Source organism: Vombatus ursinus, unplaced genomic scaffold (assembly GCF_900497805.2).
Source record: "Vombatus ursinus unplaced genomic scaffold, bare-nosed wombat genome assembly UNPS02011431.1, whole genome shotgun sequence".
NCBI lineage: Eukaryota > Metazoa > Chordata > Mammalia > Diprotodontia > Vombatidae > Vombatus > Vombatus ursinus.
The window spans coordinates 4,024,678-4,096,766 of NW_020951209.1; the positions used below are offsets into that span (position 1 = coordinate 4,024,678).

Here is a 72,089-nt window from a genome sequence, read left to right on the forward strand (position 1 = left end):
GGTCTACTTTGTATCCTTTTAATCCATTTTGGGGAAACCATAGACAGGCATCAAAAACCCTAAGATTTAAGAGATTTTCCCTAGGGATCCAGAGTGGAGGTTGTAATGTGCTGGGATTGGAGGAGAACTTGTTTCACTTTTATCTTTGGGGCTAGGATCTCTAAGGACTGAACTCTTTGTGAACCCAGATCTTGAGTGAGTCTTTCATGCTTTGTGAAATATTGTTGTTCCATACATGTTAATCTTGTAAGATGTAATGGTCCATTCATTCTATTTTATCCCCAACAACTTATCAAGTGCTTTAATAGATGAAGAGTAGAAATTGAAGGATCTAAATCCAAATTCCAAGGAGTTAGAGCTAGCAAAGAGAATACAGTGGTCTGCAACACAGCAATGGTGTGTGTGTGTTGGGAGGGAGGAAAGCTAGGGTCTGACTGCATCCTGATGGGTCTGAAATGTCTACTTACGTTTATGTTACAGAAGGATAGCAAATACATAGGTGTCCCATTTAGGATCATAGATTTCAGGCTGGAAGGTATCTCAGAGGTCCTCTAGTCCAGCTCCCTCAATTCACAGATGAGTTAAGTGACTTGTCCAAGGCCATGAAGGTAGCAAATGTTAGATGTGGGATCTGAACAGAAAGCCTCTGATTCCAGTTAGCGCTGTTTCCTTAAAAGTCGCTGCCTTCTAAAATCCTAACACTAAGATCTATGACACTGGACCGTTTGAGATCTGTCAGAAAACATCTTAACCGAGGTAGTCTGTGTGTCCAGGACGCTGAGGTCCTGAGTGCGAGGATAACCAGTCCTCTGCCTCCTCACTTCCAGTAATGAAGGAGTGGAGTCAAGAGGACAAGCATTGAGAGTCATGAAGCGACCTTTCTCGCTGTACTTCTATTAAGCACCGGGGGTACATCACTCAGTCTCTCTGGAACTCAGTTTCTTCATCCCAAAATCTTGGGGTTTGGATTAGATTAGCTCTAAGGTCCCCCCTCCAGCTCTAGGGACTTCCTGTCTCCCCCGTCCAGATCTAGGGACTTCGGATTGCACCCCCCCCCCCGCCCCGTCCCCACACATACATTCCAGCGCCGGGGACTTCGGATCCCCCACTTCAGCTCTTCGAACTTCCCCGTCCCCGCGGGGAGCCCACTCTTATAAAGGAGACGTGAAGTCCTCGGGGTTGGGGTCAAGTGGTAGTCTTGACCAAAACTTACAACTCAAGCAGGAGTCCCATCCGGGAGGGAGGTGGTTGTTCCCAAAGGGCCCTCGGCGGCCCCTTTAAATGCTAATGAGGACTCACCCGGGCTGGCAGCAGAGGAGCCCGAGCTCCTAGACTTCCCTCCTCCCACCATTGCCCCCACCCCACCCCGCCCCGCCCGGTCCGGCTCGCCCCGCCTCTTCCCTCCCCCCACCCCCTCCCGGGCACCTAGAAAAACTTGAGCGGGCCATTTTCCGGGCAGTAAGATCGAGTGCGCGCGCCGCCCCGACAGCTCGAGCCGCCGCTGGCAACATCCCCGCGTCCACCCCCGACGCGACACCGGCCCCCTGCCCGAGCCCCGGGCCGCCTCCCCCGGCGTCTCCAGGACCAGCCACGGCCGCGCCGGCCCAGCTGCCACCGCTACCACCAACCGCCGACCAACCACCGCGGGTGGCCGAGGGAAGAGCGACGGACAGCGGCATGAGCGAGGCGGGCGAGACCACCCCCCAGCCCCAGGCCCCGGCGGCGGCCCCAGACCCCGCGCCCAAGAGCCCAGCGACCAGCGGCGCCCCCCCGGCTGCCGGCCCGGCCGCCGCCGTCCAGGGGAGCAACCCCAGCGGCGACGCAGCGGCCGCGCCGGCCCCCGCCCCAGCCGCCGCCTCCGCAACCACGGAAGACCCGGAAAAGAAAGTTCTCGGTGAGAGCCCCTGACCCCGGGCGCGCGGGGCACCGGGGTCGTGGCCGCCCCGGGAGAGCGCGGCTCCACGTGGGGGGTCCGGAGCTGAAAGCACGTGCTGGCTAGCCGGGCTCCGCGCGTGTGAGTGTGCGCACGTGTGAGTGCGAGTGCGACTGTGTGTGTGTGTGTGTGTGTGTGTGTGTGTGTGTGTGTGTGTGTGGTTGACAAGCGTCCGCCCCCGTCACCTTGAGCCAGGCACCCCCCCCTCCTCAGGTGAGTACGCCCCGAACGGTCCACGTGTTTTCTCTATGTGCAATCCCCCTCCCCAAGTTCCAGTTCTTCTGCGCTCCAGTCCCGCCCGCAGCTCCTTCTCTCCCCACCCCCACCCCTAATGAGGGGAGAGAGTGTCAGAGAAAGTCTGATGGAGGAGGTTTTAAGGAAGGTAAAGACAGGGAAGGAAGGGAATTCAGGTTCACCTTCCCGTAGGGAGGACCGAGGGCGTTTGTACCGAAGGAAACAGGAAGATTCTATTAAAGGAGAGGCAGGAAAGGGGGTATCTTTTCCTTGCAAGGTGCATGTGTCCGGTCCTGGATGCCCTTTCCCTCGTGGGATAGACGCCATTTCTTCTCGTCTGAGCCACGCATCTTACCGACAAAGGGGTGTTGCTTTCCTGTCGGAGAATCCTTCCTAACTCGCTGACACAAGCCTTTCCATCATCTGTTCTTACCCCTCCCCCACAGTGAGAATCCCACATTGCTAACCCTGTTGGGTTGGGCTTTCTGCTCCTCTCCAGGCTCTCTGCCCCTCCACTTTGGGACCCGCATATGCTTACAACTGCTGTGACATAAAATCCTGTTAATGTGGATTGTAATCAGCTTTATCCCGGAAGGGTTGGCAGGAAAATGGGTGAAATCTGTCGGTTGGACAGGAATAGAAATCCTTTAAAGTTTTGGCCACATGGTGCTCCTCCCCCCTCCCCTCTTGTTACACCCTGTTGACTGTGTTTAGGGAAGGCAAGAACCAGGCTGTAATCAGGTGTGTATGCTTGCGTGTGGGTGGCGAATAAGATGACTAAAGGGTGTGTATGTGCTGTCATTCACTCTTTTAAACTCAAAAGTTAGTCTGTGGGTGTGAGATGCCTAAGTAGAAAAACATACACCACTCCCCTGATACTTATTTTTCTGACCTGGCTTCTAGGGCCATTAATGGGGGTGGGGTGGAACTGGTCAAAACCTGAGTAAAGAGTGAAGGATTGGTGACGAGACTACCCCTACCGCGAATATTACATTCACAGCATCCAGTGAACATCCATGGGGTGTAATAAAGCTTGATTAAGAAGTTAAGCGAACAGGTTCTTGCTTATGCAAAAAAAGTCTTGAATGTAATTAATATTGATGGTATTTGATGTGCTTAAAATATGCCTCATTGAGAGATGACTGCAAGAAAGTATCCCTGGGCAGTAAGTCCTAGGAATTTGATAAGTATTTTGCTGGTATCCCTGCCTTATCCCCCATAGGTTTTTTGTTTTTGCCTCTTGGCTTCGGTAAACAAAACCTGGGTGGAAAAAAAAATATGAGTGAAATCATCAACATGGAAATCCTACACATACCCACACACCTTTTTGGGGGGGGGGGGGATGTGAAGATGATCTTCCCTGAATGGCATGGGGAAGGTGTGTAACCTAACTGGGTTAGATTCAGGGTGGTTAGGTGTAGTTGAACCTACAATCTTTCAATAAGGACCTTTTTTCCCCCTCTGCATATGTTGGATCTACTCTGCATAACAGTATAGTGTTAGTGATATACTAGATGTAACCTAAGTTTCATGCTGTTATCTTCTTACTTAGTAGAGGGTTAAAATAATCTCATAACCACAATACAAAATATTCTAAGAGAAATGCTTTTAAAAATAAAGTGTTCATAGATTCCTTTGTTTCTATTCTAAACTTTAGTAGTAACCACATTTGCAAAGGAGAAAGTGGTGAATGAGAGGCTAGAGAAAGAATGTTAAACATTGTCATCTTAGTTGTCCTCAGCCTTCACGTTGAAAATCTAAATGTTAAGGTGATTGCTAATTAAATTAAGGACTACTTCCACATATTTGAGGGCATTGGTTTGAAAACAGTTTAGATGGATGGATTCAGACTACAGGCATCTTTCCTTATGTCTTCAAACTCACTCAACTCCTCTTATTAGACAGGAGTTTATGCTTCTTTTCCCCTACTCTGACAGATGAAGGGGTTATTGGCTAAAACCCCACAATTCTAAATCTTTTATTGTAGGCATGGTTAATAGATAGGCTTAATCCAAGCCATTGGATTGGTGTCATTCAGAATAAGCCTCTGATTCAGTGGGATTTCTATACAGTTTATACATTTATGGTCATTATAGAAAGGCAACACAGATCTTTGTCAGTTACATGGTGCACACTAAGACTTGGTGTGGTTTTCTAATTTTGTTACATTCCCATGCTATGAGGCTTGGGACAGACTAAAGTGAGAGCCAAAAAATTTCATTTTGTTAAAACTATGACTTAATAGCATATACAAAATATTCTTTGTTCTGTTTATTTTGACACCTCATTTAAATGAGATTTCCAGACTTCTCAGTTGTTGAAATCACCTAGTACTTGTTTATATTTATATTGAGGACTACAGAATGAATTTGTCACATCTGAATTGGCACCTCTTTTGCCAGCAGAAAAACTGTAAAAATAAAATCCTTTCCTCAGCTACCTTTTAGGTTAGGTCAGAAGTATGGAGATGTCCCAGAGTGGAGGTAAAATTATTTCTTTGGTCTTCACTTAAATCCTCCTTTGTGGGGTAGCTAGGTGGTGCCGTGGATAGAGCACTAGCCCTGAAGTCAGGAGGACCTGAGTTCAAATACAGTCTCAGACCAAACACTTGACACTTACTAGCCGTGTGACCCTGGGCCAGTCACTTAACCCCAGTTGCCTAAAGGAAAAAAAAAATTTTCCTTTATTTTGTTTTAATTGAAACAGGAGGCAAACTTAACATATTTTCACTTAGTATTGTTGCTGATTCTTCCTTAGACAACCAAAAATACAACTGCAAAAGCCCACCAACATGAGTGTAGTATTATCAACCTGGTTGAAGTTCAGAGTAAAATAACAACTTGATGCAAATTTTAAGAAAATTAGTGATTTAGTACTAGAGTCCTGAATTTGCAAACTAATGCTTAGCAACTGTAAACTTTTCAGTGAGAAGTATGTAGATGTATCCACATGTTGACTATAAAGAGTTGCTCTGTTATGATACTTCAATCTTCCTTGTTCATTAAAAAGGATAATTCTCTCTAGGTGATAGTTTCCACCTCTTGTATTGATAACTGCTTAGGTAAACTTGTGTGTATGCTTCTGAAAAATATTTCATTCTGATGCATCCTCTGAATTTTAGTACTGGTTTGTTGAAGTTTTAATTAAAATACAAATTTCCACAAGAGGCAGATTTTTGGTGGCATACAGAGTTGGTTTAAAAATCAGGGCTTGTGCCTAAGAGGAGCAAATAAATCAAAAGGGGAATAAAGTGACTGTTTGGAGGACAGGTTATCTTGTTGTAGTAATGAGCTACCTAAAGCTTGGTAAACAGCCCTGTAACAGGGAGTTGGCGGAAGAGGAGGAGGAGTAGTAGGGGATGGGCAGCAAATTTGAGGGAGTTCAGAGAATAAAATTGGTTTTTACTTCAATTGGTTACAGGAGGGAATATAATCTTGTTGCATTTACAAAAGGCCTGTTACATCATGTATTGTGGTTTGGGTGCCAGGACCACACCAGGGTAGTCTCAGTTCTGTTCTTGGTTCAATGGCTCATGTTTAGTCCCCTATTTGTTTGGTGGTGGTTGTTTTTTTTTTTTGTTTGTTTTTTTGGCTAGGTAATCTTTAAGTGACTGTGATTTGAACTCAGGTCCTCCTGACTCCAGGGCCGGTGCTCTATCCACTGTGCCATCTAATTGCCCCATTTAGTCCTCTATTTGGACAGCCCCCTCTCTATTGCTGTGCCTGGCTTCTGCCATGAAAATGGGGTTGCTGTGAGGCATTAATTATATCTCAAAACGAGAAAAGATAGATCTTGGTAGTTCATCTATCTCTCATGTTATCTGACTCTTGTACTCTTGTACTTTAAAATCTTCAAATACTGAACATAAAGAGCACTTTTCTGTATTCTTTTTCTAGTTACTACAATAATAATCTAGAATATTCTGAATAATCTCGAAATCAAATTTTATACCAAGAACAAGGCCTACCTATTCTCATTCTCTTTGCTCATTTTCTTCTGTCTTTTGTATTTAAACTGGTAGTGTTTCATCCTCTGTGTTTGGTGGGTTTTGAGAAATGCTTAACTTCCATTAATGGGAATCCTTATCTGTTTGTAGGCTATCAACTAACTTAATATCTGCTTAATCTTTAGCCACCAAAGTCCTTGGCACTGTCAAATGGTTCAACGTCAGAAATGGATATGGTTTTATCAATCGGTATGTATTTTAATTTTACAGTGGCTTCTGTGGTGCCACAAGTAGTTTTTATCAGATAATTTTATTTAAGATTTATTAATTAATGACTGTTAAGGTTTTTGAGTGCTATAAAGCTATTGTTTCCTAAAAGAGTGAAGAATAAATTTAATTCTTAAAGTAGTCTCTGCAAGGAAAACTATTTTAAAAGATAAAGTGGGGAGAAATTTTGAGGTGGAAAGAACTGTAGAGGTTACCAAGTTCAATTCCCTCAGTTTATATGTGAGGAAATGGAGGGAGGCCCAGAGAACTTAAATGACTTAATATCATAAAACTTGTAGGGGCAGACTTGAAATTAAAACCCAGGTGGTAGATTCAATATAGTATCTTGCCAAACTAGGTTGTCTTTTGCCCTTGTAGGAATTGGAAGGGGGTTTGGGGCTACTTGGAGTAGCATTGAGCATATAATATTAGTTTTGACGTTTTCCCTGTGGTTTCCCACCCCCCTCCTCACTTGAGGGGGCTGTTTTGAATATCAGTGTAAGGAGAGCCTCGCTCACAGCTGTGCCCTGTCCTTTTGACAGTCTCTCTCTGCCTTTGCTGAGAGAACAAACTGAGGCTCTGGTTACACACCATGTGGGGCAGAAAGGGAAGGCAGAAGAGGTGCTTGTGTGTGTGAAGTGTTTGAAAGTTTGGATCTTGTGCCATAGATTGTGTGATGAAGCAAAAAGAATGTCAGGGTTGACATTTGGGGCAGTCTTTTGGTGTTAATTAGCATGAGGAATATTACGTCTTTTGATTTGCAAGGGTAGGGTGATTCCTAGGGGACTTTGAAAAGATTTTTGTATGTTCTTTTACCTTAGAAAGAGGTGCTAAGTTATTTTCTTAGTTATTCTCTGGGGTAGGATCCTTGTTCTTTATGAAGACAATCTATAAAAAAAAATTTAATCCATACTTAGTACTTTCTTTTTAATTGTGAGATTTTTGTTTTGTTTTCTTTCCTCCCACAGAAATGACACTAAAGAAGATGTGTTTGTACATCAGGTAAGAGGGATGGATGATAGAGCTGTGAATTTCCTAACTCAGAATATTATACAACTTTGCACTTAAATAACACAAGTCTAAGAACTCATTTGTACTCAGCATTATCAGATTTTATTATAAATTATGGAGGAATGGATAAAGTAGATAAATAAATGCCCCTCTTTTGCTTTTTAAAGTGACTTATTTTTATCATCCACGATTCTTATACAGACATACCTTTTGAAGTTTTTGTCCTTGGCATAATAATTTTTTATTTTTTGCCTGTGGTACTTTACTGTTAGTAAACATCCTGCTTCAATTTAACAAACCCTTAATTGCCTTCCCTGTACACACTGGGTACCCTGCTTGGCAATGGGGATATAAAGACAAAAACAGAAACAATCCCTGCCCTGAATGAAGGAGCTTGATAGTTTATGAAAGCACAGGTTTTTAACCTCTGGGACCATGGATGGATTTCAGGGGAATCCATTAACTTAGATGGGTAAAAATTCATCCTTATTTTTACAAATACTGAAATTTAGCATTAGGCTTCACCAGACTGCCAAAGGGGGTCCATGACACTGAAAAGGCTAAGAATGCCTGTGCTAGGTGAACACCTGCACACAAATCGCTGCCATTAAGGAGCTTATAATCTACTGGAAGGAATGTCCCCAGATATGTATAGTATAAGAAGAATTGAGGGAGAATGCAAACGATAGGGGCTCCAGGAATTGAGGGGAGAATTCTTGAATGATTCAGAGAGGCAGAGATGGAGAGTGACTTTTGCAAATGGAGGGAGGAGATGAAGTGTGGGATTTAGGGAATGTCTAGTAGTTTGTTTGTCTAGAACACAGCTTCTAAAGAATTAGTAGCATGAAATAAGGCTGCAAAAGTAGGTGGGAGCCTCCTAAGCCTGAAATGTCAGACTTAGGATTTGTATCTTATCCTGTAAGGCAATGGAGCTAATGAAATCATTAACTCTTCTGCTTCAGAATACTTTCTTCTGCTTCTTAGCCCATTTTTCAAGTGTGAACATGTATTTCCTTATGGCCCTAACCTTGTATTTCCTCCTTAGTCCTTTGCTGAAGGAGCCATTCATTCTCTTAGCCAGTTGGTTGATTTTATCTATAGCTACAAGTGAATATAGTGGGAGACTAAAGCCTCAGTTCATAGTGCATTATTCAGCTTTGTTAAGAAAGCTAAGAGTAGTAGTATGGTATTCTGGTTATGTGATTTGGTTAAGTTGTGACAGGAGCATATCCTGTGGGCTTCGTTTGAAAAATAGTTCTAAATCCTCTGGTGGTTAAGACTAGAGGAGTAGGAATGGGACAAAACATGGACCTCTTTGCTGCAAGTGATGCTTATCAGTACCTCAGTGGGGCATTCAGGGCTTGGCTATATTCAGGACTGCAGAAAGAGGCTCGCCTTTACTTACTAGAAAAGTTGTGTTTTTTAAAAAGTTTTTGTGTGGATTGATGTATGTCTGAAATGACTGTGTACACAAACCTTTTTCTTAAGTCTATGATAATAAGTAGGAAGAGGTTTAGTTGATTGGGACCCTGCTCTGGAATCAGGAGTCAGGACCCTGGGCAAGTTGATTGACCACTCAATATCTGAGGCGATTCTAGCATGTCTGCTTTGGTTGGTAGCCCTACATCAATCAAATCTCAGGTCTGGACAAAAAAATTGGGAAATCGAAATATTGATTCACTCTAGAATCTCTTAGCCCCTTGTCACTATTGAACTGGTTGGTAATCCTCAGTCTTGGTGAGGAGGAACATCTGGTCTACTCTTGGAACCTCCTGCTGCATTTGGGTTGTTTAGCAGAACAGGTACAAAATCCTGTCTGCTTGTGAAAGTTTGTGTTGCATAATGTGAGCTAGGCCTTCACTGGTGCTTGATAATTCAGGGCTGTAACAAGCATGGAGCTAATGAGACACTTGATTGGTTTAGCAAAGATCAGGGGTGTAGAAAAATCACAAAATATATCTACATATGCTGTCTCAAGCATATGCTGCCCCCCTCTCCCCATTTTAAGGAGGGGGGGAGATGATTTTATATTCTTGCTTTAGGCACAGAATTAGCTAGTTGTGGTGTGTGAGGCAATCAGATGCTAGCTTCTTAAACTCCACTGCAAAATTTTCATATAATCCTTTCAGTTTTTTCCTCTTGTCTAGGAAGGGCAATTAATCCCTCTACCTGCCTTAGTAATTTTCCTTCTCCCTTTCCCTTTTGTCTTCAGTTTCTTTTCATTGTCTTCTTCCCTTCTGTTTATGTCACTTTCCCACCCCCCTCTTTTTAAGGTTTACCTCGACTCTGCTACCTCATTCATCTACCATCTCATTTCTTCTCACCCATCATGGCCAAAGCTTGGGTGAGGAAAAAGTAGTGTACACATGATATCCTTCCTCATATCCCTGCAGTCTGGCTCCTTTGAGTATCCTTAACCTCCTTGACCTCTATGTAGCAGTTGTCATTACCTGTTACCTCTTGAATATTTACCTTTTTCTTGGCTTTTGGGATACTATACTTTCCTGGTTGTTCTCTTCCTGTCTCTTTAAAAGCTCATTTTTGTCTGCTTGTCTTTGTTCCATCTCAGTAAGGTGGGTAGTCCTTAAGATTCTATCTTTTTGCTCTCCCTGAGCAATCTTATTTACTCCCATGACTTCACTTCCCAGATCTATATTTATAGCTCTGACCTCTCTCCAGACTTCATAGAATCATAGATCTAAGAGTTGGAAGGGACCTCAGGCCCTCTAGTCTACCCCCTCTTCCATTTTTCAGAGGAGGAAACTGAGAGCCTTCCTTCCATTATCTGTACATTAAACTGACCATAGGACATTGTCGCTGGAATGTCCCACTTTAGGCCGACTGTGTCAAAATAAAGTGGATTTAACTTGTACTCTCAAACCTGCTTTTCGTTTTGATACAACTTTATGTCTGGAGCATGACGTAAGTCTCTCCTGTTGGCAACTTTAGTGGTACCTTGGACTCTACTGTTTCTCTTCCCTCGTTATTCAATCAGTTAATCCAGTATTATGGTCCTGATCTCTCCATTCATCTCTTTTTCCCTCCTGTCAGTTACCATAGTAGAGACTTTCATTGCCCCCTTTCTGTACTATCGTAGTAGCCTTAGACCAGCAGTGATATGAGGGATAGTTTTCTTCAGCACAAACTAAATCATGTCATTGCTATTCAAAACTTTAATAATTTCTTATTGAATAAACAGTAAGTAAAGTTTAGATTCCTTAGGGTGCCATTGTGAGGCCTATTATACCCTGCCTTTACTTTTTAATCTTATCTTCCCTCTGCAGTTGAGCCAAACTGGTTTACTTGCCATTCTCTCTGTATACTTTCCCTTCTTTGTTTCTTTGGTTCTTCCTGTTCCTATGACTGCAGTGCTATCCCTGCCATGCCTTCTGTTTGTTGAAAACCGTTAAAGGCAGCATGGTAAATGGAAAGACTACTCACTGGCTTTGGAGTCAGGGGACCTGGGTTCCTTAGACTATCTGTGTGACCTTGGGGCAAGTCAACCTCACTTCCTTAGAACTGTTTCCTATTTAGAATTAAAATGAAGAGGCTAGCCTGATTGGCCTGTAAGCTGCATTCTATCTCTAGGTCTCTGAACTGACATTTACAGATCACTTGAAAGTGATCAAAACACTTTACATACCTTATTTCATAGGTCTGGCTGTAATGTTTCTTTTTGGAGTTATTTCCATTCTACCTAGAAACCTTTTATTGGATTAATTTAGTATGGCTTCGACCTACCTCCCAAGACCTACATGCTGTAGGAGGTCAGTATTGTAAGTAAATAAAGCACTCTCTGGAATTGTCTGTGTTTCAGTAAGGAATCTGTAAGTTCCCTGTCTAGTGTCCAGTCTTGATTAGCCTATAAAAATGATCTGATTACAATGATTCAAAGTTGTGATTCATCCAGATGTGCTGAGGCCTGCCCAGTTTAACAGGAAAAAGGAACTAGGAGGCAGGGAGGGGTTGTTATTAGAATAGTAGCTGCATATGTATAAGCACACATCCTGTCTTTAATTGCTTTTTCCCCCCTCCCCTTTTGTGGGTGATTTCTCTGCCCTGTTGGCTAACTCTCTCTCTTCTTCTCCCTCCTACTCACAGAGAATAGGGGAGGGTCTGGATTACACATACTTAATCACTTTAAAATAAGATTGGCCTAGTTGTATAGAAACTGGGCCTCTGTTACCATACAAGTTACACGGTAGCTCTTCAAGGGAGAGTTAAGACATTAAATGAAATTATGTTTTCCCTTCGATCTTTTCCCTTAAAGGTGGGAGGATGGGAAGGGAGTGAGAATTTGTACAAAACTAATGTTGAGCTGTTTCGACTTGTGGTTGTATTTTCATTATTCTGATCATTTAAGGGAACATTTAGGAATGGAAAGCTATGTGCTATGGTTAAAGTTAGGAGACAGGAAAATGAGGCTATCAACAAAATATTTAAATTGTGTATCATTTCTGTCTTCTCACTTTTCCCATACAACTTCTAAATGAATCCAAAGAGGTGGTGGGTTTTTCTAGTATTAAAATATTTTCTCAAAGTAACTTTTTAACCCTGTCTGTTTTTTATTCCTCTGATTTACTCTTTGCAACTCATTTTGAGTTGTTAGTTTACTTTGCCTGTCTGATGGTAGATAGGAAGAAACTCCCCATTTGAGATTGCTTTACTTAAAGGGCTAACATGTAAGTAATATGACCTTTCCATGACAATGCATTCTCAGGATCTGCCCCTATGATAGCAGGCGCATGCTTTGGGTCGTCCTGTTGTACCCATGGTAAGCACTAGGAAAGTATTACCTTCCCAAAAACTTATTACTTACATGTTAACCCTTTAAGTAAAGCACTGCCCTTTTATCTTTATTAGTATGTCACCTTAGTTGAGGAATGACAACTTTTTAAATGTCAGTAATTACTGAAAAAAAAAGTACCTTTTCAGAGAACCAGTTTGGGATCATGGGAGCAAAAAAAATGGGGCCAGGTTCTATTGATAAGTTTTCTCTGTTTCTCTCAACAGACGGCTATCAAGAAAAATAATCCACGGAAATATTTGCGTAGTGTGGGTGATGGAGAAATTGTAGAGTTTGATGTGGTTGAAGGAGAGAAGGTAAGAACAAATTTATCATTTGTGTCTTCTGTTAACTCTTGTGATTCCATATAGTCTAATGCAGGTCTTAATATTATTTTCTTGTCCCCTTTGCAATACCTTGTTGGCTAGAGTAGGATGATTTTAATTATCTGATCTTAACTTCAGGATTTGGTTTTAGAGAAATTCTAGGTGGGATAACTGTACTCTTGTGGAATAATCTTCAAAACTAAGATGGTGGGTTAGAATCAGGCATAACAATGGAACCTGGACTGTGCCCTAGGTCTGGCCCAGCCATTTTGTGAAGCAGCACTGGCTATTTTATTCCTTGGCTGATCAGAGGCTTTGGATTAAGTACATTTGAAAGTAAAGCAGAATGTAGAATGTTCATCCACGTTGAACAGGAATCTGCCCCCTTCTAACTTCTATCCTTTGGCCAATAATTGAATAGTCTTCAGACCCCCAGTATCTTTCCCACATGAATATGTAAGTGGGTATGCTTTTAATCCCAAACTAATCTAACTTGAGAGTTGACCTGAAAAAAGAAAGAATGATGCAAAGATGGAATAAAATGTTGTAAGTGATGAATCTACTGTTACCATTCAGGTTTTGATTGTGAAATCAGTTAGATACAAAGCAAACAAGAATCTTAGTAGTAGTGAAGGACTGGCTGAAGATTCTGGAGAATAGCCAGACATCACTTGTTGATTTCTGGAGGGTCTATAGCAGGGCTTCTTAATCTTTTTCAGACTTCTTAGGTAGTTGCTTGAAGCCTACAAAGCCCCCCTCCCAGAACAATGTTTTTACATGCATAAAATACATAGAATTACCTAGGAAATCTGTTTTGTTGAATTACAGTTATCAAAATATTGGGGGAGGGGAAGAATTTTATGAATCCCTGGACTATAAGAAGTCTTTGCATATTACTGAACTGAGTTTTTTCTGCAAGTATGTCCTTTTTGTTGTTGCATTTTTCAGTCTTTTTGATCCATGAGTTAAAGTGACATTTTAAATCTAGTAGTATATTATCACACTTTACGGTATTATCTGGTAGTTTTGCCCATTGATGAATATTTATTTTTTAAAATTGCTTAATTTAAAGCAAAAAAATAAAGGGAATTAAAGGGAAAAAATGCTTTCAAAAACATACTGCAACGGAAACTTATCTAAATGAGGTCTAATATGGGTCTAGAACAAGTTAAGTGATAGTTTTGCTGTATGCTTTGCCTTAGTTGGACCACACCTAGAGTAACTAGGAGAAGAGAAGACTTTGGAGGAAGACATCATAGCTGTTTTCAATTATTTGAAGGATTCTGAGGGGGCAAAACTAGTATCATTGTGAATGGTTGGTGCAGAGAGGCAAATTTAGTCTCTCTGTAGATTGGTCACCAAGCACTTATGAAGCCCATGCATACTAGGCTGGAGATGCTTGTGGGGGGCGGGGGTGAGAGAAGGAGGTCCTCTATCCCCAAGAGTATGCATTCTTTTGGAGAAACAATATGTAAATGTAAAAGTAGATATAAAGTAATTTTATGTGAGAAGCATTAGTTTATTGTTGTTTAGTTTCTTTCAGTCGTGTCCCACTCTTCATGACCCCATTGGGGGTTTTCTTTGCAAAGATATTGGAGCAATGTCCCATTTTTTTCTCCAGTTCATTTTACAGATGAGGAAACTGAGACAAACAGGATAAAGTGACTTGCCCAGGGTCACACAGTTAGTAAGTGTCTGAGGCTTGATTTGAACTCAGAAAGATGAGTCTTCCTGTTTCTACACCCAGTGCTCTATCCACTATGCCACCTAGCTGTCCCACATTAGATTAGATAAAGCTTTTTTTGGGCTTACTGAGGGTCCAGCACTGTGTTAAGTGTTGGAAATCCAAATTACAACACCCTCCCCCCCAAAAAAAACAACAACTGTCCCTGCCCTCAGGAAACTTATATTCTAATTGGGGAAGATAATAGTTAAAAGGAACTTGAAGGGGTGCGGGGCTAGAATGGGGTAGATAGGAATAAGGTAGGAAAAGTTAGAAGATAGTCAGAAACAGAGTCATGTTGCAGGTAAACTTCTTGAATTGGAAAAAGCCTCACGTAGGATGTGGCACCTGAACTGACCTTTGCAGGATGCTAGGGATTTTGAGAGGCAGAGACGAAGGAGAGGATTAATTCTAGGCATGAGGCACACCCTGTGCAAAGAAACAGAAACAAAGGATGAGCTGTCATGTGTGAACAGACAATTTGGCTGTATATTAGTGTATGTGAAGGGAATAATATATGTCTAGTAGCCAGGCTGTGAAAAGAGCAGGACACTTACATGCTTTTAGAATGTCATTCAGTTGTATGGAAGATGTTTGTAGAGAGAAGAGACACCAGTTAGTAGTCTGTTGGTAGTCTAGGTGTTGGGCTTGATGCCCTGAAAGAGAGGTGGTAGCTATGTAGAGAGAGGGGTTGATACAAGAGATATAAAGAAAACTTAGAGCTATCCAGAAGTGGAATGGTTTGCCTTGGAAGGTGAAGGTAGTAGTCTTCTTTTTTCATGAAAGGCCAAAAAGGAAAGATGGGGTATCTAATTGTCAGGAATGTCAGAATAGTAATTTATAGCCTTTTCAAGTAGTGTCAAATTTTGTGGATGCCCTGTTATCATACTATGTACTATAGCTCGATGATGAAATTTCACAATGACAAAGCTGTACTAAATTTAGGAAAAAGAAAAGAAAAGCAATACATTATTCTGTCTGCAGAAAGCATGTTAATTTGAGTCATTTTTTGAGTTCCACTCATTGCATAGGTTGGGAACCACTGTTGGAGGAGTTATTGAATTAGATGACCTGATGTCTATTCTAACTCCTTAACATCTGTTATGTTTGCGTGTCACTTCACAATAAGATTCTGGTTCCATTTGTAATACAGCTGAAGCTCAGAGGTCACCTAACCCAGCCCAGGACAAGAGGGTGAGATGTGAGTCTACGTCTCAACTGACTCCACATCCAGGGTCCGATAGGCACATTCCAGGCTGTAACTGTCCACATGTTTTAAAACTATTGTTAATTCAGTTCATAAGTAGTTAACCCATATTATCCACATATCCATATTAACTTTTTAATGCCATTGTTTCTTCCTCATGCTTTGTTAAAAGTAGAATTTTCTTTTCAGGGGGCAGAAGCAGCCAATGTAACTGGCCCAGATGGAGTTCCTGTGGAAGGTAGCCGCTATGCTGCAGATCGGCGCCGTTACCGACGTGGTTATTATGGTCGGCGTCGTGGGCCTCCTCGTAGTGTGAGTAGTCGCAGAATCTCAAAGCTGGAAGAGATCTGAGGCCAATTCATATCTGAATAAAAATCCCTTCTATAACATACCCAACAAATCATGATCTGGCTGGAGGAAGACCTGGTGATGGTAAATCTACTATCTTGTGAGATGGCATTATCTCTCCCTTAGTGTTTACTTCGGACTGCACATCCTTAGTTCCTTTGACCAGTGCTCATGGAATTAATATCATGCCCTTCATCCTTTTACCTACCATCCTGCTTGCTCTCCTGGATGCACTCCAGTTTATCAATGTCGTTCCTTAAATACGATACCCCAGAATGTAACATAATAATCAGAGGTGGTCTGAACAGGGCAGAGTATAGTGGGACTGTCAGCATTAATTGTCTTATTACAGCCTAAGATTAATTTTTTTGGTTACCATATTATATATTTGATTCATATTGTACCTTCAATTTGCTGAACCTCATTGAAACTACTGAAGTCTTTTTCACGTGAACTTTTGACTAGTCATACCTCCTTCTCAGAGATGATGTTGCACTTATCACTATTACATTTTATTTAGCCTGCTGAGATCTTTTTGGATTCAGTTAGCTTTCTCTCCTAGCTTTGAATCATCTTCAGATTTTATAAACGTACTGTCAGTGTCTTTATCCAAGTCATTGTTAAAGAATGAGATAACATCAAAAAAGATGTGAGATTTGTTTGTAATTACTTGTTATTTGTGAAGCTGTTGTTGGCTTTTCCTTTTCTAACTGTTTTGATGTTTCTAACATCATCCCTTTTAGTAATTAATTCTAGAATTTTGCCAGGGATTGAGGTGAATCTTACTGGACTGTGATTTGCAGATTCCATTTTCTTTTATGTAAATAAAGACAAAGTTTGCTCTTTACAGGTTTTTAAAACATGTATTAATTGATGAGTGTGCTCTGTATCCACATTGATTTCTTTATGTAACCTTTCAATCAAAATTGTTTCTTTTTGTGTCTGCAGGATTTAATTCTTGAGTATTTTTTCCCTTTGGGGCTGGCTTAGGCTATGTAGTGTTAGTGCATGGGATTTCAGTTATCTAGCTTTGTCTGCATGCACAATTTATGATGCATCTTAGAGTGTTCTGCACTTACCTCTCTGCCAATCACTACTGTCAGACCCTAGATCATCTGTAAATATTTAGAATAGGAGAGTATCAGATGACAGTTCACTGTTAAGACTTTACAAGTCCTGGAGTCAGGAGAACCTGAGTTCAAATCTAGCCTTAGCCACTTAGTAGCTGTGTGACCCTGGGCAAGTCACTTAATTTAACCCTGATTGCCCCCCCCCTACAAAAAAAGACTTGTCAAGTAAGCCTTTTATTTTTGTAGAAATCAATTGCTAAATACCGTTATTGATTAACACAGGAGATTTTCTGGCTAATTTGAACTTTCAAATATATAGTGCTACCATTCCACTTGGTGTGTATACCCTGAAGTTAGCATGAGATGAAAAATGTGAATTTTCAACTTGCCCTGCTTTTTATGGTCCAATCTGACCTTAGAACCAATTTTTTTCTTGAAGTTGCACTTTAGTCTTTCTGACTTCTATTAACCTGCATTGTTCAAAGGTGATGTGCTATTGGATATGCCTTGGAGACCCGCTGTAGAAAGAGGACAATTTTGTCTTAACTGATTTTTACCTTATGCAGTTTTTTTTTAAGAACCTAACTCCCACATAAGATAAAACTATTTCAGTATCGGTCTTAAAGGTTATAAAATCAAATGCAGTCTCCAGTGACTTTCTTCATTAAGGTTCTGTTCCTTTGGGTTTTGATTTGACTGGAGCTCTCTTGGAAGACAATGCTCTCTTTTATATTTATCTGAAGGGATGGATCAAAGGTGGCCCAGATCCACAATCATCATCATAATAGTAACTTAACACATCTATTTTCTTTCCCCCTCCCATTTTTGGGTTTCCAAAGTGGTTGACAGATGTTATTTCATTTGATCCTAATAACAGCTGTTATGTTGGTGTTGTTATCCCCATTTCACAGATGAAGGCTGAGGGAAAGGTTAAATGATTTTTCCAGAGTGATGCATCTGGCAAGTGTCTGAAGCAGGATTCAGACTCGGGTATTCCTGATTCCCAAATTCATTGCTGTGTGCAGCATACCACTAAGACACTCACGATCCTAAATACCCCAGGAAGATTAGGTTCTGGTTTGGAGACATCTGCAGAATTGTTTTTATCTCCATAAAGGATCTAGCAAATATCTCAAAGGATTAAGTTATCTGGCAATTATTCCACCAAGAATTATGCTATCATTATTCCAGGGTTCTAGAAGTACCCTGATATAATATCTGCTAATTCTGATAGCTCTATTTCATGACCCTTCACTAACTAATCCCATAGCCTCGTACCTATTCTCCCTTGTATTTTACTGTCTTCCCCCTTCTCTACTCCTTCTATAATCTTGGATTTCTTAGGTGTTTCCTTTATTCTCTCTCTTCCCAATCTACTTTCCCTTAAAAAAAAACTTCACTTAATCCCTTGCCCAGTAAGATGTAGTTTTGGGGTGGGGAGGATGTTAGCTGTAACTTTTGGCTTTTGAATAAGCTATAGCAGAAGTGTCAAACTGGGGCCCCACGAGGCCCTCAAAATGCTCCAGAGTTGCCCCAATAAGATTAAAATGTCATTGGGAAATGTTTAGCAAAATAAAGAAAAATAAGTACTTTACAACATAGATAATGCTAATATTGGTTTTCTAAGTCAGTGTACTTCCTGTGGGGGGATGTTACTGAGCTAGATTATATTGCTTGTGCTATACAACTGGTAAAAATTGCTGGATCTAGTGTGAGATTTATAAACTTCCCAAGATGGAAATTGCTCTTGAGGAAATAAGCCTAATTGTTAAATGTAACAAAAGAATCTTTAAAACATCTTTAAGTTTAATTGTCCTTTGAAAGTTTTAATTGTTTAAGTTATCTCAAGAAAGTTTGCTGAAAAGTAGGAATAAAACTTCTCTATTTCCTCGATCTAGACTAGTGATAACATTCTCTGCTATGGTAGGATTTAAAAAATCCTAGCCCTCTGGTGGCCACATCTTCTCTTTTACGGTTTTGAGCAGGTATAAAATGTAGGTTTAATAGGTCTCTTTTAACATCCTTTAATAGAGGAAGATTCCCTTAGAGCATTTTCATCCTATTTCCTAAAGACTAGGAAGACCAGAGAATAGTTGGGATTCCCTTGGTAGGTACTTGAGTGTTTTGGGTTTTTTTTTTTAACCTTTGGGGATTTTTGACATCTTGGATTGCATATATGGAAATTGCTATTAAACTTCTATGAAAGGTGTGGACTGACTTTAAGTAACTTTTTACTAATAACAGTATCTTTTCCATATGTTGTGGAAATAAATTGTTTTTTGAAGTTTATACTAGTTTACTTATAACATGTTACATGCCTTGTTGTTTTTGTAAAATAAGAATTTGAGATAATATCTTAAAATGTCAATCTGTGATTTTATATATGTGCAGGTCAAATAATTGAGTGCAACTTACAAAAAGCGAATCCATTCAATCTTTAGGTCCCATTTTCAGCAGTTATTTGTCACATTCTATTATAAAGGGATAGGAGTTGGAACAATTTTTATGCCTAAGTTACAATGTAGCTAGACTAAGAATACTTGGGTAAAATGCTTGCATTCTTGTCTGCTAGCTTGGATTGGAATTAAAACTTATTGGGGGTAGTGGTGGTATAGTATTTTAGGTGTTGATGGAACTAATAATTTTGTTTCGCAGAATCAGGAGTTATTGCGATGGTGGATCGGCAAACAATGAACATTTACCTAAATAACCATCAAATCTACCATGAATTGCTTTCATACTACTTTGTATCTACCACCTTACTTGCATAGATTGGATGCAGTACTATGCTTGTCAGCTTGGATGCATAGGGTGATCTCTTCTGGGTAGATGAAACTTCTTTTTCTTGGGACTCATACTCAACAGTATTCCGGTAGTCTTTGCTGCTGCTCTTGCCTAGCTTTCTTCCTTGCTATTCTGATTCTTTGCATTTCTTTGCTTCGCTAGTACCCTGGGGAGGAGGAGGAAGGGAGTGGCAGCAGTGAAGGATTCGATCCCCCTACCGCTGATGGGCAGTTCCCTGGGGCTCGGAGTCAGCTGCGCCGCCCACAGTACCGGCAGCGGCGGTTCCCGCCATACCACGTGGGACAGACCTTTGACCGTCGCTCACGGGTCTTTCCCCATGCCAACAGCATGCAGGTAAAATGGCACCCAAATTCTTATTGCCCTGCGGTTGCTCTTACCCTTCAATCCTTCCTGTTTCACCATCCTTCTCCTACTACTCTCTTCTTCCTCCTCCTCCAGCTGGGTGAGAGCAGAACCTTTTCTATGCCCCTCTTAAAAGCTACAAAGTAGCCCATAGTCCTAGGTACTTCTGCATGGCCATCATAGCTAAGTAGAGCTTTAAAAAAACACAACCATGTGAGTGAGCCACTTTTGGATTTGCTAAGTCTCCTTGGGTAGGGGGAAAAAACTATGGAGTAGGGTTGCAATTTGCAGTCTGCCTCCTACCTATGATTCTCTAAGATCCTTTTAGATTGCACTGAAGCTATTTGGTTTCCCTTCTTTGGCTATATCATCACCATCAGTGGTTACTCTTTCTTAATGCCCATGAAACTTGCATCTTTTTTTCTTTCTTTTTTTCTTTTTCTTTTTTTTTTTTTTTGAGGTGAAGGAAGGAAGAATATAATGGAATGAAGACTTTTGTAGGTCTGCAAAATTTTTTTTTACCTTTTGATGTATTAGGTTTTATTGATCAGATGGAGGAGAAGAGAAAGTACTAGCCCATGGAGGAATTAGCAGAGAGCTTGTGTAGGAGGTAATCCTTGAGGGGAACCTTGTAAGAAGGTAAGGTTTATAAGAGGTGGAGGTAAGGAGGAAATGCATTTCAGACATGGAAAAGCCTATGGAAAGACAGATGGGAAATGCAATATCATGTATAATAAGCCAGCCAATTTGGCTTTAACATAAAGTCTGGGGAAGAGATTAATATGTAATAAATGAAGTTGGAAAGGCAGGATGGAGCCAGAGGGTGAAGGGTTTTAAATACTGCGCAGAAGCTTTTTGAACAGGGAAGCATCAGTTTGGTATTTGTGTGAAGGATGGATTAGAGCAAGGATAGATTAGATCAGTTGGCAGTCTATTAGACTTTTATCGCTCATTCATTTTAGTCGTATCTGACTCTACGTGACCCCATTTGGGGGTTTCTTGACAAAGATACTGGAATGGTTTGCCATTTCCTTCTCCAGCTCATTTTGCAAATGAAAAAACTGAGGCCAACAGGGTTAAGTGACTTGCGCTGGGTCACACAGCTAGTAAGTGTCTGAAGCCAGATTAGAATTCAGGAAGATGAGTCTTCCTGACTCCAGGTTTGGTACACTGTACAACCTCGATGCCCAGGCTATCGGAGTAGTCCAGGCTTAGTTCAGCCCAGTCGTGAACTAGGATGGTGGCCATGTGGGTGGAGATAAGCTGGAGGAAATACACATATGACAACTTGGAAATGAGAAGTTTGGGCATGACTAAAAGGTCATGAACCTGAGTGATGGTGGTACCTTTGAGAAATAAATGAATTAGAAGGGAGGATTTGAATGAAAAGATTATTTCTATATTAGACATGTAGATGTATGTCTATATTAGACATATAGACACGTTCAAAAGGTGGAGATATCTACAAGGGGAAATTATTCTACATCTGAATTTTCCTCAACCGAGAGAAAATAGTCAGTAGGGTGGAAATTATGGGAAGAGGCCACTTCTTCCTAGAATTTTTGATAGAAAAGGAGAGGAAATCTGGGTATAGTTTGTATTCTGCATTTGGGGGAAAGTGCATTTCAGAGGATTCAGAAGAAAAATAAGGGTCCACTGGGATGGAGATGCTCAAGAATGAAATGCTGAAAATATAAAGAGGAACATTTAGAATGCAGAAGAAAAATTAGCCTTGTACAAAGAACCCGCATGGTCAGGGGGCTTTTCAACCAACTCACAAAAGAAATTAATAGAGCATGGAATCAAGGCAAGGGAAAAGAAGAGTCATAAAACAGTGGGAAAAACAGGCCTTGTAACAAGTGTCAGAAGTGATGAAGCTCAAGATGAGCTGAGGCTTTTGAGGGAAGCCAAGGTATGCTTATTTATAAAGCCATATTGGGTGAAAGAGGAGACTCCAAGAAGAGAAGCCCTCTGCTTGGGGTGGGCAGGATATGATGGGTGTGATACCTGAAGAATGAGCTGGTCAATTCTAATTTTTGTTTTCTCTATCAAAGACAAAGATCTTTTGAACTGGAAATGCCAAAACAAAAATGACCAGTCAGGAGACACTCTGCCCAGATAAAGTATATCCCTTGAGTGTTGGCAGATAAGATTGCTGAGCACTGCTGGAGATAATTTGAAAGATATTGAAAATAGGAGAGACACTACAAAATTGAAAGGCAAATGTCCTGATTTTCAAAAAGAGAACAGGGATCTGGAAATGATAGGCCAGTGAGTTTGACTTTGATGCCTGAGAAAATTCTAGATTGTTAAGGAAATGTTTGGTGACATTTAAAAAGGGAAACAGTTACGATAACCAATGGAACCATAATTCCATTGAAAATGGGTTGTCCTAGATTAACCTCAATTTCTTTTTGACAGGATTACTGAAATTGGTAGGTGAGGAGAATGTTATGGTAGGTAATTTTATCTAGATTTTAGGAAAATTTTTGATAAAATATCTCAGAAGCTGGAAAGAAAAATTAGACAATAATACATTATACAAATTCAAAATTTGTTGAATGGTCAGACTTAGTAGTTAATGGTTTAACGTTGATGTGATATGTCTCATGAAGTACTCTGGGAATCTGCCTGGCCCTGTGATGGTTTTTTTTTTTTTTTTTCCAATAACCTGGATAAAGGCGTAGATGTCTGGGTGTGCTTATGACATAAATCTGGAAGGGATGACTATCATGCTGGATGATATTCAAGATCTAAAAAGTTCTTGACGGGCCATTGGGCTATCCTTAATAAATTCAATAGGGAGAAATGTTAACTCTTGTACCTGGGTTGCCTCACAAGTAGAAGATGAGGGGAAGCATGGTTAGATAGCACTTCTGAACAGGATCTGGTTGCTTGGTGGACTGCAAGTTCATTATGATTCAGCAGTGTAATGTGACCGCCAAACACTAATGTAATTTTGAGCTACATTAAGAGGGCCCTATCTTCAAGGAATAAGAACGTGATAGTTCCACTGTCCTCATCAGATTCCATTTGGAGTACTGTCTTCAATTTTGGGGGTCATAGTTTAAAATAGGCTGGAATTTAAAAATAAGCTGGAGGGTCTGCAGAGGAGGAAAACCAGCATAGCAAAGGGCCTTGTGTCTATTATGTAAGGATCAATTGAAGGAAGTGAGAATACTTACCTCGTAGAGGAGGCGACCCAAGGCCATGTTCAAGTATTTGAAGGGCTGTCATTTGGTGAAGGAATTAGATGTGTTCTGTTAAATACCACTGGCAGAACCAAGAGCAGTGGTGGAAGGTGCATAGGGACCAGTTTGGGAAAACTTCCTCATAGATAGAACTTTTTTTTAAAAATTAATTTATTTTGAATTATCATCAGTCACTTCCATACGCTTTTGAATTTTAAATTTTCTCCTCCTACCTCCGCACGATGGCGTGCAATCTAATACAGGCTCTACATATACATTCTGTTAAACATATTTTCACATTAGTCATGTTGTAAAAAAGAATTAGAACCAATAGGAGCAACCAGAAGAAACAAAACAAAACAGAAGAGGAAAAAAAAAGAGCAAATAGTATGCTTCAATCTGCATTCAAACTCCTTAGTTCTTTCTCTGGATGTGGATAGCATTTTCCATCATGAGACTCTTGGAGATGTCTTAGATCCTTGCATTGCTGAGAAGAACTAAGTCTATCAAAGTTAGTCACTGCCCAATGTGGCTGTTACTGTGTATAATGTTCTTCTGGTTCTGTTCACTTCAGTCAGCATCAGTCCATACAAGTCTTTCCAGGTTTTCTGAAGCTGTCCAGCTCACCAATTCTTATAGCACAATAGTATTCCATTACATTCATATGCCACAGTATGTTTAGCCCTTCCTCAATTGATGGGTGTCCCCTCAATTTCCAGTTCTTTGCCGCCACGGAAAGAGCTGCTACAAGTATTTTTGTGCTTGTGGGTCCTTTTCCCATTTTTATGATCTCTTTGGGATACAGACCTAGAAACCCTATTGCTGGGTTAAAGGGTATGCACATTTTTGTAGCCCTTTCGGCATAGTTCCAAATTGTTCTCCAAAACGGTCGAGTTCACAACTTCAACAATGCATTAGTGTTTCAATTTTCCCACATCTCCAACATTTATCATTTTCCCGTTTTGTCATGTTAGTCGATCTAAGTGTGATGTGATACCTCACAGTTGTTTTGATTTGTATCTCTGTAATCAATAGTGATTTAGAACACTTTTTCATAAGACTATAGATAGCTTTAATTTCTTCAACAGATAGAAATTTTAAAGTGGAATGAGATGCCATGATGATCTCCCTTTCTTTTGGAAGTCTTCAAGCAGAACTTAGATGAGAAGCGTTAGTATTCCTCTGCTTGGATAGATCAGTTTGCCTTCTTTTTGTATATGGGTTGGACTGGTTGGCCACTAGTTAGTTTCTTTCAACTCTCAAGTTCTGTGATTCTGGATGAAAGAAAGACAATATCAAATGAAAGTTTTTTTTTTTAATGGTATTTGTGGATATTTGTAGTTAGCAGAAAAAGAGCCAGTAAATGGAGAGAGCAAATTAGAAAGGGATTGGTTGATTGCAGAGGAAAGGATCCTAGCGCACAAGTAGAGAGTTTGGCCTTGGTGGGAAGGATGATGAGAGAAAATCAGAGATGAGAGCAAAACAAAGAGGAAGCTCATTGCAAATAGCTACGAGGGAAGAGGCAGAAAGTGTAGAGAGGTAGGGAATGTAGGAGGTTTGAGGAGAAAGGAAAAGGGTTGTTTATTTAATAAGTATTTATTAAGACAGCCTTTGCCCTCAAGGAGATTACATTCAAATTGAGGAAGACAATACATACAAAGAAAACTGAAAAACAGGAGTAGGATGGAGAAAAGGAGGTATGTATACCTCCTTCAGGTGGAGCTTGATGGTGTCGGGGCATGGTGGCTGCCTCTGGGAGTACGGGACAGCTGGTCTGGGGCCTTCTGCAAGACAGATTCCATGAAGAACTTGAACCAGTGGCAAAAGGGGTTCTCAGAAGCAGAGTCATGAGGCAGTTGAAGTATGGGCTACTTTGAGTCCCTAATGGAGAGTATGATATAAAGTCTGTTAGGAGATTGCCTTGTGACAGTGAGGGCCCATTGAATTAGATAACAGATTTTTGGTGGATCCAGTCAGCTAGCATAGTTAAGTGACTTCAAGTGCTAGTCAGCAACTGCATGTGAATATAAGCAGAGAAAATGGCAAGATGAGGGGATATTCACAATTGGAAGAATGAATAGAATGCAGGGGATTTGGGTCAAGAGAACAACATAGGTCAAAATTGGGAAAGAAGGAAAATTAAACCAGACTTGGGATTATGGTTTAGGGGAATGAGCACCTTTTAGTGAATGAAGGTTACAGGGAGACTGAAGAGTTAAGTTTAGGACGAGTAAGACATAAGGAGAGGGAGTTATGATCAATTATGTCCCATTACATAATTGGATATTGGGATTTTTTTCCAGCGTCTTGGACAACATGTATGTTTGTGCTTTTTATGTCTTCGTTTTCTTCCTCCCTTCCTTTAGCAGCTGCCCCTGACAAGAATGCTAAAAATAACTGGCAGACGACATATATGGGAGGACTTAGAACATGACACAGTTGGTTTCTCTAGGGTGCCACTTTGGGCTTCTAGGAAATGGAGCTGGGAGGAGTCAGTGAGATTTGTCATGGACTTTTATTTTTAGTGAGTTGGTACTGCATGCTTGAAGTCATCTACTTAGTATGTAGCATTTGCATAACACTTGTGTCTGCTCAGAGTATTTTTAGGTATTCCTTGCCAGACCTTTAAGGTGTTAGGTTTTATAGACAGGCACACTTCTGGTACTGAATAGCAATACATCATGCGGGGAAGTTCACTCAACTGCAGAACCTCGGTTTATTTACTGTCTGTAAAATGGGGTTACTAATCCCATGAGTAGCATGTTCCTTACAGAGTTGCTGTGGAGATTCATGGAGCTCATGGAAAGCAGCTTTGTGGATCTTATCTTTATAATTGCCAGGTTTATTCTTATCATTGCTTATGGTCATGCAGGAAATTAGTTGAACCTGTTCTATAATACTTGGTCATGTTCTGAGCTTGTTGTCTTTACCTGCTGCAGTCAGTCTGGCCTTTGTAATGTGTCTGACTAAAAAAACAGATCGCCCCTAGAGTGTTAGAAATTAGAAGTTGTACCTTGCAAGCTGTTTGTAAACTTACTTTGCAGCACCAAGAATTGATAGCTTGCATTTCTCTGCCCTTCTGCTTTCTTGGCACTGACGCCATAGTATCCCTAGTAGCCTTGAGGTATGCTATATGTTTTAGAATTTGATGTTCAGAAAAAACAAGATCGTTTGTTCCCTGTTTAACACTTGTTAGGTGTGGGGTAGCTAGGTGGTGCAGCTGATAGCATGCCAGGCTTAGAGTCAGAAAGACTTATCTTCATGAGTTCAAATCTGGCCTTGTATACTTACTAGCTGGGCAAGCAACTTAACCCTATTTGCTTCAGTTTCCTCATCTGTAAAATGAGCTGGAGAAGGAAATGGCAAACTACTCCAGTACCTTTGCCAAGAAAACCCCAAATAGGGTCACAAAGAGTTGGACATGACTGAAAAATGACTGAACAGCAACAAGTATACGCAAACACCAGAGGGAGGGGGGCATGCAGGAGTTGTGTGCTGTGCCTCAAATCTCAGAGATGGGAAAAGGATGTCAGGGATAACTTAATTAAGCCTGTACCCAAATGTAAAATTATCTTAGCCTCTACAAATAATCATCTGTGATGGAAAATTGACTTGTTCTTCTTCTGGATGTGTTCAAATTCTCTCACATAATTTATGTTATAGAGCTGCCTATACAGAGTATCAGTTGTTAAACCTGGAGTCCAGAGATCGAGTTTGACACTTGAGTGACTTGCTGAGTGTCCCACAACTAGTGCCCTAATTTTCCCCTTCCATAAAATGGGAATAATCCTAAATGACCTACCAGCCTTACCAAGCTATGGTCAGGCAGGCATTTCATAATCCTTTAAGTGTTATATAAATATAAGTTGTTATAGACACATTGGCATAGCACCGAGGAAAGTCCAGCATGGTGTTTTATACATCAGAGTTAAGCATGCTATGTGTCAAGGCACATTTAGGTGCTGACATTAGAATGCTGGCTATGTCATCTTGTGAGTAGGGAAATGTGGGTTAGAAATCTTAAATAATTAGTATTTAAGAGAAGTCTGTGTACTGTGAAATATTTTGTAGAGGGAGAAGAAATCTTTTTCCTTTGGGGTTTCAGGAATGGTTCATGAAAGATATTATCTGAGTCAGACCTTGAGAAGCAAGTAAAGAATGGATAAAAAGAGATGGGTAGGTTAAAGAAAGAACAGTCCATTGCTGAAGATAAGACAGACAGTTGGAGCAAAAGAAAGCAGAGACTAATTGGATGCAGAGAGTATTCCAAAAGTCTTGGTGCTGTTTTAAGCTCAATTTGTGGGACATTCTGTATTACATGAGAAAGGAAGAATTGGACAAGGGCAGAGGGGAAGAGGAGTTCAGTTTTGGACACTTTGCGACACTAATAGGACATCCTATACTGGAAAAAATAGGACTGGAGAAATTCACATTATAATGTGTTTTATCATGATGAACAACAGTCTTGCAAGTTAGGAGCATTTCAGCTCCTACCATCTAAAGTAGTGGACCAAAATAGGAGAAAGGAACATTGGTAGAAGAAGTGGGAGCTTTTTATACCAATGAAATGACCAGGTCTTCCCCACCTTTCCCCACCTCCCAAAATAATTCAGGGTAATTATGAAAATCTAGTGAGTTTCTTAAAACTAAAAGTGCTAAATACATGTCAGCTGTCAGGGGAGAGGTATGGTTTTTTTTTTCCTTTTCTTTCACATTCCTGAATAATTTTAAGTGTTATATACCTATTATGTGCTGGACTGCTAAGTGTGGGATAAAGTCCTCAAGGAGCTTACCATTTTTTATCAAGGGAAACAACATGCACATTTTTTTAACATTTATTTAAAAATTTTGAGTTATAAATTCTGTCTTTGTCTCTAGCCCCTCCCTCAAACCACTAAGAAGGCAAGAAATATGATGCCCATTATACATGTGAAGTCACTCAAAACATTTTTGCATTAGCCATGTTGTTTAAAAAAAAAAAAAAAAAGAAAAGAAAAGAAAAAACCAAACAAAATAAAGAAAGTGAAAGAAATAAGTTTCAATCTGTACTCAGAGATCATTGGTTCTCTCTTTGAGAGGTGGGTAGCATTTTTCATGAGTCCTTTGGAATTATCATGGATCATTCCATTAAAATATTGCTGTTTACTGTGGACCTTGTTCTCTTGGTTCTGCTCACTTCACTCATACTTTTTGTAAAATGCAAAATGAAAATGTGAATACTTCAGAGCACTAATACCTGGGGAGATCACTAAAGTCTTATGTAGAAAGTAATAGTTGAAACTGAGCCTTAATGGATGCTAGTGATTCTGAGAGGCAGAGGTTATGAGTAAGTGTATCCTAAACATGGGGAATAACTTAAGTATACAAAGGCATAGAGATGGTAGATATGAAGAGAGAGAGAGTGTGTGCGTGTGTGTGTGTGTGTGTGTGTGTGTGTACACACACGCATACACATACAAAACCTCTTTTAGTAGAGGAAGGAGACAGGGAGACAGCAAAGAGGCCAAGTTTGGCTAGACCATAGAGAATGTGTGAAAGAGAGTAGTGTTTAATAAGGCTGGAAGAAAGCAGGTTGAAGGCAGTTTATGAAAGTTCTAAATGCCAAATGGAGGAGTTAGCATTTGACCCGGGAGTTAATTGGAAACCCACAAGAATTTTACCAAGAATCTGAAGAGATGAGGGGGTGGGGTAATCTATCTTCTTTAGGAAGAAATAGCTTACTTAAACCAGCAATATTTGTTTGGGATCAAGGAATAAGAGAGATGCATCATACAAGGCAGGGAAGCCAATTTAATTACTGGTTTAGTCTTGAATGAGTGTCACATTTTCCCCAAATCTGACTAATGTAAAACTTTTTACCCTTCCGAGGAAATCTTAGCATGGTATAGCGGAAAATGCATTGACTCTGAGGTTGGAGGACCTAGATTTAAATTCTGCATCTGCCGTTTGATTTTGGTGAAGTCATTCCATCATCTTGGATTTCTCTTTACTCATTCATATGTAAAATGAGGGATGGACCAGGTGGTCTTTGAGGCTCCTTCCTGCTCTAGCGCTATGAGCCTGTTTTCTCAATACAACAAATGATTGTAGGATCGTATTGATAGGAGCTGAGAAGAATGAAATAACACTCGTATTTGAAACTTGTCTAGTTGAGCCATCTTCATCCTGTAGGGAAGTCTCAACTTCAGTGTGTACCTCCATCCTTTTCTCTTGAGTACCAGGTCATATTTTATAAGGTTGAGGATACAGTCTTGAAATGAGTTATTTTATAAGTACAATGCTGTACAAATCTTGTTTGACACTTTGGGATAAAGCAAGAGATACTTCTAGTGTAATTAGATAGTTGGGCAATATTTTTTTCTTGGCATGTAACTTTAGAATGTTTTCCCTCTTTTTTCCTCTGCCTGTCCAGTAGTTTTACTATTTTATTGCTAACAGTAATAGCTTTACAAGTTGGTCATTGACCTTAAGATAGTTTGCGTTCTTTTATATTGTAACTATAACTTTGAATCCTGCAGTCTAGGGAAGGCACTGCCAGTCTCTGCTAGTCTTGATGTTTATCTTGACTTTCCTATTTGTGTCCCTTTAGGGTGGTGAGATGGGGGAGATGAAGGATGGACTCTCAGAAGGAACACAACTTCAGTCATCTTCAGCACATCGGAATCCCAATTATCGTCCACGATATCGAAGGTAACGATGATCATCCATCTGGTCTTAGAATGGAGGGGCAAGAGAGAATTGTGGGATTGTTTTGTGTGACTTAATTACATTAGAGGGCAAATATTGCTCCATCTTTCCAAATGAAAATTAAGGGTATGTATAAGTACCTCGGGCTCCTGATGTCTCATTTTATCTTTCTTTGTGATGTACAGTTGTGTACTGTAGGAACGCAGATGGTGCCAGAGTACCTGGGTTGCTGAGTTTTGGAGGATCTTGTCCTTGTAACATGGGAGAAAAATAGTATATCACTCTACCATTTCCAAAGTAATTAAAAAAAAAAAGATTACATTGGGAGATTGATTAGCCACATTTCAGGTTTTCTCCACAGGTAATGATTAAAACCCATGTATACCTGCATACATTTCGTTGCTGTCATCTTTGGCTCTTTATGGAGGATCTCCTCTATTGTACTGAAGGCCTACTCTGGAAATGTTTGTGTTTGGATGTCAGTGAAGAAGGGGGATTGTCCTGCTGTCTGAGCAGTCTTTTCTAGGCCCTCATATCCTGGATGATATGTAGTAATTGTGGTGCTTGATATTTCCCCAGCACTTTCGTATTTGCATGTTTTCATGGTTTAAGCCCATGATTTCATTTGTGCCTCACAACAGTCAGGTTGAAGTGAGGCACTAATAGATCCTATTATTACTTCTATTTTATAAACAAGAAAACTTGGGCTTAGAGAGGTCAAATCCAGGTCTCTCTGACCTCAAGTCCAGCACTTGTTAATGATACCAGGCTGCCTACCAAGTCATTGCTTCTAATGTAGTCTGCAAACACGTATTGTATTAGATTTCCTTTTTATTGATAGCTTTTGGTTTTCCTGTCACCTGTGTTTCCCCCTGTATTTCCCTCCCCTCTCCCAAATCCTTATAACAAGTAACTTAAGAAACAAGAGGAAGAAGAGAAAGTATTTATTTTTTCTTTTTGGTCACCTGCAATTTTGGCTCCTCTGAGATCACAGTGTTTCATCATTAGCATCATGGAAAGAATATTGGTATTGAAAAAATGAGCCTTATTGTCAAGATTATGCCATGAAGTTGGATGGGCAGCCTGTTGAGTTAGTATAACTTATATTTGGAGATTTCAGTCTACTTTGCATACACTGCCTAATTCTGCAAAGGGGTGGGAGTAGAGGTGGAGGCCCAGTTCCCACAGACTTCTGTAACCTAATTATACAGCTGTCCAAGGTAGAACTGTGAGTGGCTAATGCTGGTCATTTGAGTGTCTCAGTCAAGTCACAACTGTCCCAGCAAGTTTAAAAAAAAAACAAAAACAAAAAAACCAGAACAACTTTCCCATATTTTAAACTTTTCTTTCAATTGCTGCCGTTTTTTTTTTTTAACGTTCAGATTTTTAACCCCCCCCCATTCTGTAACCCCATTGCCCTTATTTTTCTTTATAATCATAATGCAATCCTTTGCAGGGGCCCTTCTCGGCCACGCCCTGTCCCAGCTATTGGAGAGGCAGAAGACAAGGAAAACCAGCATGGGGCCAACGGCCCACAACAGCCGTCAGCTCGTCGTGGTTACCGGCGCCCGTATAACTATCGTCGCCGACCTCGTCCTCCAAATGCTTCTTCACAAGATGGCAAAGAGGTAATGCAGGCTTTGGAGAAGTAAGAAAGATGGTTTTTAGTTCAGTTAGGCCTGGACACTGGAGATGCAAACGTCTGGTTTTAAGTCTGTGATACAGTGGGGGGAAAAAGCAGTCTTTTTAATTAGAATCCTGCCTCTGTTGCTTACTGCCAACAAATAAATTGTCTAACCTTGGGCAAATCATTCTGACCTGGGCCTCAGTTTCTTTTGTAAACTGAGCCAGTTGGATACTCCTGGAAGAGACCAGAAGTGTCTTTCACCTCTTACCTTTCAAGTAACTACCCTGTGCAGAGACTCCTTTACATATTCAAATGACAGATTAGATTGTGATCTGTTCTGAAGATGTAAACTTGTTAAATGGGAAGCTTAAAGGAATTTGAAGAAGATGTCAAGTGTATCTAAACACAAACCCCATAGAAGCTTTTCCTGCTGAAGAGCAGTTGCAATGTTGGTGTCACAGGGACAGAAAGACTGTGCTTTTAAATTCAATTGAAATGTGTTCCCTCTGCAATGAAGATTAGAAAGGGGCTATTATGTTCTTCATTCTCATTTGAACCTTACAACGTCCTTTGAAATTCATGACTTCTAGTACCTTGCCACGTGGTAATTAATAAATTCAATAGGATCAAAAGATGGAAAGGAACATTAGAGATTATGTAGTCCACCACCACCTTCCCTTTAAAAAAAATGGATATCTTGCTTTTTTTTTTTTTTAAATCCTCACAGCTTCTAAAGAGCTAAAAATAAGCATCACACAAAGGTAGTGGAAAGTTAAATGGGTAGGATGGGATATTAGCAGCCTTTAGCATATAACCAACTAGGAACTCTTAGGAACAGAAATAAAGGATGTGGTGAGTGAGGAATGAGAGGCAGACGGCTAGAGCTCTCTACTGATGTGCTTAAGATGTCAGAAAAAAGGGAAGAAAATCTTTGGCACATTGGGTGGAGTCTCTATGGCTCAGGAAAGGCAGGCATGGATGGGAAGCAGTCTGTATCATAAGAACTCCTGAGTCAATGAGATTCCAGATCTATCTTATTATTTGAGTGATAGTCAAAAGAAAGCTTGGGAATTTGGATATGTGGATTTTCATTTGAACTTTCTCATAATTTGCCCAAATTTGCTGGGCCCCTCAGAAACTGGCCAGTAAGACAGAGTGTCACAGGAAATAATAGTTAGCATTTTATATAATGCTTTAAAGGTTGAGAAACACTGTATATGTGTGAACTCTTTGTATCCTCCCAGCAGCCTTGTGAGGTGAGTGCTCTTAGCTTCATTTTACAGATGAGAGAGCTTAAGTGACTTGCTAGGGGTCACACAAGCTAGTAAGTATCCGAGGCAGGATTTCAACTTGGGTTTTCTGATTTCAAAAGCTTAACAGTCTAATTTTGTCTTTTTCTCCCTCTTTATTTTCCATTCTTATAAGAGATGACTGTATTGATATGATTTAACCATTTCAGCAGTATTTTCCCTCATTGATCGTTGGAAAAGGATCTCACAATTTAACATACCAGCAAACCGGTTTTTTGATGGTCCAGAACTCTTTCACACACACACAAAACCTCTTAATCTATAAAAGAATGACTAGGCTTATCTTTTACAACTGGAGTTGTAACTAGGAATTTTTGTACCCTAAACGATACTGGGGTCAAACATAAGAAAGGCAACCACATTTGGGGTGGAGGAACCATCCTGAAGAAAGGGTCTGGAGACAGACCCAGATACTGCTGATCAGGAGGTAGCCCCAATATCACTCCTAAGCAAATTATGCCCAAGCTACAAAGCTTCCTATTTAAGTTCTTGATAACTAGGTGTTGAGGTCAGTTCATGCTTGGCATCCAAGAAGTCTTAACTATTTGGGAGGGTGCCCTGTCCTAGTATGCCATATATTAACTCTTATACCGAACAGATTTTTTTGGGGGGCTGGGGGTGGGCAGGGGAAACAGGTGGCTGAAAGAAGTTTTTTGAAGCAAACACCGCCAAAAAAATCAATAATATCATGTAAGGTGTTGTCTGGTCCAACAAAGGGTGCTGAAATTGGATTAAGAGGGCCTGAGTTTTAATTTTGTCTCTCACTACCCTGGTGACTGCCGACCCATCTAGTGGCCTTGCTGAGGACTGCCCTTCCCCCTCCCCTCTTTTTTTCTTTGGAGAAATAAATTTTCCACTGTGGAGCAAATTTTTTAGCCTGTGGGTAATTGCTAAAGGCTGATATTGTCCTTTGTGTTTGACAGATCTATTTAGATAGAATACATTTGCTTTTCAGATATCTGTCTCACTTTTTAAAAAGCATTTCCTTTGTTAAGGCAACAAATCTGACCTGATATCCCCATCTTTTCTCCCAAGGTGGCTGAAGCACCAACTGAAAACCCTGCTCCAACCACTCAGCAGACCAGTGCTGAGTGAGGTCTGGCTCTCTATAGGCACCTTTACCATTACAGGTAAAAAATAAAACCAGGAAATGCCCTGTTCTGGTTTCCTCTGACTGTTCTCAAGTGTGTAATCCTTCTCTTACAAATTGAATCTAGTTGGAGTTCTAGCCTGAACTCTTGGTTTTGGGATAGTACAGATGTTAATGAGGGGAGAATATTTAACTGTTTGAATTTCTTAGTGCTAGTTAAGGGGGAATTACAAAAATAATGTTATGACTGTTGCTGTAAGCTGAATTTGCCCATTTTCAGAATACCATTTATGACAGCCAATGTTCTTTACTCTTCTGACCCCTAGTGGCCAATTATATAGTTAACCTAATCCTTAAGTAGAAGGAAGAGGAAATCTTATAATTTTTTTTAAGTACTCCCCAATGCAGGCAGTCAGCTAGCATTTTTAAAGTAGCTTTTCTGTACCCAGCCCTGCAGAACAGTGGTGTAACTTTGGCCAGTTTGGACACAGCCTGCCGTTTGCCTTAAGCTGCGCAGAAGGCTTCTTTTGTAGGTGATAAAATTGCCCTTTTTGGGTGAGGAGGCAGAAGGACAACTCATTTGTTTATTGTGTTTCTGGCTCTACCATAGCTTTCACCATAAAATGGGGAACTATAGTGAAACTCAAGTCACTGGATTTTTTTTGCCTTTTAAATTCATAATAAAATTGTTTTGAATGTGATATATTATGCTTTGAATTATACCATAGACTTTTCCCCTTATGTTTTCAAAGTTGCATTATAAATTGGTTTTCTTACTAGCTGAAAATTTGTTAGAGGAACTTTTCCAACTCTGGGTAGTAAACAATTTCTTCATTGACTCTTAGAAGAAAGCCATTTCCAAGGGAGATGGCTACTGATCTTTGTAAATACACTTTGAGCAGCAGCTTTTTTTTTTTTTTTCCTTTTTGGTGAGGTGATCAGGGTTAAGTGACTTGCTCAGGGTCATGCAGCTAGTAAGTCCATCACCTAGCTGCCTCCCCCCCTTTTTAAAGTAGGAATAGTTTTTAAGAATGGTTTTTTTAAAAGTAGGAATAGATTTCAAATAGATTTAAGTAGGAATAGTTTAAATAGCTTTTTATGCTTCAAATGATGTATGCATTTTTATATTTTCAGAGTACTTGACTCTTGTACTTTTGAGTTCAGCTATTTGAACTTTGACTCTGTTTACTTTACAGGTGTACTAAAACAACAGCAAAAAAAAAAAATGAAACTTTAAACACTTTACCAACACCAAAGAAACATTCAAGCAATAAAATGGAAGACTAAACTAACCAGGATTTTTGAGATCAAAACTTTTTTATTCTTAAATTAAAAACATGAAAAAAACAAAACAAAACACATCCTTACCAGCAAGCTGAGATCCCAGGAACGTCTGCACAAAAGATAATAGAAAGAAAAGGGACAACCTCCTCAATTTCAGCAGCAACTGTGATTTTTTCTGGCTTTACCATTTTGCTATTATGAATTGAAAGAAAAAATTTTGGCACCAACTCTAAAGGGAAGGATCCCAACCAAAGAAATTATAGTTAATGCTTTGTTTTTATTTTTATTTTTATGCTGGTGCTAAACCTTTACAGGTGTGGTTTAATTTTTTTCTTTTGCCAATCCTGTATTCTCAGGATGTGGGGAGGAGAAATTTCCTGCTTTATATTATATGACAACTATTGGAAAATGTGCAGCATGAGTGACCTTACTCAGAAATAAAATTTCACTCTCTGAGGGAAAAAGAAATCTAGCTTCGGTGTAGTTCTTTTGTGTTGGATCTCTGTTCTGTTCCTGAATTCTGTATACTTTTGAGGTGCAACACCATACCTGTGTTACTCATATGGGATATAGGCAAATAAAGAGAAACTAGTGAGGTGCCTTTGGAAAATATTGAGGGAGCAGTGTCATTCAATCTCCATTTAACCAGCTTGGAATCCTACTTTGATCGTGATCTGTGAATCTTGGTTGATGAATCCTAAATCAGTGAGATGAGATGAGTAATTCTAGTCTTCAGAGAATGTCAGACCATCCAAGATTCATTAATCCAGAAGAAAGATTCTCATAAAGAGCTGGCTTCTCTGTGGTATGTGTCTAGTTCAGGATTTTAAGCCAGAGATTAAGAGGAATGAATAGCTGTACTAAACTTCAAGATTTTGGGGAAATATAAGGCATTTTATGAATCTTCAAATAGGAACTACCCTGGTAATCTTGGGTAAGTCACAAATTCCTTGGCTTGATTTGTGTTTGGAATTTGTCAAGCTTTTTGGTGATAACCCAGTCATAATGAACTCATAGTTAATTACACCCTAGGGTTGAGAAATTGAAGGAGACAAGGAAAAATTTCATAAATCAAAGAAAAGTAGTTTGAAGGAAAATAAGGTAGCTATCTAGTCCAATCCCTTCGTTTTATAGATAAGACCTAGAGATTTTAAGTGACATGGACAATGTGACAGTGAGAAACAGGCAAAGTTTTAACCCAAATTCACTGATTCCAAATCCAGAGTGCTTCCCATACTGCTTCTGTGTGGGTGAAATGTTCCTTGGCCTTTTCAGTCTTTTACAGTATTTAAAAATGTGATGCCTTGGGTGGCCCTAAGTTAAAGACCCTGAAGAAAGGCAGTGATGTGGATTTATCTTCATTTTTTTCTTTTTAAATACTTCACTCTTGTCTTAGATTTTCCTGATACTATAAGTCTTTTTTTAATACTATTTTATTTTTCCCAATTACATATAAAAACAATTTAACATTCATTTTAAAAAATTGAGTTCCCAATTATCTCCTTTCCTCATGTATGTCTTCCCCTCCCTGAAATGGTAAGCAATTTTATATGTTATACATGTGTAATCATGCAAAACATTTCCATATTAGTGATGTTGTGAGAGAAGACAGACAAAAAAACCCACACACAAAAAAGTGAAAAATAGTCTGCTTCTATCTGAATTCAGACTCCATCAGTTCTTTTCTCTGGAGGTGGATAGCACTTCTCATCATGAGACCTTTGAGATTGTCTTGGATCATTGTATTGCTTGAGAATAACTAACTCATCCTCAGATGATCATCACATAGTATTGCTGTTACTGTACAATGTGTAGATCTCCTGGTGCTGTTCACTGAATTTTGCATGAGTTCCTGTAAGTCTCTCTAGGCAAGTGCATGTATCTGGGTGAAAGTATTATTCTTTGATAGCTCTGTGGCATGTTTCATGTGAACCTGATATTCCAAAAAGCAAAAATGTTGCAATTGTTACTAGCAAACCAACAATAACACTGCAAAAGTTGGAGTGGACTGAGTTCATACTCAGCAAGGATCAAACAACTCATTTGCTTAGTGTCAGGTGGAAAACAAGTTTATTAAAATAGGCTATAGATATTAAACCAACTGTTGTCGGCTCCTGAGGATGTTGCTGGGGCTACCAAGTGACAAAATCAGATGAGTTAGGAGGGACCTTACAGAACATCTAATTCAAATTCCATTTTACAAATGGGGAAACCTAAGAATTGGAAATTTAATTTTTGTTGTTCACTTGTTTTAGTCATGCCTGACTCTTCATGACCCCATTTGTGGTTTTCTTGGCAGAGACATTGGAGTAGTTTGCTATGTCTTTCTCCAGCTCATTTTGTAGATGAGGAACTGAGACAAATAAGGTTAAGTGATTTGCCCAGGGCCACCCAGCTAGTGTCTGAGGCCAGATGCATTGTGTTCGCTGAGCTACCTAGCTGCCTCTACATGATATACTCATTATACAGAGGCAGTTGTGGCTCAGTGGATAGAATTACATAGAATTACAAATTACATAGGGTGGTGATTAGTGGTAGAAATAACACTTGAACCCAGGTCTTTTGACATAAGCTGAACCATTTCCTCATAGCAATCTAGTTTTATTAAAACTTTTTACTTCATAGTTCTCTTCTTTCAAGGGGAAATTATGGTTGGTTTCATGGATGGATATGTATTGTTTTACTTAATCATCCCTAGAAAGCAGGTTGTTAAAGCAATTGAGATAGGGCCAGTCCCCACCATTCTTGCGTAAGAATGTTGGCTGGAAGCACTAACTGGCCATCGGGGGGAGCCACTGTATTGTAGTACATCCACTTTCCCTCCACACCTTGTGCCTATGAAACCGTCAAGTTAGCACCTGGGTGGTGTTGTTTGCCTCTCCTAGCCCATGGGAGGTTAATAAAGTCAATGATACTGCATTACTAGAGAATTTGGGAAAATTTAGAGATTCTAAGATGGAATTGAGTGTATATGGTTCTTTTAATCCTGTGTTGACCAGAGGGAGACTAATTGCATATACTCTATCAAATTGATCATCTCAGATATCTCTTTCTACTACTGCTGCCATCATCCTACTTCAGGTCCACGGTGATGCTTTAAGGATTTTCCAGTACCCCCCCCCTTTTTTTGTGAGGCCATCGGGGTTAAGTGACTTGCCCAAGGTCACACGTTTCAAGTGTTTGGTCTGATGCCAGATTTGAACTCTGGTCTTCCTAACTTCAGCGCTGGTGCTCTATCCACTGTGCCACCTAGCTGCCCCCCCCCTTTTTTTACACACCACAGCCTCTTGCCAATGTGCTTCCTCTCACCTGATCCATGGAACCTTTCCTTGGAATAACAAAAATTAGTTTAGCAAAATCAACAGAGAGATCTTGTCCCACAGTCAATGCAACATTTTTCACCCATGATCCTCCATTTCTCTACTTGGAGGAGGCAACTATGTTTCATCATCTAACCTCTGGAACCATGATTGGTCATTGCATTTAATGTGAGTTTTTTAGTATTGTTTTCCTTTATATTATGTTACAATTTGTTCAACTATTCCCCAATTAATGGAAGCTTACTTTGTTTCAGTTCTTTTCTGCTACAAGAAGTTATTGCTACGAATATTTTTGTATATATGGGACCTTCCAGGCTTTGATCTCCTTGGGAGATACTGTATGTATAGCCATACAATCACTGAGTGAAAGGGTATGAGTATTTTGTGGGTTTTTTTTTTTTAGGTATAGTTCCAGATTGCTTTCCAGAATGGTTACATAACAGTATGTTAGTGTACTTGTTATCTTTTATCATGTTTAATAACTGAATGGGTATAAGGTGAAACCTAAACATCATTTAAATTTTTCTTATTAGTAATTTGGAATTTTTTGGTATGGCCGTTCATATTTCTTCTTGTGAAAATTTTATTCATATCCTTTGACTAGTGGGGAAAAAAACAGTTTTATATATTTGTGTCAATTCCATATATATTATGTATAAATGCCTTTTATCAGAGATCTTTGAGGCAAAAACTTCCCCTATTTAACAACTTGTTTTTATATTAGCTGAATTGATTTTATTTGTACAGAAACTTAAATATTTTATATAGCAAATTGTTCATTTTAGCTTTTGTGATATTCTCTATTTTGTAAGCGTTCTCCCCCACCTGTAGTTGCAAAAGCAACTTCCTTATGCTCTCCTCTAGGCCTAGGAATGGTATTACTGGTGTCAAAAAGTATGCACAGTGTATGTATGCAATCTTTTCAAATAGTTCCAAATTTCTTTCCAAAATAGACCAATTATAGCTTTACCAATAGAGCATTGGTGTGCCTGTTTACCCATAGTCCTTTCAACAATTAACCACTTTTTTTCATCATCTGTGCTAATCTGATTCATGTTTGATCCTAGAGGTAATAGGAAGCCAGTAGAATTCACTGAATAGGGGAGTAAAAAGTTCAGACTTACACTATAAGAAAATCATTTTGGTGGTTGTGTAGCAGATATTTTGGAGTGATTCTTCCTTGGTGGAGAGAGGGGAGAAATGGGAAATTTTTCTCTGAATATTACATTTTTAATAGTTTCAGCTGGATATCAATAGTTCGTATTTATTCTTTGGAAAACTGTCATTTTATTATGTTTCTATTGGAGAATGATGTGGTCTCATATGTTAATTTATATATTATATATTTTATAATACAATTTATATCAAATATATTATAATTTATGTTTATATATTATTATATTATATATTTGGACCAATTACTTATAGATTTTGAATGATTCAACTGACATTTTGCTGCTTCATAGTTCTCTTCATCTATTGTGTTGTAATCAACCTTTTTATACTTTGTTCACTTTCCATTATTTCACACACATTTCTCTACTCCCTTTTTACTTCTTTTGTCTTTTCTGGAGCTATATTCCATTTATGAGTAGCATCCTCCAAGGCTGCTTCTACTGATATTCTCAGCTACTAGTGCCTTTCCTTCCTACTCCCATTATCTTGGATCTATTTTGTATATACCTAAAGATGTATATGTTGTCTCTCCTCATTAGATTATAAGTTTATCCAGGATAGGAACTTTTTCACTTTTGCCTTTGAATCTCCTAGCACACAGCAAAGCATGTCAGGTGCTTAATAAACACTTGTTCATTGATAGAGAAATAGATTCCACCAGGTCTCAGTGATACCAATGAGATCAAATTTGCCTTCATGTTTTAGAATTTGTGGTTTACCTTTCTTATCATCCATACTCTGTGTATTTGTGTACATACAACTGAGGCTATGAAATTTCTTGAAAATTTTTAACCTGTAAGTTTCTGGTTGTTTCCCCTGCTATGCTTTCTACAATGAAGCTATTCTCTTTTCTGACTAGCTTGGTAGGTGTACATAGGCTTCTTTCTCCCTTCTTCTCATTTTAAGGTCCTTTTGAAGTATATTTGTAAGACTTAAGAGGGTAGCCAGGTAGTACAGTGGATAGAGTCCTGGGCCTGGAGTCAGGAAAACTAATCTGCCTGAGTCCAAATCTGGCCTCAGATACTTACTGTGTGGCTCTGGGGAAGTCACTTAACCTTGTTTGCCTCAATTCCTCGTGTGTAAAATGAGCTGGAGAAGGAAATGGCAAAGCACTCCAATGTCTTTGCCAAGAAAATCCCAAATGGATATACAAAGAGTCAGATATGACTGAAACTACTGATCATCAATAACAAAGGTCTCCTTGAATTTTAAACCAATGTTTCATCTGGTAATCCTAGATATATGCCTCAGGAGCACAGCAGATCTCCAAACCTTTTTTTTTAAACCAAATCTGTGATTTTATTGGTGTGTCTTCTCTCATGAGGGAGTCTACCAATGCATATTGACACCTTATCTGTTGATAGATTTCTGAGAGTCCTTGAACTTGGATGGGAGAAATAGTTGCTTCTTTATTTTCACTAACCTCTATCTGAAATTTAGTATCTTCTTCAACTACTTAAACATTATCCAAAGAAGGGGTTCATCTGTAGGCTTCACCAGACTCCTAAAGGCATCCATGAGACCAAAAAAGTTAAGAACCCAATGTTAGAGAATTGCCCTGGGGGTATTTACAGGTTAAGTGACTTACCCAGGGTCACATAACCACTATATATGAAAGGTAGGACTTGAACTGGGGCCTTCCTAATTCAAAGTTAGCTTTCTGTCCCCTACAACATGCTGTCTCTGTACTCATTTATTCTACTTCTGACCCTTATCTCTTACTTGTTTGCAGTTGAGATTCATACATCATTTGTTGAGACACAAACAATCGCTTCCTCCTTAGAATTCAATCCCTCTTCTTTGAGAAAAGCCCTGTATGTGTTACTTGGCTCCAAGTATTCAGTGGTCCTTTCTCCCTTTCTCCTTTTTATTACCCTCAAACCTCATGACACAGAGCAGAATTACCCTCTGCCTCTACAGACCCTTTTTTGTTTGTTTTTATATTGAAACTTTAATTCCAAGAATCTTAAAGAATAATACTTTTAGAAATAAATTTAAAGAAAGAACAGAGTAATAAGAAAAATAATTAAGGAATTTTAAAAAACTTTATTTTCCCTTAAAACTTGGGAAAACAGAAGTTTTCCTCAAGAACTTTCACTCTCTCTTTTAGGATAGAGATGAGCTTGAACTTCAAATATTAATAACACTCACTTGACCTCAGCAGAAATACAAGTCATTTCACCCTCCATTTAGTTCATTGCAAAATTCCTGCTTCCTTCCATATATAGCATCTTTCCTGGGAAATGGCTGTGGAAAACTTTTAGAGGCACCAGCTTTATTAGTGCCCCTACAGTCATAACCAACTTCCTGTCCCTTTCTTAATAACCTTGTATGTCTCTTACCATCTTCTTTTTCTTTCTTGAGTCCTCTTTCTTGAATTTTTCTTCCTCAAGTTTTTCTTTTTAAAGTTGTGAACTGATCCAGCCATTTTGGAGAGCAATTTGAATCTGTGGCTAAAGGCCTAGCAAACTGTACGTATCCTTTAATCAAGCTATTGCTGCTAAATCTGTATCCTAAAGAGACTAAAAAAAAAAGGTAGGGGGGGAAGAACCTATTTGCACAAAAAATATTTTTAGCAGCTCTTTTTGTGGTAGCTAAATTGGAAATTGAAGGGATGCCCATCAATTGGAGAATGGCTGATCTAGTTGTGGTGTATGATTGTAATGGAATATTATTGTGCTATAAGAAATGATGAGCAGAATGATATCAGAAAAATCTGGAAAGACTTACATGAACTGATAAAGAGTGAGTGAGCAGAACCAGAAGAACTTTGTACACAGTAACAGCAATATTTCATTTGAGTTTTCTTGCACAAAATGACTAATGTGGAAATGTTTTACATGATTGCACATGTATAACTTATATCAGATTGCTTACCATCTCAGGGAGCAGGGAGGGGAGGGAAGGAGGAATAGAATTTGAAACTCAAAACTTAAAAAAAGCCAATGAATATTAAAATTTGTTTTTACATGTAATTAGGGAAAAATAAATTATTATTTTGAAAAGAAAAGTTTTTCTCCTTGAGTCTTCTTCCTCTTCCTTCTTTAGCTCATATGTTTCTCCCCCTTCAATTTAGTACTTTTCTTTCAGACTGAGGCCTTTCCTCTTCCTTGTCCTGCCTCTTCTCATTCCATGTCTAATCAGTCGCCAATTTTTACTGATTCTGCCTTCACAGCATCTCTTTCATTTGTCATTTTCTCTTCACTCACAAGGGCCCTACAATATGTGCCCAAATTAAGTCTCTTATCATTCTGACCAAGACTAGTATAATAGCCTTCCAGGTGGTCTCTATGTACTAATTTCTTTTCTCTATATGTACTTTTTTCCTTGGTTTACCTCATCCATGCTCATGAGTTTACATAATCATTTCTATGCAGATGTCTCTCATATCTAAATTCCAGCCTCCCACCTAGGCAGCAAAGTGGTGTAGTGGATGGAATTCTGAGCTTGGAGTCAAGAAGAACTGAATTCAAATCCAACTTCAGACACTTGGTAGCTGTATGATACTGGGCAAGTCACTTAACCTGTCTACCTCAGTTTTCTGAACTGTAAAATTGAAGAGATGGTAACACTACCTCCTAGGGTTCTTGTGAAGATGAAATGAGATAATTTTAAAGTGCTTAGCATAGTGCCTGGCAACTAGTAGACTCTTAAATAATGCCTTTTTTTGCTTCCTTCTTTCCTCCCTCCCTTCCTTTTCTCCTTTCCTTCATCTCTCTTCTGAATTCCAGTCCTTTGTCACTAACTGCTGGCTAAACATTGCCAATGGATGTATCATTAGTATCAATCTCAGAATATCCAAAACTGTATTTGTTATTTCCCCCATAAACCTGCTCTTTTGCCAGATTCTCTTTCTGTGGATTCATCATCTTTCTGGCTACCCAGGTCTATAACTATAGAGTTATTCTCCACTTCCCTCTCCCTCACCCTGGTCTTGTACTCATCCTATTCTCTCTACTCACACAGCCTTTATTCTAGTTCAGACCTTTGTTACCTCTCACCTAGCTATTGAAATAGTCTCCTAATTGGTATCCAGAAGGAATAAAATATTATCTGGCACTTCTATAAGGCCTTATGGTTTGTAAAGTGTTTATTTAAATTATATGCTTTGATTCTCATACCCCTTCAATGTGCTGCCCTGTGAGGAAAGTAAGCTTGGAGAGGTTAAGTAATTTATTCATGATCATACAACTAGTAACTGTCAGAGCAGGATTTGAACCCAGATCTGATTCCTGACTCCAGCACCCTTTCAACTACATCATACTGAAGACTATTAAAACAATTAGATCTCTGGAGAAACTAAAACAACTATTGTTGTTGAGTCATTTTCAGATATGTCTGACTCTTTGTGACCCCCATTTGGAGTTTTCTTAACAAAGATATTGGAGTGGTTTGCTGTTTCCTTCTCCTGTTCATTTTATAGATAAGGAAACTAAGGCAAAGAGGGTTAAGTGACTTGCCCAGGGTCACACAGCTAGTAAGTGTCTGAGGCCAGATTTGAACCCAGGAAGATGGGTCTTTTTGACTCCAGGCCTTGTGCTCTATCCGCTGTGCCATGCAGCTGAGTGTAGGAGCTCCTCAGTTTCTCAATTGCAAAGAAGGTTCTTAGAGTTGTTCTACTGAGTATGTAGGTGGGACAGTAGATAGAGGGCTGAACCTGGAGTCAGGAAGACTCATATTCCTGAGTTAAAATCTGGGCTCAAACACTTACTAGCTGTGTGACCCTGGGCAAATCACTTAACCCTGATTGCCTCAACCACTCCCCGCCCCCCCAAAAAAAAGAAAGAAAGAAAGAAAAAAAAACCCAAATGGGGTCATGAAGAATCGGACATGATGGAAATGACTGAACAACAAGAATTCAGGACAATATCAGCATTTAAGGATGGAATTGGGATCCCTTTAGAAACAAAACAAAACAAATATGAAAATCAGTAGTTCAGAATAGATAGTGGAAGTTCAGAATAATGTGGGGGGGGGCATTTGGTTCCCCTCTCCTTCATTTAGTTGATGTAATCCCACTTCATAAAGGGGTAACTGTGTTTATACATCTTTATGCTTTGTTAACATAAGTATACGTCCAAGTTATTGAACTCTGTTACCTACTACTTTATTTCTGTGATTTAAGTCCTGGACTTTCAAACCCCCAACTCTCTTCCACTCTTCCCCCAATTAAACATTTTCTCTTCCCACAAGAAGGACACCCTAGTAGGGGGATCTCAGATTGAGAAGTGCCAGGGAAGTGGTGCTGCATGGCAGAACAGATGAGTAGAGAACTCTGAAGAGAGCCATGGGACCTGGGAAAGCTGTGGGGACTGCTCCCAGGAAGGATGGAAGTATGTTTCTGAGAATGGTGTAGCAGGGCAAAATCCCACTTGTTCTGTTCTAGTAATGGCTTTATTTAGAAAGTCCTACAGAATCAACGTCAACAAAAAAACTTCATGAAGATATTCAATAACTTCAGCAAAGTAATTGGACACAAAATAAATGCACAAAATACCACCAGTTTTTGTGTATATTGCTAAAAATAGAACCCAAACAAACCATGAAGAAAGAATAGAAAGAGAATTCCATTTAAGATAACAAAATTCATTAAATATCTGAGAGTTAACCTGCCTTGAAATGTACACAGGACTTGTATTAATGTTTTTACAAAAATAGTTTAAACAGAAATAAAGGAAGGTCTTGATAATTTAAGATTCAATATTTGTTGGCTGAGCCATGCTAATAGGTTTAAAATGATGCTGCTAGCCAATTTAGAGTGACACTAAGCAGATTATCAAGGAGATACATTTTAGATATAGGCAAAATAATAAAATTCATATTGGGACAAGACCTTGCCATAAGTTTATCTTTTTTATGCAACTTCATCTATTTTTCAGGAGATATTAGATGGGAGAGGAATGTTAGTGAGTTCTTTTGAGTCTTCTGCATGCTTGCCTAGCTATTTTCTTTTTAAAAATAAATTTTATTTATATCTTTGTTTTCATATGATCTTCATTTCCCAGTATCTTCCTCCCTTTCTCCTACTCAATAAGCTGTCCTTTACAGAGAAGAATATTTTTAAAATGGGAGGGGAAACAAATCAACAAAACTAACCAGCACATTAATCAATTTGAACGGTATGTGTAGTGTTCCGTATACATTACTTCCCACCTCCTCCATAAACCTGTACAAAGGAGGAATGAAGTTCATTTTCCTATCTCTTCTTTGGGGTTAACATTTGGTGATTGTAATTGCAATGTTTTTCTTTTGAGGCAATTGGGGTTAAGTGACTTGCCTAGGGTCACACAGCTAGTAAATGTCTGAGGGTGGATTTGAACTCAGATCCTCCTGACTCCAGGGCCAGTGCTCTATCCACTGTGCTACCTAGCTACCCTGCAATGTTTTTCTTTATGCTTTTTTTTATTGTTTCCATTTCCATTGTCATTGGATATATTGTTTTCCTATGTTTGCTTACTTTAATTTGTATCAGTTCACATAAATCTATCTTTTCATGCTTCTGAGTATTCAGTCAGTCAGTCAACAAGTATTTATTAAGTACTTAAAATGTGCCAAGGTACGTGTTAGAGATATAGAAAAAGGCAAAGTCCTGAAGGAACTCACATTCTAATGAGGAGACAAAACAGGCAAACAACTATGTATGTATAAGAGATATACAGTATAAATGGGAAGTAATCTCTTTTTTTTTTTTTTTTGGAAGTAATCTTAGAGACAAGATATTGGCAGTGGAGGAAGGGGAAGGTGAAGAGGCCCAAGAAAGGCCTCTTGAAGAAGGTAAGATTTGAAAAGAGGCCAAGTAAGCCAGGAGGTAGAGGTTAGGAGCAATAACATTCCAGGCATGGAAGATAGGTAGTGAAAAGCACCTTGAATAGGGATGGAGTATCATGTTCAAGGAATGACATGTGTACCAGTGGAGCTGGGTGGCAGAGTACATGGAGGGGAGTAGAGTATAAGAAGACAATTTGTTTCGCATTCCCCAATCTATGGAGCTTCATCCTTGTTTCCAGTTTTCTTGCTACTACAAAAAGTACCACTATAAATATTTTGGTAAATGTGGGACCTTCCTTTTTATCTTTCTTTGATCTCTTTGAGGTGTATGTCTAGTGGTAAGAACTCGGTGTCAAAGGACATTTTGTCACTTAAAAAAGAAACAAAGTTCCAAATCTCTTTCCTGAAAGGTTAGACCATTCAAATCACAGTTCCACCAGCAATGCATTAGTATACCTACCTTTCCACAACTCCTTCAACACTGATTATTTCTATTTTTTTTTATCTTGGCCAATTCATTGCAGAGGCACCTAGGTGGCACAATGGATAAATAGCTGAGCCTGGAGTCAGGAAAACTTGAGTTCCAATCCAACCTCAGATACTTAATATCTGTGTGACCTTGGCAAATCATTTAACCTCTCTTTGCCTCAGTTTCCTCAACTATAAAATAGAGGTAATATCAGCACCTACCTTGCAATGTTGTTATGAGGATGTAATGAGATAATATATTTAAAGTGCTTAGCACAGTGTCTGATACATAGTAGGTGCTATATAGGTGCCTATTCCCATGACTTTATAAGTGTGCTATTAGACCTCAAAGTTGATTTGATTTTCATTTTTCTTATTACTAATGTTTTAGAGTATATACTTTCCCTTTTTATAGTCCCAGACTCACAAAGTTTCAGAGTTGAAAGTGGCATCTAGTCCATTCCTGTACCTGAACAAGAATCACTATTATCACATTTTTGACATTGAGTTTGTATCAGCCAGTTCAACCAGTTCAGAATCTGCATAATTGTTTAACCAACTAAGCCACATCTTTCCTTATTTTCCTTAAGAATAGCAGGATAGACTTTGTCAAATGTTTTGTTAAAATCCAGGTAAACTCTGTAGAACATTTCCCTGATCTATTAGTTTAGCAACTCTGTCAAAAAGGAAATGGTTAGTCTGGCAGGACCTGTTCTTGAAGCCATTGATTCCTTTTCTAGTGTTTGCTAACCATATCATCAATAATATATGGTAACGTTTTGTCAGGAATCAAAGTCAAGTTTATAGACATATTACTTGCAGATTTCATTCTCCCTTTTATGTACATTGGGAAAGTACTTGTCCTTCTCCTATTCTTTGGTACTTCTCCCATTCTCCAGGATCATTCAAAGATTACTAACAGTGGTTCAGCAACACAGTAATTACATCCTTTCAGTATGTGAAAAGATAGTAACTAGAATTCCTCAGGCTAAGTAACTAGGCTAAGTAACTAGAATTCATCAAAGGGCAACCAGATGCTCTATTTCCTTACTCGTTTGGGCCATCACCTTCCTATTAACCATAATTGTTCTATTCTTTCCAGTCCAAAGAATATTTTCCTTGGCAGAGAGAGTAGAAGCAAAATAACAATTGAAGGGAAGGTTCCCTCCCTCCATGATCAATTATTCTTGTACCATCCACATGAATCAATGGCCATATCCCCTCTTTGATTCTCCAGTTTTGCCAGTTTATGTGTGTTTTAATATTTTATGTTGTCTCTAGCTTTCTTTATAAAGTTCATCTCATACTGAGCTTTGGCACTCAGTATGGATGCTTAGGGTCACAGAATCATAAATTTAGACATGAACAGGACCTTAGCAGTTGTTGAGTCTAATCCTCTCATTTTTCTTTCTTTTTTTTTTTTCAAGGCAATTGGGGTTAAGTGACTTGCCCAGGGTCACACAGCTAGTAAGTGTCAAGTGCTTGGTCTGAGGCCGGATTTGAACTCAGGTCCTCCTGACTTCAGGGGCTGGTGCTGTATCCACTGTGCCACCTAGCTGCCCCTAAGCCTCTCATTTTAAAGGCAAATGAACATTCCTAGAGAGGACTTGACCAACGTCACACAGCTAGTATAGGACCATGCTATATTTCCATTCCTGTACATCTTTTAAAAATTAATTTGGTTGATGAATTTTGTTCATTTAATTTGGCCGTGAATCAGCATCAGTCTCTTTAGAAATATCTCCTTTCCCTCCTATCAAAATTGTTTCTTTCTGGATCCTCAAGATTTCATTCATAGAAATTTCTTATCCCTCCTAATTACTATCCTTGTAAAATTTTAGTCCATGGAATCCTATATATCATTCTTCTTAATCTTTTGAAATCTGCTTTCCCAAAGTCTAGTGTGCCTGTCAGATTACTCTCTGTTTTCCTTTTCTTCTCTCTCATGAATTATAAAATGGAGTGATCACATCTCACTACTCCTCACCAAGGTTCCCACTATTTCCACTCCAATAACAAGTTCTTGCTTGCTGGTGAGTCAGACCCAAAATACTGATACCCCTGTTCTTTCCTCCAGCTTTTGAAGGTTGAAATTATTATTATTTTTTGGGGGGGCAATTGGGGTTAAGTGATTTGCCCAGGGTCACACAGCTAGTAAGTGTCAAGTGTTTGGTGTGAGGTTGGATTTGAGCTCAGGTCCTCCTGACTTCAGGGCCAGTGCTCTATCCACTGTGCCACCTAGCTGCCCCGGTTGAAATTATTATTAAGGCAAGTTTAGTTATTAGACACTCAGCTTTTGATAGAGAGAGTTCTAGCAGCTGGCTAGATAATTAAAGTCCTCTATCACTCCTATATTGTGGTTCCATGCCAATCTCACAATCTGTTTCCTAAATACATTATCTATTTCTTCTTTTTTTGTCTAGGTCATCTGCAATATATGTCAGTGACAATGCTTCTGTTGGTCTTCACCCAAATGCTCTCTATCATGTACAATGCTACTCTCTTACCCCTCCACCAAATTACCATTTTGCCTGTCCTGGTTCTTTTCAATTAGATATACCCTTCTAGTGCCACATTCCAATCATGAAACTCTTCCCTTCAAATCTTTGTGATATCTGTAAGGTCAAATTTACCTCCATGTCCTCTAAGCCTGCTCATCTAATTCAGTCCCCTTTCTTTACAGAAAAAGAAACTGAGGCCTTGGGAGGTTAAATGACATGCCAAAGAATTAGAATTTGAACCTATGTCCTCTAGCTCCAAATTTATACACATTCCATTATTCCATGCTGCTTTTCTTTTAAGTCTACCAGGCATTTTATGTTTCTACTAAATCTTTTAAATTTCTGTAGCTAACACGTAATAATGGCAAAAGAGATCTGGAACTTTTAAAGAAAGGAAAGAGAACAGAGTCTTCAGACCATATGCTGGTGAGCTTTACTTCAAAACTTGGGGAAATTCTAGAACAAAATTTTAAGGAGATGGTTAATGAACATCTAGAAAAGTAAATAGGTTTCACTAAGAATTAGCATGGCTTCATCAAGAACAAGTAGTTTCCTTATCAGGAACTGGTCTAACACGTTTATGTTGACCTGTTTGGAGAGTTGTAGAGGAAGATTATCTGTAATTCTTCCTGCTACACTGCTGTCTTGACTCTACCTACCTTTTTTTTTTTAATAGTATTTTATTTTTTCCAGTTACATGTAAAGATGATTTTTAACATTGGTTTTTTAAAACAATTTGAGTTCCAAATTTTCTCCCTTCCTAAAACAGTAAGAAATTTGATATAGATTATATATGTGCAACCATGTAAAACATTTCCATATTAGTCATGTTGTGAAAGAAGAAACAGACCAAAAGGAAAAAAATGAAAAAAAAAAGTAAAAATAGCATGCTTTGATCTGCATTCAGACTCTATCAGTTCTTTCTCTGGATAGCATTTTACACTGAATCTTTGGAATTGTGTTGGATCATTGTGTTACTGAGAAGAATTAAGTTATTCACAGTTGATCATAGTGCAATGTTGCTGTTATTGTGTACAACGTTCTCCTGGTTCTGCTTACTTCACTTTGCATCATCTCATGTAAGTCTTTCCAGGTTTTTCTGAAATCTGCCTACTCATCATTTCTTATAACACCATAGTATTCCATTACATACATATACCACAACTTGTTCAGACATTCCCCAATTGACAGATATCCCCTCAATTTTCAATTCTTTGCTACCACAAAAAGAGCTACTATAACTACCTCGACAGAGCATTGATAACCTTAGAGAGACCAGTTTTGTTATATAGGTAGGGTCAGAGCTAGATTTCGAGGGGGCTGAGAAGTGAATAGGAGATCACAAAAGGAGGACATAAATAAGTGTGGATAACTTCCCCCCCCCCCCATTTTTTGAGGAATTTAGCTGGGTTTGAATCTCAGCTGTTACTATGGTGGGATCATGGGCAAGCCATTTCACTTGTCTTGGCCTCAGTTTTCCCATTTGTAAAATGAGAGATTTGGGATCCACAAACACAACATGCACAATATATCCATAATCCACAATATTCAAGGTCTCTTCAATTTCCAAAATTTATGGACTAGATGATCTCTAAGGTGCTTTCCAATTCTAAATTCTATTATTTTCATTGAGCTCTCATGGCCTTAGCATGGATTTGATCTTTCCTTTAGACACTTTAGCCTTCACCATCTCTGGGTGATTGTTCCATTTGCTTTTTTCTCTTTGTTAGCACTCCAGCCCATATATCCAGTCATATTTTCTATTTGGGAGGGAAAGCAATGGAAGTTATTTTTTTCCAGTAAGATTTCTCCCGTATATTGTTGTTGTTTGGCTGTTACAGTTGTGCCTGACTCTTCATAACCTCATTTGGGATTTTCTTGGCAAAGATGATGGAGTGGTTTGCCATTTCCTTCTCCAGCTCATTTTACAGATGAAGAAACTGAGGCAAACAGGGTTAAGTGACAGTTACTAAGTGTCTGAGTTCAGTTTTAAACTCAGAAAGATGAGTCTTCTTGACTTTAGGCCTGGTACTCTATCCCCTGCAGGGTCATCTTACTGCAACATTTTGGGCAGCTATTGTTTTAATTGGTTATTCAGAGATAGCAAGGCCAGAAGAGTGAAGTTCCATATTATCCAATTCCTGAAAAGATGATAAAGAAAGCATACCATGTTACAAAATCTAATTTAAAAGAAGTTTTGGAGGAAACAATAGCTGGAAATACTTTTAAAAGGTCCTAGATTCTCCTATCTACTTTCCTCTTGACCTTTCTTCCTTTCTTGCTTATATTTCAGTTTCCCTGGTGTTAGAACAGGTAAAAATAGTAGCTCCCTGTCCTGAAAGAATTGAAGGATTTAATATTTATTAGAAAGACCTTTGTTATCCTTGAGTTAGAGGGGGACTAAGTGAAGACCAAGATCAGGGTGCTGAAGTACCCCTTATTCTCTTGGAGGCATTAAGATGCTGACAATTTATGTGGCATGGTAAAAATGAATGGGAAGGGCACAGAGGAGGGAGGTAAGAACTGAGGAGACCCCAAAAGAAAGAATGGAGGGACCAGCAGGACACTGCGTAGAAAACAAGAAAGGTTATGTTATGAGGGGAAGAAAAAGCAGAGACTATAGGGTGCACTTCTGTGTATCTTAATATTCTGAGATCACCATATGAGTTCTTGGGAGCCAAGAAATACAAGGCATTCTCAAAAAATGCAAATTAGCTTCCATTAATTTAGCCTAGAGTTGAGGTATCTTTGGTGAGGTACGACAACCACCCTGGACACACACTCTCATTGGCAGACATTTCACCATGCAAGGAGCAGATATTACTTTGTTGTTGTGTTCACTGAGTCTCACCCAGTTTCACTCTTTTTGGAGGGGTGGTTTCTGTTGAAGGCCCCAGGGCAAGGGGGTGCTGTTCATGTTTCCTTCTGTCCCAGCATCAGGTTTTTGCCGACTCAATCGTTGTTTAAGCTCATTAGCAATTGTACCTCTCATCTTTGTCACCTCCTACTGTTCTTCTGACACCCAAAGAGTTGAATTGACTATTTGGGGAATGTAAGCCAATACTTGAGCTGCTATTTACATGCATTTTCCTTATTAATCATTAAGTTTCAAAGTACATAATTGATTACAGAATCTCAGAGTTAAAAGAAGCCATCTAATCTAACATGTGCTTGTATAAGAATTCCCAACAAATGGCCATCTAGCATTTTCTTGAAGAATTCTAATGAGAAATTTTGGAAGCTTATTGTTAGGTAGTTTTTTCTTTATATAGCTATTAAACAGAGGCAGCTACATGGTAGAATAGATAGAGCATTGAGCCTGGAGTCAGGAAGATTTGGGTTCAAATTCAGTCTCAAGTATTTAATAGCTGTGTGATTCTGGATAAATCATTTAAACTCTGTCTCAGTTTCCTCAATGATAAAATGTGGATAGAAGACTGAACCTGCAGTTGGGAAGACCTGAGCTCAAATTCAATTTTTTTTTGCAGGCAAGTGGGGTTAAGTAACTTGCCCAAGGTCACACAGCTAGTAGGTGTCAAGTGTTTGGTTTGAGGCCGGATTTGAACTCAGGTCCTCTTGACTTCAGGGCCGGTGCTCTATGTGCCACCTAGCTGCCCTATTTCCTTTCTTCTTAAATCTTCCTCTTTACAACTTTCATGCTTTGTTCTTAATTCTGGAGCCAAAGCAGTTTCTACTGGAAATTTCCTTCAATTGAATGTTCAGCCATTCCTGATTATTTTTGGCTGTAATCATTTAACCAGTTCCAATCCACCTAATTTTATTGTCCCTATTTCTCCAACTTTTCACAAACAAAGCTGAAATCCAAGTGCCCCATGTCTCTGTCATTCCCCTAGTTCTACTGGACTAGAAAACCTGTCCAGAAAAAAACAAAGACATAAGGTTAACCTGGCATGATCTGTTCTTGATGGAGTTAGACTTTTAGTGATTACTGTTTCCCCTTATAGAAGGGGTCACAAACCTTTTGTGTAATAATGCAGTTTAGAAATTTATTAGAAATAGGTCAGACTCATTGGCTTGTGGTTTTTAGACTAGATGCTTTTAAAAAAAATTGGGACAATATTTGTCATTTTCCTGTCCTGTCTCACCTGCTTGGTGATAGTGGCTTAGCAACCCCAGCTGTCATTTCTTAAATTTATTTTACTGATTTCATTAAATATTTCCCAATTACACATGAAAGTTTAAAAATCAGTTACCAATGGTTGATTCATTTTATTGTTTTTTTTTAAATAAAACCAGCTCCTAGTTTTATTTATTAGTTCAATGGTTTTTTTTAAAACTTCAATTTATTAATCACTCTGTTGATTTTCAGGATTTCCATTTCAGTGTTTAATTAAGGATTAACATTTTTTTCTAGTTTTTTTTTTTAGTTACATGCCAAATTCAGTTATCTACTATTCCTCTCTTTTATTGATGTGCATATTTAGGCTACAAATTCTTCCCTAAATACTGCTTTGGCTGCATCCCACAAATTTTGATTTGTTGTCTCATTATTGTCAATCTCTTTAATGAAATTATTGATTGTTCCTATCATTTGTTCTTTGACATACTTGTTGTTTAGAATTCTATTATTTAGTTTCCAACTACTTTTTAATCTATGCTTCCATAGCCCTTTATTGAATATAATTTTTATTGCATTATGGTCTGGAAAGGATGCATTTAATATTTCTGCTTTTTTGCATTTGGTTGTAAGGCTTTTATACCCTAATACATGGTCAATTTTTGTGAAGGTACAGCTGAGAAAAAGATACACTCCTTTATATTTCCATTCAATTTTCTCCAGAGGCCTATCATATCTAACTTTTCTAAAATTATTTTCATTTCCTTAACTTCTTTTTTGTTTAATTTTATTTTTAATCTATGGAATAAAACAAGAATCTCCACAACATAGCATAACAAAAAAACTAATTGAACATGAAACTGCAAATCTATTGTGTACAATTTGCTATTCCTTTTAAATATATGAAAACCTTGTCATGTAAATTTTTTTTTGTTCCCTTTTTCCCTCCCCCCACCCCAATGGCTGCCATTGGACATGAATATATATGTGTATATAATATATGTAAAATCATATATAGTAATATATGTAAAAATCATTCTATACATAGTTCTATTTATCAGTTCTTTCTCTAGATACATTTATTTTATGGTTAGATTGATCTGGCTCTGAATGGGGAAAGTTGATGTCCCCCACTAGTATAGTTTTACTATCTATTTTCTCCTATAATTCATTTAACTTTTCATATTTTGTATGCTATACCATTTGGTGCATATATGTTTAGTATTGATATTACTTCATTATTGGTGGTGAGCTGTCATTTCTTTTAGAACTCTGGTCCTGATGACTCGATACCTTCACAGTATCAATTTCTTGTTAATCGTTTTCTTTCTATTTCTCATAGTCTAAAGTCCTTGGCATAGAAGCCAGAAGTCAGATAAGGGTTAAATAATTCTACTTCCTCTGTCTTCCATTTTAATTTCCCCACTCACCCTGAGCAATAGTTCTATCTCTTCTTTGATCTTCCTCTTTCCCCCCATTCGTAGTAGGCAAAAATGCCCCCCCCTTTTTTTCAGCATTACCAGCCTCAGCTTCCTCTGCCTCAAATTTTAAGATGGAGTGGGCACTCCCTAATCCTATGCCATGTTCCTGTTATTTGCACTTCAGCAATCATTCTTTGTGGTTGATTATCATGTCCACAATATATGTTCCTCTTGTTGGTTCCTTCATCTATTAAAGTATGAAATTATCTTTAAGACAAGCCAAGAATTATGGGCCAGTATGCTTTTGACAGAGAGCTCTGATATGTGTCCAGATAACTGAAGTTCTCCATGATTACTTTATCATGGTTCCAAGCCAGGCTTATGATCTGTTTCTGAAAGTCCTCTTTCTATCTAGGTATCTGTACGAGATTTGAGTTTTTCCCTGTTTTGATCTTCACTGCTTTTAAAACAGTGGTGTCAAACTTAGAAATGAGGTCCCTTATCTATACAGAGGGATCCCTGCAGGTTCCATCTTGATTTAGTTTTAAAATGTAATGTTTTCTATATTTTATTGTATTTTTTATTTCTCTTGTTAAATATTTCCCAATAACATTTTCATCTGGTTCATGGCTATTTCTCCCAATTCCACTATTAGGTTAAGCTAGATTTTTTTTTTTTTTTTTTGCTTTTTGGTGAGGCAATTGGGGTTAAGTGACTTGCTCAAGCTAGATCTTTTTCTAAGTCAAGGAAACTGTCTCTAAGACTTAATTGGGCTAGGACTTAAGACACATCAACAGTCTTCCTGGTTACTGAAGCGCATAAAAGGTATGTAAAATTGGGGCCCTTCAGAGTTGGTAGATATCCCAAAGCCTTGAGAGTCACCATACCCTACCAATGATATTCATTTTAGAATGGAGATGGGAGGTGGTCTGTTTACCTGACCTAAAAGTGATATCCTTGTTGTATGCTATGGCTGAGCAAACCTCTTTTAAACTATCAAGTGGCCATTTCAATCCAATATCAGAACTAAGCTACTGGGGTGGGGGGAGCGAGTGGGAGGAGCACGCCTAAGTCAGGTCAAGGCTATGACAACTAGAATAGTTAGCAGCTAGCACAAAATAGTATTATAATGCCATTGGCTCAAATTGTGGTTGAATGTGCTGTGTAACCTTGGGTGAGTCATTTCACTTCTGTCTGCCTTCGCTTCCTCATCTGTAAAATGGGGATAATAAAATAACATCTACCTCCCAGAGTTGTTGTGAAGTTCAAATGTGATAACAATTGTAAAGAGCTTAGCACAGAGCCTGGCATTTAGTAAGTGCTATATAAATGTTAGCTATTATTATTTATTATAATTATTATTATATTGAGAACCAACAGGTCTCCATCAGGAGTTGTTAGTCCAGGACTATGGGTGGGAAGTACATCTTCAACCCATAGTTTTCACTGGAAAATGTGCTGCATTTTACTGAGATCAGAACTAAAAGGCAGGAGGTTGAGAGCAGAAGGGAGGATGCAACTTAGGAACCAGCTATAAGAACATCCTGGGTTTATCCTATTACTGCCATCCAGAGTATGGTTTCATCCACAGAAAGAGCAAAGGGGGGATTTCACCACTAACTGGGAAGGTGGAAAAAGAATTTTAAACAGCAACCTGACGATTCACTAAAATAAAAACCTCTGAAAGTATGGGCCAGTGGAACCAATGTTCCACTGTTTGTTCCACAAACTCTCTTTGTGATAGATTTCTATTGACTTGGGCAGCTCTCAGAAGATTTCCTTTTCCAGAGCCAGTTAAATCAGGTAGAGACTTCAGATGGAGACCTCCTGTAATCTCTGTGTAGATGACTAAGATGGGAAATTATGAATTCCAGGCCCCCAAAAGTTGAATTTAGGTTGTAGCTGGTTTTCTATTAGGGCTGTGCAAGGGGTATGTGTGTGTGATATTCCTAAAGGAAATGGATTTAATCAAATGTGTTTGTGTGCTACTGATTTCCCAAATGGCTTGCCATGCCTTTGAAAGGGACAATTACATATTGCCTTCCAGGCAAATTCCTACCCAAATGATATCAGGCTTTCGCTATGGGTCTTCCCTGCTGCCAATCTTACAGAAGCAAACAGTTGATCTGATTAAATTTCAGCAGGAGACCCAGACAGTGGTGGCCAGGACAAATATTACTGTTAGCATGAATAGGCAGAGTCAGGAGGAGGCAGGGAGCTCATACCTAGGGTGAGTGGTGTAACCTTATTGACCTCACCAATGCTTTCTTTTCTATTCCTGTGTTTGAGCCTAGTCAGAAAAAGTTGGCTCTCACCCAGAAGGAAATCCATTATATCTTTATTATCCTTCCCTAGGGCTATTTGAACTGATATGTTCTGCTGGGCAGAGAACTGAATGAAACTTCTTTTCCCAAGGCCATAGATGTATACCACTATGCTGACAACATAATGTCAACCAAACAAGACAAGGCCAAAAGTGACTGAGACCCTAGATTGAATGGAAGCCAATGTGAGGGATAGTGGTGGGAAATCAAACCTCCAAAATTCTAGGGTTAAGCCCATTCAGTCAAGTTTTCGGCAATACAGTGGTCAGAAAAAATCCAGATAATTTTAGACATACTCCACAATAAATCAGTTCCCCACAATTTAAAAAAAAATCCCAAAGGCTATGGAACTCTTTGGTTTTGGAGTACAAGTGTTCCTCAACTGGGTATCTGATGACCCCCATTTACTGAATCAACTAAAAGTCTATCTCTTTCAAGTGGGGCCAAGACAAGCTAAGTGGATTGGATCTCCAACAGTCCCTATCTTTGGGCTTAATGAGAATTTTACTTTTTGAAGTCTCTGTCCATAGAGATCAAGTTGAGTAGAGTCTTTGGTAGATACCTAAGAGTGGCCAGACCAAACAACCAGCAGGTTTCTAGAGCTGTAAGATCCCCAAAGTGTTAATTTGTTATATTGTTTTAAAAAGCAGTTGCTTAGTTGTTCCTGGGCCCCAGTTGCTATTGAAAAGATGACACACGGATATACAATCACCCTTTGTCCATATCTAGTATGAGTTAGGTGATGCAAGATGGCCTCTCTAAAAAGATGGGCAAGGCACAGGAAACTTCTATCATCAAATGGCAATGTACCATTCAAAATCATAATGACCTGGATCCCTCAGGTTTTTGTACCCTTCACTATAATGATGCAACTCTGGTAGCAATTGATGCCTCTATTAGCCCAATGGATCCTACGAAACAGTCTTGTTCCTAAGGAACACTGTTTTGTCTGGTTTACCAGTGATTCCACCACCTATAAGTGAGATATATGCAACTGGCCCTCAGCAACCATTAATAAATAGTAAAAGAGGGGAATGGAAGTCCTGGCAACTCTTTGCATTGAACTGTACTGTGGGCCTCATGGTTGGCATGCAAAGGATGGTTCATCTATATTGATTCCTTGGCAGTGGCCACGGGTCTGGCCAAGTGGTCTGGGACCTTGAGGGAAGAGAACTGGGCAATCAAAGATTTTCCTTTTGGTGTCCAAACCAAAGGAAGAATTTTGTAGATGCCTCCCACCTTACACAGTTTTTGTTGGGATATGTCAGTACCCATGAGAAGTATCATATCTCCTCTACTAAACTAAACAATCAGGTTGAAGCTGTTATAAGCATAGCAGAGACTGGGTAGTTGATCCATTGCCAATCTGGACATGGGACCTATGAAAACATGTTGTAATGGGCTCCAGACAAAGATAGCTAGCTACTCCTGTCCAAGTGGGCTTTTTATGTCATTTGCTGTGCCCTTGACCCACATTACCCTCAATCTCTCCACAACCAGAAAATTGGTCTTCTTATTTCAGCTCAGGGAAAGAGTTTTGACCCTGCTAATCAACATCTTCATTATCATGCCCCTAGTTACCAGGTTTGGGTGTTCCACTTTCCATAAGCCATATCCATGACAAACCAATACCACTTAAGGGAGGGTGAGGGATATCTGCTCCAGCAGTTGCCCAGATCCAGCCTCCAAGAATCCTATCATCATAATAATGAGCAAAGGGATGGCCTGGCTAAAGAAGTGGCAGTGGGAGATATGGCTTCCATTCCTGGCTCCACCTTTGACTTGCTGGGTGCTCTGAGACAAGTCACATTGTCTAGATAGCCTCAGCATCCATGTAAGAAAAATGGCAGTGATGATAAATGATGGGTAAACATTGATTTTTCATACCAGACCTGAGATCTCCTTGCTGTAAGGAACTCCCATTGAGGAAGTTCTTTCTACCAATGCAGTAGCATCTCTATTGTAGCATTGTAGCATAACATTGTCTATGACACTAAGAAAGAGGTTAAGTGACTTTCTCAAGGTCATACTCGAATTAATTCCAAGGCCAGCTCTTTATCTGCTGAACAATACTGTCTTTCTAGGGAGACAAATAGCCATAGAGTAGTTTGAGCTAGTTTTGCAAGCCCAAAGTTTTTGGAAGATACTATGACTTTTGTTGAGTGTATCATCTCCAGGATCAAAAATAAAATCCTTTGAATATTTGGCTTACAAAGTTCTTTACAACCTAGACCCCTCCTACTTTTCCAATTTTATACTTCACTCCCTGCCTGTGTACTCTATAATCCAGTGACCTCCTTATTATTCTTTTTTTAAATTAATTTTTTTATTATTAGTTTTCAACATTCACTTCCACAAAATTTTGAGTTCCAAATTTTCTCCCCATCTCGTTCCTCCCCCCACCCCAAGACGGCAAGCATTCTGAGTACCCCTTCTCCTAATCTGCCCTTGCTTCTATCTCTCCCCCACTTCTCTTATCCCCTTCCCCTTCAATTTTCCTGTAAGGCAGGATAGATTTCTATACCCCATTTCCTGTATATCTTATTTCCCAGTTGCATGTGAAAATTTTTTTTAACATTTGTTTTTAAAATTTTGGGTTCTAAATTTTTTCCCTTTCCTCCCTCCCCACCCACTCTCATTGAGAAGGCAAGCAACTCGATACAGGTTATACATGTGTAGTCATGCAAAACACTTCCATAGAAGTCATGTTGTGAAAAACTAAATATATTTCCCTTTATCCTATCCTGCCCCCCATTTATTCTATTCTCTCTTTTGACCCCATCCCTCCTCAGAAAGGTTTACTTCTGATTACCCCCTACCCCGATCTGTCCTCTCCTCTATCAACCCCCTGCTCTCTTGTCCCCTTCCCCCCCCATTTTCCTATAGGGTAAGATAGATTTCCGTACCCAATTGAGTGTGTATGTTATTCCCTCCTTAAGCCAAATCCTATGAAAATAAAATTCACTCATTCCCTCTTACCTTCCCCCATTTCCCCTCCACTGTAAAAGGTTTTTCTTGTCTGTTTCACATGAGATAACTTGCCCCAATCTACCTCTCCCTTTCTCATTCTCCCAGTATAATCCTCTCTCACCCCTTAATTTTATTCTCCAGATATCACCCCTTCATCTTCAACTCACCCTGTGCCCTCTATCTATCTATATACATGCATATAATTTTTTCCCTCCAACTACCCTAATACTGACAAAGGTCTCATGAGTTACAAATATCATCTTTCCATGCAGGAATGTAAACAGTTCAACCTTAATGAGTCTCTTATGATTTCTCTTTCCCATTTACCTCTTTATGTTTCACTTGAGTCTTGTGTTTGAAAGTCAAATTTTCTATTCAGTTCTGGTCTTCTCATCAAGAATGCTTGAAAGTCCCCTATTTCACTGAATGATCATTTTTTCCCCTGAAGGATTACACTCAGTTTTGCTGAATAGGTGATTCTTGGTTGTAATCCTATCTCCTTTGCTCTCCAGAATATTATATTCCATGCCCTGTGGTCACTTAATGTAGAAGCTGCTAAATCTTGTGTTATCCTGATTGTGTTTCCACAATACTTGAATTGTTTCTTTCTGGCTGCTTGTAATATTTTCTCCTTGACCTGGGAACTCTGGAATTTGGCTACAATATTTGGGGATCTCTTTCAGGAGGTGACTGGTGGATTCTTTCCATTTCTATTTTGCCCTCTGGTTCTAAAATATCAGGGCAATTTTCCTTGCTAATTTTTTGAAAGATGATGTCTACTCTCTTTTTTTGATCATGGCTTTCAGATAGTCCAATAATTTTTACATTATCTCTCCCAGATCTATTTTCTAGGTCAGTTGTTTTTCCAATGAGATATTTCACATTGTTTTCTATTTTTTCATTCTTTTGGATTTGTTTTACAGTGTTCTGATTTCTCATAAAGTCACTAGCTTCCAATTGCTCCATTCTAATTTTTAAGGAAGTATTTTCTTCAGTAAACTTTTGGACTTCCTTTTCCATTTGGCCAATTTTGCTTTTTAAGGCATTCTTTTCCACATTGACTTTTTGGACCTCTTTTGTTATTTGGGTTAGGCTGTTTTCTAAGGTGTTATTTTCTTCAGTATTTTTTTTGGGTCTCCTTTAGTTGACTTGTTTTTCATGATTTTCTTGCATCACTCTCAGTTTTTCCTTTACTTTTCTTACTTGCTTCTCAAAGTTCTTTTTGAGCTCTTCCATGGCCTGGGACCAATTCATATTTTTCTTGGAGGCTTTGGATGTAAGAGCTTTGACTTTGTTGTCTTCTTCTGGTTGTATGTTTTAAAGTAAGATTCTATGGTCTGACTCTTTTTGTGTTGTTTGCTCATGATCTCAGCCAATTACTTGAGCTATAAACTCTTTGTTAAGGTAGGGGTCTGCTTTCAGTGTGGAGAACGTACTGTCCCAAGCTTCAGGGTTTTGTGCAGCTGTTTTCAGAGATACTTCTAGAGACCTGTAAATTTTCAGTTCTTCTAAGGTGCTATGGTCAAGGGTGAGGTGTTTACTCCTTTCCTGGCCTGTACTTTGGTCTATGAGCAAAGAGAGCAAGCACTCTTTTCTGTCTTGGAACTGTGAGGAGGATTTCCTCTCCACTGCCACTACAAGCTCCACCACAACAGTGCTCCTTCTCACACCAGGACCTGTGACCCAGATCCAAGTGCTGGGAAAGCAAGAGAATCCTGCACCAGCAGGATTCTCTCTGCAATCCCCATCTGATCAACCACTCAATTCTCCCTCAGTGTGTGGGTTAGAAGCTCCAGAAGCAGCCGCCACCTCAGGGCCACACTTGGGGACTGGGGCTGGGACCACACTTCTCTCTCACCACAGATACGGACTTTTCCTACTGACCTTCTAAGTTGTCTTTGGTGTTCATGGGTTGAGAAATCTAGAAACTGCCACAGCTGCCTGCAATTCAGTCACCTGAGGCCTGTTCCAGGTTCCCACACTGAACTGCATTCCTCTCCTAGCCTGGCATGATATACCTTTCTGACCAACCATCCAGGTTGTCTTGGGCTGGAAATTTGTTTCACTCTGTCTTTTTGTGGGTTCTGCTGCCTTAGAATTTGTTTAGAGCCATTTTTTACAGGTATTTGGAGGGGTTTGGGGGAGAGCTCAAGCAAGTCATTGCTTTTACTCCACCATCTTTGCTCTGCCCCCCACCCCCCTTATTGTTCTTCAAACAAGGAACTCTGTCTTTCACATACTGGACATTTTCACTGGCTATTTCCCATTCCTAGAATACTCTCCCTTTTCCCCTCCACCTCCTGAGTTCCCTGACTTTCTTCAAATCCTGGCTAAATCCTATCTTCTATTAGTATTTTTTGATTCTCCTTAACATTAGTGCCTTCTCTTTTTTGATTATCTTCAATTTATCCAGTATTTACTGGATGCTTACACATGGCTATTTCCATGTTGTCTCTTCCATTAGAATGTGAATTCCTGGAGAGTAGGTATTGTCTTTTGCTTTTCTTTGTATCCCCAGTCCTTAGTACAGTTCCTGGCACATAATGGGTGTATTGACTGACTAATGGAAAGTTAAACATAGTTTACCAGGTATTGCATTTTTCATCATACAGTTCTCTTCCTATTTTCACTCCTCTTAGATTAAAATTAGTATGTATTCCCCAAGCTAACGTGGAATAAAAAGTGACAGCAGTTGGGAGGTTATGGAACCTTGGCCTAGAAAGGTAGTATAGATAATCTTCAGGCAGATTAGGTAATCAAAAGTTGATGGGCAATTAAAGGAAGTTGATGCAAGGCTGTGGCATTGGTGATAGGCTGTGACTGTATACAAAGATAGTGCATTAGATAAGCCTCTGTGAAAATTTAATGATAGCTAATGTGGTGAGTAATAAAGATGGCCCAGATAGAAAAGGACTGAGTGACAATCTGGCTGTGGACACTAACATGAGGAGGGCCCTGAATTTGGGAATTGAACTCGGTGGTTTTTCCCTTCATCCTCTGACCAGCAAGTGGATCAATTAACAAACAAGTATGGTATTGATAATTGATTTTGATTATATGATATTGATAATTGATAAACAAGTATGGTACATGTACATGGCTCCCAAACAGTGGCCCCAGTGATAGATCAGGGGAAACTTGGGAAGTTTATATGTTTGAGGGGACTAAGAATAGGGTTCTTTGGTCAGTTTGACTAATTATACCATTCTATGGCCAGTACAACAGCTTAGATCACAGAAAAGGTGGGAAGAGAGTAGATGGAAAGTATGGGCAGGGGTCTAATTACCTCAGCAAAACAATGTGACATTTGGTAGTAGGAAAATATACTTACTTTGTATGCTGCTCCAAAATGAAGGACTAGTAACGACCTGATACTCTTAGAAATTTCGCCCAGAGCCTTGGCATCGTGGGAATATATTTAGCCTCGATTTGTAAGGAATATTTGACCCTCTTTAGGACACTTTCCCAGAGAAGGACAGAGTATTATGTGTTTTCAGTACCCAGAGCTCCCAACTGTCTATTTCTGAGCTTTCCTTTATGATGTGACCATTCGCTCCTCTTCTTGCCCCGTCCACTCCATCCCTAATATTTAATCCCCTACTTGAGGTTGAAGATTTTGTAAAATAAAACAAAACAAAAAATACTTTCAATTAAGCAATAAAAGGCTTACAATACAAGTTTGACCATTTTAGAAAAACCTTCTAATATATTTCGCTAATGATTGCAGCAGCCCTCCTTCCTGTAAGGATTTCAGCAGTGCTTGATATTCTCAGAGTTTTTAGAGATTCTAGCAGGCTATTCTTCAAAGAAACCTACTAGAGTTATTCAGCACTGCTCCCATGGATGCATGACAAATGAAGTAAAGAAAATGAACTAATGAGAAGAGGTGAGCTGGAACCCAGGACTCTGTTAACTTCTTTTATGTCTTTGTAAGCCTTATTGTGTCTTCACAGGGTTAGGAATAACTGACTTGGGAGAGCAGAAAAGATCTTATTCACAAGGGAAAACTTTAAATTTCTCTGTTAGTTCATTCCTAAAGACACAACCAGTATCTGTTTTTGTTTCCCCCAGGGGATAACATGGATAGGGTGGGAGGATTATCAGCAGTAGCACCAACAAACATTTGCTGAAATCCTACTGTGTGCAAGAGACTAGGTACTAGTGGGAGAGAAATCAGTGTCAGGAGAGGCTGTTCTGAGAATGAATGTTTTTATGTCTGTGAACTTTAGGATCAGAGCAGGGTGGAGTCCAAGGTATATTGTGAAACCTTGCTTTATAAGGCTGGACTCTGATCCCTAGAAATGAGGAAGAAAAGGGAGAGACCAAGAAGGAGAGGGAGGAAAGAAGTTTTCATTTTCCTTGATCTATTGGAAGCCCCTTTCCACGCTCTCCTCTTGTGCCTTGCTGGTCCACATAGTCTAGAGGTACAGAAGCGGCAATCACAGTTGTAATTTTAGGCGAGGTTTCTTGCTCATTATTAAAACACAAGCAAATTAGCTACATAATCATCTTGTGCTTCAGATTCTTGACTCTGGAGTATGCACTGGGGCCTGAGAGATGTTTAGCATTTGGGAGGAGACAGTTTCCCAGAAATGAGTGACCTCACCTTAACTAAGACTTTTCTGTGCCAGGGGAAGAACTTTCTAATTTTAGAGTGGGTCTGAACATTTCCTTAATGTCATCATACCTTCCTAAGGTAGCCCTGTGCACAACTTCATTAGAAGAAGAAGGAAAACATTGACAGTGACCCTGTTCTACCACACTAGTGGCTACGGAGGGAGTACAGACTACTGTCATCCATACTCAACTTCAGACACCTCTATTTCAGGGTTCTTTCTGACTTTTCTAAGTGTTTCTGTGTCTCCTTTGTTAAATTCCTCACCTCCTTCTGACTCTTTAATTGAACTTTCCCTCCCACAATGAGGGGGAGCCCATTGCCTAGAGAAGCAGTTCATTTTACTTTTAGTTATAAACTCTTTCCTGACAATAAACCTACATTTTTCTCTTTATACTTTATACCAATTGTTCTTAGTACTGCCCTCTGAAGCCAAAACAGAACAAATGTAATCTCTCCTTCACATGGCAGCCCTTCAAATACTTGAAAGCCATCATGTCCCCACTGAGTCTTCTGCTTTTCAAGCTAAATATCACCAGTTCCTCCAACTGGTCCTCTGATGGTATGGACTTAAGAAATTTCACCATTCTGGTTGCCTTCCTCTGAACATTCTCTGACACAGCAATATCCTTCAAAGCACCCCAAACTGATACTCTGGATGTGGGTTTGAGTAGAGCAGAGTGTACACAACAGAATTATTACCAATTTATTTCTGAAAGTTTTGTCTTTCTTAATGAAATCCAGCATTTCATTGACTTTTTTTTGGCTGCTACACCACACAATTAGCTACAACTGGAAGTCCATTAAAACCCCCACGTCACTTTTCCAGACAATCTGCTATCTAACCGTAACTTCCCTATCTTTTACTTATGAAGATGAATTTTTGGAACCCAAGTGTAAGACTGTAACATTTATCTCAATGAAATTTTATCTTATTAGATTCAGCCCAATTATCTAGGCTGAAAAGATTTTTCACTTTGGATTCTGGCTGTAATCCAGGTTTTTGTCATCTATGAATTTGACAGGCATACCTGTCTTTTTCCCAGTCACTGATATGTTAAGATAGCACAGGGCTAAGTACAGATCCGTGAAGTACACCAGTAGAGAGTGTTCCTTCTAAGATGAGATGAAATTATTAAGGATTATCTGTAATTCAGCTGTTTGATCAGTTTAAAATCCATTTAACTGCTCTACCATCTAGAATTCAGCTCTCAATATTTTCTGCAAGAATGCTATGCATTATCAAATACTTTGCTAAAATCTAGGTAAAGAACACAGCATTTACCTGCTCTTAGTAACTCTGACAAAAAAAAAGCAAATAACGTTAGTCTCATCTGACCTATTTTTGCTGAAGCCATGTTAACTTATGATGGTCTCTATTTCTGTTTATGGATGTTCACTAACTATCCTAATAATATGGAGCAAAGCTCGCATTAGAGCATTTCCCCATGGAGATAGCAATGCACACTTTTACTCTGTGGGGAAAGACCAACCAGAATCCTCTCCTCATGCTTTAAAAAGAGACCAGATCATATATGTCCCTCCCATCGAGTCAAAGTATGCATATCCAGCTTCATGGGAAGTGTTCCCATCCAACTTCCCCTCTTCTCCACCATACTTATGTTCCAGATCTTTGCCAAAGAATTGTCTGCATGCTAGAGGCATGCAGACAAAGCAATCTTTTTATACTTCCCTGATTAACTCATTATTCAACTCAACATAGAAGTTCTTCCAAACCTTTTCATCTACTACTTGCTCAGCTGAGAACCTTGCCTCATATTCTATTGGAAAAATTGAGGCCTTTTACTGAGACCTCCCTATTCTTCCCTCCTCATCTCACATCACCCAGATGCCTTCTGTCCTATATCCTCTACATTTATTTCCCATGAAAAAGTGACCATTTTCCACACCAAGGAAAACCTCTCTACATGCACAAATGATTAATTTCATCCCACCTTTTCCAGATGAGTGCCCATTTCCTCATTTCTCCCTCTCACTTATCTTCAGTTTCTCCTTAATGTCAAGATATTAGGAGATACTCTGTTTTTTCAGAGCTAAGGCCCAGCAAGCAGGCTATTGCTTGAGCTTGGTATAACAATAATCCTTTATGATCACCCCCTGGATGATCTCACTCTCTGGCAGAATGTATTGCTTTAATCAGCACCAGGTGTTCTCCCTATTTCCCAGGGATTTGAGAGCCAGAAGCAGCTAACACACTGAAGCACAAAGTGATCAATCACACCTCCTGACACCTGTGCTTATGCTAAATGAACCAAACCAGAGGCTGCACTCCTGTTTCTGCCACACTAACTCTGGTTCTGTACCCTGCTGAACAATCACAATGCTCAATGACCTTTATGCAATGATTGAGGACTGTTCCCACAGGACTCAAGAATACATGTATTGTCCCCATAATGCCTGCATGCATGGGCCTACTGTGGAAACTGTTTACTCAAGCCTTAACGATGACTGTGTTGGGTCCCACTTTTTTATGGTTTTCAGGTTATAAGCCCTACCCCTGCCCCAACATGTTACATCCTCCTACTTAGGGGGGTCTTTGGTTTGCAAACCTGTTTTCCTCACTTTGAAATCAATTAAACTGCTATTTGATCCCTGACTCTCCTACCTCTAGCCTGCTTTCTTTTGCTCTGGCCACCTACAGGTTGGAGACCACTCCAGTCCAGACTACATTTAAAATTCTTTTGTCATTGTCTACTAGCTGCTTCCCTACTGTCTTCCCACATGCCCATGTCTTCCCCATCCTCAGAAACCCATTTGATCCATTAATTTCCAATAACTGTCTTCCTGCATCTCTTCTCCCTTTTGTGAATAAACTCCTTGAAAAGGTTGTCTACAATAGATTAATAGCTAACATTTATATACAGTAGTATTTACTATGTGCCAGACATTGTGCTAACTGCTTTACAATTATTATCTCATTTGATCTTCACAACAACACTGTGAGGTAGGTACTACTATTACATGCATTTTATGGATGAGGAAACTGAGGCAAACAGAGATTAAATGACTTGCCCAGTGTCACACAGTTAGTAAATGTCTGAGGCCAAATTTGGATTCAGGTCTACCTGCTGCACCACCTAGGTGTCTCTATTTCCTTTTCTCTTTTTAACTCTCAATAGTCTGCCTTTCAACTTTATCATTCAACTGAAACTTTTCTGTAAAATTACCAATGATGTCTTTCCTTCTGTGTATTTAAAAAAAAAAAGATGATACTCAAATGACCCTCTTTTCTTTTATGTCCTCTTCTTCCTGCTACAATATCCCTATCACCCCTTCCTTTCTTCCACAGTCATTAAGAAAAAAAGAAAACCAAAGACCTTGTAACAAAAATGCATAGTCAAGCATAAACAAATCCTGAAAATGTGTCTTATTCTGCTTCTAGAACTTATAATCTCTCTGTTAAGAGGTTAATAGCATGCTTCATCACCAGCCCTCTGGAATCATGATTGGTTATTACATTGATCAAAGTTCTCAAGTCTCTCAAAGTTATTTTTCTTTATAACTTTTTTTTTGTATAAATTTCAGGATAAATTGTCCTCCTGGTTCTATTCACCTAACCATTGCATCAGTTCATACAAATCTTCATCTCCAGTTTCTTCTTTATCTTTTTCTTCCCTTGATTTCTCTTTCTTGTCTTATTGTTATAAGTAACAATTAAGTAACATTAAGCACTATGGTTAAAAGCAGTGGTGATAATGGGCATGCTCGCTTTACTCCTGATTTTATTGGAAAGGCCTCTAATATTTCTCCATTACATACAATATTTGCCCTTAGTTTTAGATAGATACTACTTAAAGAAAAGTCTATTTATTAATTATTTTCTAGTGCATTTAAAAGGTTCAGGTTGGATTTTGTCAAAAAGTCTTTTCAACATCCATTGATATAATCATATTGGTTTTATTATTTAGTCTGTCAAAATAGTTTATTATTTTTATAGTCTTCCTTATATTAATTCAACTCCATATTACTGTTATAAATCCAAACTTTTCATAGTGTTAAATCTTTTTATCATGTTGTTGTAAGCTGTCAATATTTTATAGGACAATTTTGAATTTAATAGGGATATTGGTCTATAGCTTTCTTTTTCTTCCTGGTTTCCAGTGTCAGTACCAATACAATATTTGTATCAAGGAGAGGAAAAGAGTCTCTTTTTATTCTATTTTTGCTAACATTTCATGTAATATTAAAATTATTATTCTTTGAATCTTTGAGAAAATTCATTTGTAAATTCATCTTATCCTGTTTTTTTTTCTTTATGACTTCCTCAACCTATTTTTCTAATACTGGATTATTTACTTTATCTGTGTTTTTTTTTTTTTTTTTTTTGCTAATCTGTGTAGTTTAAAAATTTTTTTTAGGTATTCATCCATTGCTCCAAGTTATCAATTTTGTTGACATAGAATTTGTAAAATGTTTTTTTAAAAACATATTGATTAATTAATTAATTTTTTGCAACATTCATTTCCATAAGATTTTGAGTTCCAAATTTTCTCCACCTTCATCCCCCCCACAAGATGGAATGCCATCAGATATAGACTCTATATATACATTCATATTAAACAAAATAAAATAGTTTTTGATCAACATATTTTCTCTTCATTTATTGTGAATTCTCCTTTTTAATTTTTTGGTACAAAAATTCAGTTTTCTTCATCTCAAAATCAGATTAGTTTATTGCTTATATTTCATAAAATTTAAAAAAAAGTTCCAGTCTTATTTATCAGTTCAGTAGTGTTTTTGCTTTCAATTTTGTTAAATCACTTTTTTGATTTTCAGAATCTCTAATTTTTTGTTTAGTTAGGGGTTTTTGATTTGTTGTTTTCATTTTTTGTTTCATTCTCAATTCATTGATTTGTTCTTTTTGATGAAAACATTTACAGGTATAAATTTTCCCTTGTTGTTGTTCAGTCATGTCTGTCTCTTCATGACCCAATGGACAATATTACACTAATACTGTCAATGGGGTTTTCTTGGCAAGATACTGGAATGGTTTGCTATTTTCTTCTCCAGTGTATTAAGGCAAACAGAAGTTAAGTGACTTACCCAAGATAACACAACTAATAAATGTCTGAGGAGAGATTTCAACTCAGGTCTTCTTGACTTTAGGCCAGCACTCTATCCACTGAGCTTAGCTGCCTCCAAATTTTCCCTAAAATCAGTTTTACCTGCATCACATAAGTTTTGCTACATTGTTTCATTTTTACCATTTTCTTTGATGGGTTTTACTATTCTTTTTTATAATTTATTATTTGACACACTGGCTCTTTAGAATTAAATTTCTTAGACCAGTTTGTTTTTAATTATTTCCTCTATGGCCCTTTAGGAAATATAATTTTTTATTGCAATGTGATTAATAAATGATGTGTTTGATATTTCTGCTTTTCTGCATTTTTTGGGTGAGGTTTTCATTCCTAAACATGTGGTCAGTTTATGTAATGGTGCCATGGACAGCTGAGAGTATTTAAACTCCTTTCTGCTCCTTTTTGGTAGTCTTCAGACAACCATCATATGTAATGTTCCTAAAGTTATATTCAGGTCCTTAATTTCTTTTGGTTAGACTTGTCTAGGTTTCAAATGGGTGCACTGCAGTTTTACTGTTTATTTCTCCTCGACATTCTATTAACTTTCCCTTTAAGTATCAAATGCCATGCTATTTATTTAATATATATTAAGTATTAATACTGAATCTTTATCTATGGTGCCTTTAAGTATAATGTAGTTTCCCTGCATATTTCTTTTTGTTGTGTCTATTTTTAATCTTGGCCTAGTCCAAAAATATAATTACTATCCCTGCCTTTTTGAAGCATAATAGATTCTGCTCCACTATTTCATTTTAATTCATTGTGAATGTTTATGTTTTGAGCATGTTTCTTATAAACAACATATTATTGGATTCTGCTTTCTACTTTATTCTGTTATACCATTTTATTTTGTGGCTGAGTTCATCCTATTCACTTTCACCATGATGATTGTTTGTTATGTATTTCCATCTTCTGGTCTTGTACATTTTCATCTCTTTGTCCCCACGTCCCCTCCATATAAATAAAACTAAGGTGGTAATAGAGATAGAGTTTGCTTAATGCTTGTGGTCTATAAATGAAGTCATCTTTCTTCTTTTTCTTACTTAATACTTAATAGTATTTTATTTTTTCCAATTACACATATAGTATTCAACATTCATTTTCATAAGATTTTAAGTTCCAAATTTTTTTCTTTCCCCCCCCCCCCCCCCCCCCCCCCGCAAAGAGTAAGCAATCTGATATAGGCTATACGTATACAATCATATTAAACATATTTCCACATTAGTCATGTGAAAGAATCAGAACAAAAGGGAAAAACCATGAGAACGAAAAAAAAAAGACAGAATATAGTATGCTTCAATCTGCATTCAGGCTCCATAGTTCTTTTTCTGAATGTGGATAGCATTTTCCATCATGAGTTGTTTGGAATTGTCTTATATCATGCTATAAGCAGTCTCTTTCTATGCTGTTACTCCTCTCTTCTTCCTCTTGGCCTGCCCCTGATCCCAGGTTTTTACTCTTTCTTCCTTTCCTTTTAATCTTCCCTTTCATTCTTCCCTCTCTAACATTAGAATTTGTGTTGCTTATGATTGTTCTCTTACTTATCCTTTCCTATTGTACCCTTTATATTTATATTATACCCTTCTCCCCCTCCTTCTCCTTGTCCTTTCCTATTTCCCTGTGGAGTTTAATATATTTCTACACTACACTCTGACAATATATATGTTGGTGAGTGTATGTAATTATGTTCAACCTTTCTTTAGCCAGTGAAGATGAAAGGGAAGCTCATGGGATGCCTCTTTCTCTAACTTTTTCCTTCATGTTTTTATACTCTTCATCTCATGTACCCCTGTTATGCAAAATGATTCCCCTCACTTTCCTCATACTTTCCTCCCCAGCATAGTTCCCTATTCTTCACATTTCTGTCTTCTTCTAAGTCTAACAAAACAGAATAATAACAGTCCTTGGACCTCTATCTCCCTTATTTAACTTTCTTTATGACACTTGAATACAATAAGTTTCTAGGAAGAAATCTGTTTCTTGTCCCTCTACTAGTAAGTAATAATCCCACATTGTCCCTTCCAATTGAACAAATGTATATATATTTATATGTTTCTCTTGACTTCTATATTTCTATTTCAAAGTGTTAACTTTGCTCTGGTCTTTTGATCAGAAAGTCTTGGGAGTCCTCTATTTTATTTAAGATTCATTTTCCTCCT

General features: G+C 38.8%; 1 protein-coding gene across 2 annotated transcripts; it reads left to right on the plus strand.

Annotated features, from left to right (window-relative positions):
- The first annotated feature begins 1,639 nt into the window (after positions 1–1,639).
- Positions 1,640–35,655, plus strand: YBX3 (Y-box binding protein 3). Of its 2 annotated transcripts, XM_027856394.1 has the most exons (10): positions 1,643–1,894; positions 6,299–6,362; positions 7,349–7,382; positions 12,405–12,494; positions 15,623–15,745; positions 19,798–19,989; positions 29,779–29,879; positions 31,333–31,504; positions 33,849–33,943; positions 35,100–35,655. In XM_027856394.1, the coding sequence occupies exons 1-9, from the start codon at positions 1,678–1,680 to the stop codon at positions 33,906–33,908; spliced, it is 1,053 nt and encodes a 350-aa protein (XP_027712195.1). In that variant the 5' UTR covers positions 1,643–1,677; the 3' UTR covers positions 33,909–33,943; positions 35,100–35,655. The 2 variants fall into 2 exon arrangements, with proteins under 2 accessions (XP_027712196.1, XP_027712195.1); XM_027856395.1 differs by lacking the exon at positions 35,100–35,655 and having other exon boundaries at positions 1,640–1,894; positions 33,849–33,945.
- The last annotated feature ends 36,434 nt before the right edge of the window (positions 35,656–72,089 follow it).

What these genes read in the sequence shown, in the direction of transcription:
- YBX3 (XM_027856395.1), top strand. Translation starts at nt 1,678, where the DNA reads ATGAGCGAGGCGGGCGAGACCACCCCCCAGCCCCAGGCCCCGGCGGCG. An exon ending in AAGATGTGTTTGTACATCAG is followed by an intron (nt 7,383 to 12,404) that starts GTAAGAGGGATG and finishes TTCTCTCAACAG; the next exon opens with ACGGCTATCAAGAAAAATAA. An exon ending in GTCGTGGGCCTCCTCGTAGT is followed by an intron (nt 15,746 to 19,797) that starts GTGAGTAGTCGC and finishes TTGCTTCGCTAG; the next exon opens with TACCCTGGGGAGGAGGAGGA.